The following is a 72,089-nucleotide window of genomic DNA, read 5'->3' as shown; positions in this document are numbered from 1 at the left end:
CAAGATTCTCACCGGGTATTGACGGAGAGACGTAAACACGGAGACTGCGGACCCATGGCGGCACGTAGGGTAGATCTCTGCCACATTTGGTGGTTTGCAGCGCCAGTCCTTAGGCCGCGGTGGAAAAGGACCCTCTTCCCGAGATACTACCAGCTACAGCGGAACGCGATCCACACGCCCGCCGTCGGAAAGCACAGCTGCAATCCTGGACCGCCATGTGCTCCGCTCACCCCACTACCTTGTCAGCTAAGCACCACCTGCGGACTGTCTGCGAGAGTCAGAGAGACAGGGAGAGAGAGTGAGGGAGAGAGAGCTCGCCTGACACCTCTTAGAAGCCACCCTCTTCGCTAAGATAAGCGCACACGAAAGCGTGGCGCGATAGGTCTATTCGCAACACGGCTCAGAAAGTACTACAGTGGGCAGATGACAAGCAAGCCAACGACACTGCAGTGTTTCTAAGATTAATCCTAGATACAGCTGCGATATGGACTCCACACATTCTAACCGTAGAGGAAATAAGCAGCAATAGGTGCGCCCTCCAGCGACTATTAAGGGCGGAGGGAATGAAACCAATAAGGATAAGCTCCTAAATTTGTGGAAGATCTCTCACTGAATATGCAGCAACAGTGCAGATTTCGAACAAAACAGTCGCTGAAAGTCATGCCTCACCAAAGAACGAAGTTTTACATATCTGTAAGGTTCGAACGAAGGATGAGCAAACACACCGATTTCTTCCTTAAAAGGACCCAGTATACAGTTTAGAGCATAAGACTGCAGCTAAGAAAAATAAGTAATTAAAATTCTCAGCATATAACTTTTGGAAAACGAACCACCAGAATTTAACTGAGCGCAGTATGACTACACTACTGGTCATTAAAAGTGCTACACCGCGAAGATGACGTGCTACAGACGCGAAATTTAACCGACAGGAAGACGATGTTGTTATATGCAAATGATTAGTTTTTCAGAGCCTTCACACAAGGTTGGCACCGGTGGCGACACCTACAACATACTGACAAGAGGACAGTTTCCAAACGATTTCTCATACATAAACAGCAGTTGATTGGCGTTGCCTGGTGAAACGTTGTTGTGATCCCTCGTGTAAGGAGGAGAAATGCGCACCATCACGATTCCGACTTCGAAAAAGGTCAGATTGTAGCCTATCGCGATTGCGGTTTATCGTATCGCGACATTGCTGCTCGCGTTGGTCGAGATCCAATGACTGATAGCAGAATATGTAATCGGTGGGTCCAGAAGGGTAATACGGAACGCCGTGCTATATCCCAACGGCCTCGTATCACTAGCAGTCGAGATGACAGGCATCTTATCCGCATGGCTGTAACGGATCGTGCAGCCACGTCTCGATCAATGAATCAACAGATGCGGACGTTTGCTAGACAACAACCATCTGCACGAACAGTTCGGCGACGTTTGCAGCAGCATGGACTATCAGTTCGGAGACCATGGCTGCGGTTACCCTTGACTGCATCACAGACAGGAGCGCCTGCGCTGGTGTACTCAGCGACGAACCTGGGTGCACGAATGGCACAACGTCATTTTCTCGGATGAATCGAGGTTCTGTTTACAGCATCACGATGGTCGCAGCCGTGTTTGGTGAAATCGCTGTGAACGCACATTGGAAGCGTGTATTCGTCATCGCCATAGTGGCGTATCACCCGGCGTGATGGTTTGGGGTGCCATTGGTTACACGTCTCGGTCACCTCTTGTTCGCAATGGCGGCACTTTGAATACTGGACGTTACATTTCAGATGTGTTACGACCCGTGGCTCTACCCTTCATTCGATCCCTGCGAAACCCTACATTCCAGCAGGATAATGCACGACCGCATGTTGCAGGTCCTGTACGGGCCTTTCTGGATACAGAAAATGTTCGACTGCTGCCCTGGCCAGCACATTCTCCAGATCTCTCACCAATTGAAAACGTCTGGTCAATGGTGGCCGAGCAACTGGGTCGACACAATACGCCAGTCATTACGCTTGATGAACTGTGGCGTCGTGTTGAAGCTGCTTGGGCAGCTGTACCTGTACACGTCATCCAAGCTCTGTTTGACGCAATGCCCAAGTGTATCAAGGCCGTTATTACGGCCAGAGGTGGTTGTTCTGGGTACTAATTTCTCAGGATCTATGCACCCAAATTGCATGATAATGTAATCACATGTCAGTTGTAGTATAATACGTTTGTCCAATGAATACCCGTTTATCATCTGCATTTCTTTTTGGTGTAGCAATTTTAGTGGCCAGTAGTGTATGTCCGTTCACCAAAAATCATTTATGAAAGTATGAATATTACAGAGGAAAACACGCCCTGCAATGGAATTAACCAAACAAGGCTACACAAACGTTTAAAAGAGGAAACAAGATGACACGGAATATCTGTAAAGGGTGTCTAAGGAAGAATGGTGAATGTTCAGGGATATTACAGTTACGATAATTCAAGGCAAAAACTTCAATAAACGCGCGCACTAAAATGCATACCTTAAGAGCTATGAGCACTTCCTCATCTTCAGTACTGTGAAATAAATCTCTTCTATTGCATGCTCTTTATTTTTCATATTTTGTTAGGAGGTAGTATGGACCAAAACAAGAAAAAAAATGTTCTGTAAAGATGGGATTCTAAAGTGCTATGAGCACACGCTTGTCTTCGCTGCTGTGAGACACACCTCATCTACTGACCAATGTTTATAGCTCTTAAGGTATCCATTTTACAGCCCTCGTTCACTATACGTTTTGCTTCAAATGATCGTTACTGCCATATCTCTGAATAATGGCCATTCCTCCTGAGTATAAGATAAAAATGGATGTATGTGCGTTCGACATCTCCTCCCAAACCACTAGATCATTTAACTTGGTATCTGGACAGAGCCCTGTGAGGATAAGATCCGCTTACCTCAGAAAGGAGTGAGAGCGAGTGTGAGGGTGAAGTACAAGTGTAACTAAATGAGCGAAAACACCCAGGCTATATTCATCTAGAACTTGCGATTGAGAGCACTTACTTAATGATTCACAACAAACTTTACACATAATCTGAAACCCTTACGAACCTTTTTCTCGCTGACATCCTCCACAAAACGACGAAAGAAAAAATGTTTATCGCTTATTATATTTTTCACTGTTCAAGCAGAAAAAGTGCCTCACCAGGCATGTCGTTTTAATTTATTATTTCTTAACTATTAACTCCATTTGTAACACATTTTTGTCGATAGCATCGACATATACCACTAAATGCACCTGCAACAGTATATCAACGTACGACACATATTTCAGGAGAATTGGGCTCAGAAGCACTGAGATGCGGGAAAAACTAGATTATCTTGATAGAGTGCAAACTGCCCAGACTTTTTTCATCCAGTGTTTGATAATGAGAACAGCTATTGACTTACAACAAACTTTGAACATAATTTAATCGGTTTTCTAAACAGTTTTTCGTCTACATACTAGACGTCTAATATTTATCACATTAACTCATTTGTAAACTAATTAGAAGTTCGAAGCTCTTTTACGCAAGAAAATTAGATTCTTTAAAGAATGCGGAGTTTCTTCTTAAGGGGCAGCCGCAACTGTACAAGTACCATTCTGAAAAAGTAAAGAAAAGTAGTTGCTTAATCTACAATATTTTATTGGGTACACGATCGGTGTCGAAATATTTACAGTTTCATCATCTGGTGTCAAAAAAAAAAAATTAAGTTATTTAATCACATGAAGTCCTTCTCAACCCAATGTTGTCTGGAACCATAGGTTCATTGTCAAAAGAGAAAAAAGGACAAAAATTCCGTAACAGTCCCCCCCCCCCCCCCTCACCCATGTTCTGCGACCGGGAATACAAACATGAAACCCATGTAACACAAAGATTTCCTGTATTTGTTCCCAGTTGCGCAGGATTGGGCAGATGGGTGTGGAGATGGCGGGACTGTTATGGAATTCTTGTCCCTTTTACTCTTTTGACACGGAACCTATGTTTCCATGACAACACTAGGGTCAGGAGGACTTCAGGTAATTAAATGATTTCATTTTTTACACCAGATGATGGAACTTTAATTGTCCTGCGTTTTTCTTCATTTTTCATTCTGAAGTTTACTATCTGGAAAGAAGCATAATAGACCATCGGGGTGGCAATGAAAAGTGGATGACAATGAAGCTTAATTCCAAAATACATGGCGTAATTTCTATCAAATTTGTTAGGTACACGACATATTCTTTGCATAAAAATACTGTGGGATTAAGATTCCCCGATACAGCTAGGGGAGGGTGTGTTGTATATGAGAAGCGTTGATGTAAAAATGTTTTTAAACGGCCCACTGCTATTTATTTCCTGTATTTAGGTAACATCAAATACTTTTAAAGGTATGATGTGTGTCTCTTATTTATGCTGTCCAGTGTGTCAACCAGGTCACGAGAATGACCACTGAAGCGAGACAGTAATTTTATTAACCTGTTTCTGGACTAACATCGAGGCACAAGGCTGAATACCACAGGTAAGGAAGTAGTGGACAGAAAGATGTTGGATAAGCAGACGGACAGAGATGGGGGCAGAGGAGATGAATGGGGAGGAGAGGATATGGAAAGACCGACAGGAACGGAGGAGATGAACGAGAGAGCAAGAAGAAATGGAGAGAGGGGAATGAAGAGGAGTGGGATGAGACAGGAACGGAAAGGGAAGGTGGATAGAGAAAGGGGAGGGGGAGGTGGACAGAGACAGGTTGACGCATAGAGAGGGGGGAGAAGAGGTGGATAGAGAAACAGGGAGGAGGTGAAGGAGAGTGAGAGAGGAGAGGGAGAGATGGAGAGAGACACAGGGGAGAAGGAAATGGTCAGAGAGAGGGGGAAGAGGAGGTGGATAGAGCGAGGAGAGAGAAAGACTATTAAAGTGAAATAAATAAATTCCTGGCAACGCGAGGACACAGCCTATTGTACACACAGTACGCCACTTGCTGAGGTTTTAAAGAGGCTTCCCTCACCACTAGGGTAACTCGCAACGTCGATTCATACCCACCCAAGCAGAAAATGAAGAAGCGGATGGATTGACTAAATGCATATATTCAGTATATCTAAATAAAATGATTCAAAGCAATATAATGCAAGAGAAGCTAAGGCGCCAAAGGGCAATGAGCCCATCACATGTCCATTCTATCCCTTACGGGAAGAGAATGAAAGAAAATAGAAATAGTGCGTGAAGACGAAGTATGTTTGCTGTATCAGGAAACGGAAACAGGAATAGGACATCTGATAGCAACGCCCATCGGCGCACCCGGCGTGAAACGCGACTCATCATACACTGACGAGAAGAAAAAAATTGCAACACCAAGAAGGAGTTATATGACATAAACTAAAATTGGTAGGCGTGTTTCTACGTCTGAAAGATGACTGCAATTCAAACTTCGCGCCAGAATGGTGTTAATAGTGCTGCTATGAGGATGCAAATCAAGATTGCTTTAAGTACAAGCTGTAACGGTCGTGGGCGTTATTCTGAAATTGGACGTGGAGAGTTGATGTGAGTCAAGAGTGCCTTTAACGCGACAACAACGCCATTGTTAACACCTGACTGAGCTTGAACGAGGTAGTATAATTGGGCTACGAGAAATTGGATCTTCCTTCTCCGATACCTCAGAAATATTTAACAGCAATGTAGCCACTGTACATCATTGCTGGCCGCAGTTGTCATGAAGTGTACGCTCGCAAGAAGACCGGACTCCAGATGGCCAGTGGTACTACCGAGAGGGAAGACCATCGTGTTCGGCGCATAGCTCTGGCGCATAATACTGCATCTGCAGCAGCAATTTCAGCAGCAGGTGGCTCCACAATGACACAACGAACTGTTAAAAATAGATTACTTCAAGGAAGGCTACCGGCCAGACGCTCTGTACCGTGCGTTCCATAGACACCGCTGCACCGCCATTTGCGACTTCAGTGGTGTCAAGTGAGATCTCATTGGAGGACAGGGTGGAGGTGTGTTGTGCTATCTGGCGAAAGCCGGTTCTGTCTCGGTGGCAGTGACGGTCGTGTGTGGGTTAGAAGTAGACCAGTTGAGGGCTGCATCCATCCTCTCCGTGTGCTAGACGTATTGCGCCTACAGCTGGAGTTATGGTCTGCGGTGCTATTCCGTATGACAGTAGGAGCACTCTCCTGGTTAACCCACGCACCTTGATTGCAAATTTTTAACCTGGTGATTCGACGTGTCGTGTTGCCATTCATGAACAGCATTCCAGGAGCTATTTTCCAACAGGATAACGCTCGCCCACATACTGCTGTTGTAACCCAACACGCTCTACAGAGCGTCGACATGCTGCCATGGCCTGCTCGATCACCTAATTCGTCTCCAATCTACCTCGTATGGGACATCATCTGACGAAAACTATAGCGTTGGTGCATTGACCGACCAAGTACAACAAGCACGGAAGTCAATCCCACAAACTGACATTGGGCACCTGTAAAATATAATGAATAAGTGTTTGAATGCGTGCTTTCTACGGTGTGAAGGTAACGTCGGCTACTAATGCACTTACTTATGCTATGACTTATCTCGCGCTTACAGTAACCTGTGACCTTGCAACGTTAATCACTTAAATAAGTTCCCTAAATAAATGTATTCCCAAAATTTCATTACTCTACATTAGTTATTTTTTGGTGTTACCGTCATTTTTTCGTTAGTGTAGATTACCACTTCCCGTTCTCAAAGTACCACTGGAGTAAAACGATGCTGCACATTTTCTTTCTTTCCCTTCTTACCCTATGGCCTTCGATAATTCCATGAATAGAAACTATTACCTTCCCACTTTGGTGACATTACGAGGTACTAGCGTCTTTAAGCACATATTTTTGTGACAACTATTGACTACCGTTGTCAGTTTTACTGCCTTTTCACGTAATTTCTATTCGTTTGGGAAAATAAGTTGGACTTTAACATCACATCTACATGAAACTGACTTCTTTGCAATTCGCATTTATGTGTCTGACAGAGGAGAGAGATAGCGCTCAGCAGAAAAAGTGAATAGGATATCAAATATTTTCTCTGGAACTATCCTGACTTAAATCTGAAATCAATTACGGAAACCTCGATAAACCAAATGTGGATATCTGAACTGGAATTTGAAGCTCGTCCTGCTGAATGTGATTTCAGTGACTTCTTCGTAACGATATCTCGTTTTCTCTTGATTCAGAATTGCTTTTTGGAACTACCGTACGTAATATAACACCACTTGTGCGTACATATCGACGCCGAAGAGAAATCGATAGTGGTACTACCGAGAGGGAAGACCATCGTGTTCGGCACATGGCACATGGACCGTTGATTAAAATTGTTACAGTCGTCGATTAAAATCACATCACTATCCTGTCATTCGAACTCATGTTTTTCATTTTTCACGGGAAGAGCGAAGTGACGCAACTGCAAAGACAGGTCTACGTCATCACCTACATGATTACTCTATAATTCACAGTGAAGTGCTTTGCAGAGGGTTAATCGAATCGTCTTCAGACTATTTGTCTACCTTTCCACAAACTTGCTGGGAAGACGAACACTAATATTTCTGTGTGAGCTCCTATTACTCTTATTTTATTACGTGGATCATTTCTTCTTATGTATGTGGGCGCAGAGAGGATATTTTCACTTTCGCATTAGTATTATGGAGGAGCGGATAGAGGTTTAGGGCACTCTCTTGTCCTAGGGGTGGGAAATTGCCCCTAAAGGCGGAAGAATCAGCAATGATCAACGACATGAGGATGCAGAAGGCAATGGAAACCACTGCATTAAAGACACGTAACGTGTATCCACAGGACATGTGGCCTGTATTTGATGAAGTGTCATGATGATCTCTCCATTGGCAAAAGATTCCGGAATAGTCCCCCATTCGGATCTCCGGGAGTGGACTGCCAAGGGGGAGGTTACCATGAGAAAAAGATTGAATAATCAACTAAAGGATAACGTTCTACGAGTCGGCACGTGGAATGTCAGAAGCTTGATCGTGGTAGGGAAACTAGAAAATCTGAAAAGGGAAATGCAAAGGCTCAATCTAGATATAGTAGGGGTCAGTGAAGTGAAGTGGAAGGAAGACTAGGATTTCTGGTCAGATGAGTATCGGGTAATATCAACAGCAGCAGAAAATGGTATAACAGGTGTAGGATTCGTTATGAATAGGAAGGTAGGGCAGAGGGTGTGTTACTGTGAACAGTTCAGTGACCGGGTTGTTCTAATCAGAATCGACAGCAGACCAACACCGACAACGATAGTTCAGGTATACATGCCGACGTCGCAAGCTGAAGATGAACAGATAGAGAAAGTGTATGAGGATATTGAAAGGGTAATGCAGTATGTAAAGGGGGACGAAAATCTAATAGTCATGGGCGACTGGAATGCAGTTGTAGGGGAAGGAGTAGAAGAAAAGGTTACAGGAGAATATGGGCTTGGGACAAGGAATGAAAGAGGAGAAAGACTGATTGAGTTCTGTAACAAATTTCAGCTAGTAATAGCGAATACCCTGTTCAAGAATCACAAGAGGAGGAGGTATATTTGGAAAAGGCCGGGAGATACGGGAAGATTTCAATTAGATTACATCACGGTCAGACAGAGATTCCGAAATCAGATACTGGATTGTAAGGCCTACCCAAGAGCAGATATAGACTCAGATCACAATATAGTAGTGTTGAAGAGTAGGCTGAAGTTCAAGACATTAGTCAGGAAGAATCAATACGCAAAGAAGTGGGACACGGAAGTACTAAGGAATGACGAGATACGTTTGAAGTTTTCTAACGGTATAGATACAGCAATAAGGAATAGCGCAGTAGGCAGTACCGTTGAAGAGGAATGGACATCTCTAAAAAGGGCCATCACAGAAGTTGGGAAGGAAAACATAGGTACAAAGAAGGTAGCTGCGAAGAAACCATGGATAACATAAGAAATACTTCAGTTGATTGATGAAAGGAGAAAGTACAAACATGTTCCGGGAAAATCAGGAATACAGAAATACAAGTCGCTGAGGAATGAAATAAATAGGAAGTGCAGGGAAGCTAAGATGAAATGGCTGCAGGAAAAATGTGAAGACATCGAAAAAGATATGATTGTCGGAAGGACAGACTCAGCATACAGGAAAGTCAAAACAACCTTTGGTGACATTAAAAGCAACGGTGGTAACATTAAGAGTGCAACGGGAATTCCACTGTTAAATGCAAAGGAGAGAGAGCAGATAAGTGGAAAGAATACACTGAAAGCCTCTATAAGGGTGAAGATTTGTCTGATGTGATAGAAGAAGAAACAGGAGTCGATTTAGAAGAGATAGGGGATCCAGTATTAGAATCGGAATTTAAAAGAGCTTTGGAGGACTTACGGTCAAATAAGGCAGAAGGGATAGATAACATTCCACAAGAATTTCTAAAATCATTGGGGGAAGTGGCAACAAAACGACTATTCACGTTTGTGTGTAGAATATATGAGTCTGGCGATATACCATCTGACTTTCGGAAAAGCATCATCCACACAATTCCGAAGACGGTAAGAGCTGACAAGTGCGAGAATTATCGCACAATCAGCTTAACAGCTCATGCATCGAAGCTGCTTACAAGAATAATATACAGAAGAATGGAAAAGAAACTTGAGAATGCGCTAGGTGACGACCAGTTTGGCTTTAGGAAAAGTAAAGGGTCAAGAGAGGCAATTCTGACGTTACGGCTAATAATGGAAGCAAGGCTAAAGAAAAATCAAGACACTTCACAGGATTTGTCGACCTGGAAAAAGCGTTCGACAATATAAAACGGTGCAAGCTGTTCGAGATTCTGAAAAAAGTAGGGGTAAGCTATAGGGAGAGACGGGTCATATACAATATGTACAACAACCAAGATGGAATAATAAGAGTGGACGATCAAGAACGAAGTGCTCGTATTAAGAAGGGTGTAAGACAAGGCTGTAGCCCCTACTCTTCAATCTGTACATCGAGGAAGCAATGATAGAAATAAAAGAAGGGTTCTGGAGTGGAATTAAAATACAAGGTGAAAGGATATCAATGATACGATTCGCTGATGACATTGTTATCCTCAGTGAAAGTGAAGACGAATTAAATGATCTGCTGAACGGAATGAACAGTCTAATGAGTACACAGTATGGTTTGAGAGTAAATCGGAGAAAACGAAGGTAATGAGAAGTAGTAGAAATGAGAACAGCGAGAAACTTAACATTAGGATTGATGGTCACGAAGTCAATGGAGTTAAGGAATTCTGCTATCTAGGCAGTAAAATAACCAATGACGGACGGAGCACGGAGGTCATCAAAAGCAGACTCGCTATGGCAAAAAAGGCATTTCTGGCCAAGAGAAGTCTACTAATATCAAATACCGGCCTTAATTTGAGGAAGAAATTTCTGAGGATGTACGTCTGGAGTACAGCATTGTATGGTAGTGAAACATGGACTGTAGGAAAACCGGAACAGAAGAGAATCGAAGCATTTGAGATGTGGTGCGATAGACGAATGTTGAAAATAAGGTGGACTGATAAGGTAAGGAATGAGGAGGTTCTACGCTGAATCGGAGAGAAAAGGAATATGTGGAAAACACTGACAAGGAGAAGGTACAGGATGATTGGACATCTGCTAAGATATGAGGGAATGACTTCCATGGTACCAGAGGGAGCTGTCGAGGGCAAAAACTGTAGAGGAAGACAGAGATATGAATATGTCAAGCAAATAATTGAGGACGTAGGTTGCAAGTGCTACTCTTAGATGAAGAGGTTAGCACAGGAAAGGAATTCGTGGCGGGCCGCATCAAACCAGTCAGTAGACTGATGACCAAAAAAAAGTTGAAGTCGCCATCTAGTCATACCATGGTTTTCCTAAGACACATGGGGCAAATAATCGGATGTTCCTTGCAAAAAAGGCTGCAGGCGATTTCTCTCTCAGTCTTTCTCCAATTCGAACTGAGAGTCTACCTGTACTGCACTCACTGCCAACATGTCGTTAAGCCTCTTTCCTCTTCTCGTTTTCAGTTCCGTAGTTTTTTGTCACAGAAATCGTTTTTTTTTATTTTTCTGTTAAGCTTCTGAAAAATTCTTTGAAAATCAGGCATTAGGCAGACTGGAAATGCTATTGAACTCAATTTGGCAGAAAATTTTATTCTTCAGACGAGTAACTATACTGCGAATAAATGCTGACAAATGTTACAGTGTGCAACGCGTATTGTTGACAAAAGGTCCTGACCAGTGATTCATATTGTCGTCAGATATTTAGAGTGTGACAGTGCTCCCGTTAATAACTGTGCGTTACTCGGACGCGTATGTCTGCCTGTATTTATCGGATTTAAACACCCCGATGGACTTAGAGATCATTTTGCCGCAGTTCGTATTAGTTGCACGGATTAAGCCTGATTGCTCGCTAAGCAGCAATTACCTGCAATAATGAACAACATTTCACTTTATGGTTAATGGAGAAATAGTGCTTCGGACTTTAAATGTTTGCACGTGGTTTGAATAGTTTAATGTATGAGAAAGGAATTTTCCACGCAAGTGACCTGCACTTATGCTGTATAACCGGAATACACTGCTTTATTATCTGATTATCAACTTTTATTTTGAATTCGTATTGTTGCGAGGCTACAGTTCTCAGATAACGTATTTATTACAATGAACATTTATTTTATTTTCTTTATAATTATAATGTATATGCCAACATTTCTCATACCAGGTGAATAATACATTCATTCGCTATCGGCATTTGACCGATGGATCTTTTCGTAAATATATTAGGGCATGTGCAACCCCCTCCAGCCCGCCACCCTTCTCCTGACACTAGGATGAACAAGTCTTACAGATTTACCCGCGCCCTCTTTAGGTTTCTAGTCCTGCCAACATGCAGATGCTGTTTAGATAGAGTAAAATTCCTGATTTAGTTGGAAGGTAATGTTAATAAATGACGGCATACGATTGCAAGCAGAGTAGCAAACATTCAGTAACGCTTTTTGAATCTCGCCTACAGTTCACTTTAGACCAGCTAAGGGAAGTAAATTCATTAGATTCCGACCTCAAAGCAGAGTACGTAAGTCTACAGAACTTGTGGACACTCATTTGGAGGTCAGCTTTTGCGTCCCTACAAGTCAAAATTTAGCTACGGCTGTCCGCCGTGTCAGACTCAAAACGTAACATTCCTATCCCATTTAAAATCTATCTTCTCTCTATAGGCTAAGAGTGGTAGAATGTGGCCCACAGCACAACCGAATCATTCCTAACACTTGGTTTAAGAACTATGAGAGAAAGTTGTTGATGCGGAAGAGACCTGGAGACACTGGAAGTTCTCATATTGATTACACAGGGTGTTAGGGATCATTGTTACCTTAAAACGTACCCACTTCTCTGTGTTAGTTGTATTTTCCTACGTGTCTAACAGTCTTCCCGTAACATGTCACATAATTTACTAGCTGATGTGTTCGGCATGGTCGTAACGGCGCCGCTAAGTGGATTACACCAGTCAATATAGACTACCCGTTATGCATCCATGTCTCCACACTTCTGCACTTCACTACCAGATATATTGCGCAGGGGAAAATAAACATTAATGACTTGGTCTTGCCATGTGTACTTGGATGTACTAACGAACCTAAAAACATAATATTATTAATAGCTATAATTTTTAGTCTGCAAATCGAGTAAATACTGATGCAATGTTGTTCAGCACACTGTTCGCAGTCACCAATAAAAATACCTGCACTTTTACCCATGAAACCGTGTACGCTGATAAGACAAAGGTGTCCGATCCATGATTTTTAAGGCTTTTCTTATCATCTGGACAATATCAAGCATCGACCACGGAACTTGACGAAGCTGTTGGTCCTTCTCTGCATGTTCACCCTTCAATGCCACACATTGTTTCGCAACGTGGGTGACTGCAGAAACCTTAATTGTACAAGTCTGCATTTGGGCTGTTTGGGAAACGTTTCACCTCAAAAATCACCACACCGTCATACTGTAGACTGCATGCCACGTAATGACTGGTTTGTATGAATGAAGAGGAAGATGTCAGTGGGTGCTGTGCCGAGAGAACATTGGGGGAGAGGCATAATTTCATAGCCAAAAGAAACAGCATGTACGATCGTTCTGTGCAGAATAAGGTGGAATGTTGCTGTGGAGCAAAAACACTCTAGAATGAAGTTTTCCCTCAGCAGTGGAGTGTGCGCTGATATGAAACTTCCTAGAAGATTAAAACTGTGTGGCGGACCTAGACTCTAACTCGGTACCTTTGCTTTTCGCGAACAAGTTGTCTACCAAATGAGATAGCAAACCACGACTCACGAAGCATCCTCGCAACTTTACGTCCGCCAATACCTCGTCTCCTACCTTTCAAACTTCATAGAAATTCGCTTGTGGAACTTGGGGGACTTGCATTCCTGCAAGGAAGGATATTGCGAAGACATGACTTAGGCACAGCAGGGGAATGTTTACACAATGAAATGTTCACTCCGCAGCGGAGTGTGCGCGGCCGGAAGTAAATCTGTGAGGAGAGGTCGTGAGTTGTGGTTGGGTAGCTCAGTTGGGAGAGCACTTGCACTCGAAAAGCAAAGGTCCCGAGTTAGAATCTCTGTCTGGCACAAGTCTTATCTGAGAGGAGGTTTCAGAAACACTGTGTTCGAAACACTTCCCACTGCACTTTATCGTGACAGCCTCCCCCGATCTCGTCAGCAGATACCTGTAGTACGTTGTTGTGATAGTCTGCCGCTTGGGAGAAAATATTTTGCAGAACGCCATGGTAATAGCAGAAAACACTCAGTACCACCCTGCGAGTTGACTGTTGGGTCAGGCCTCTTTCGGTAGTGGTGAATCTACATGTTTTCTCTGGTTGGTTCGCTCCGTTGTCTCTGAATGTCCTAATGGTACACTCAGCACTCGTCAGTGTGAACTGGCACCTAAGGAAATCATCTGGGCTGGTCTGACAGCTGGACGTATCCACTGCTGCCTCGGTCCCGTGGGTGTTTTGAAAGAGTGTGGGCAGTTACGGAATCCAGTGGGTTCGTTTTGAAAATATAAAAGATGGCGAAATTTGATCCAGGACTGATTTCTCCACTATCTCCTCCATTGTAATACACTGGTCTTGCGTTTCCATGTTCTTTACAGAGAGATACTGGGCCACATCGTTCTCTGACAACCAGACATGTTTAACTACACTAGAAGCGTCTTCAACTAACCACCCAGTCATATAATGGTACCGCACTGCTTCACCAATATAGGACTGTTGTAGAGTCCGCACGTTCTCCACCCCTTCCTATGAACCACGGAATTTGCCGAGGTGCCTGCGTACCTCACCACTACAGACAGCTGTACCACAGATGAAACCACAGTGGAGAGCTATCTGTGAAGATGCAAAGACAAAAGTGTGATTCCTGAAGAATGGCAGCAGCCTTTTCTGCAGCTACAGGTGCAGAACACAGGATGATTTAATAATCTGTGGTTGCAAAATCAGCCAACATGGTCCTGCTGTGCTGGTACTTCGAACGGCTGAAAAAATGGGGAAAGCTACACTCCTTTCCAGAGAGCATGCAGGTCTACTGTATAGTAAAATAATGATTCCATCCTTTTGGATAAAATATTCCGATGGTAAAATAGTCCCCCATCCGGATCTCCGGGCGAGGATTACTCAGGAGGACGCCGTCACCAGGAAAAGCTGCCACTCTACGAGTCGAAACAAGGTATGTGAGATCCCTTGATCGGGCAGGTAGATTGGAAAATTTGAAAAGGAAATGGACAGGCTGAAGTTAGGTGCAGTGGGAATTAGTGAATTTCGATGGAAGTAAGAACACCATTTCTGGCCAGGTTATAAATACAAAATAAATTAGCAGCCATCCAGGGGTAGGTCTAATAGTCAATAAGAAAGTAGGAATGCACGTATGTTACAATGAGCAACGTACTGAACACATCATGCGAGCCAAGATATATACGGAGCTGACACTCACTACAGGTTATATGCCAACTAGCAACGCAGAGAATGAAGTAACTGAAAAAAATTATCATGAGATAAAAGACGTAAGATTAATTGTGATGGGGGACTGGAATTTGGTAGCAGAAAAGGGATAAAAAGAAAAGAAGTAGGGGAAGGTGAACTGGGGAAAAGGAGTGAAAGAGGAAGCCGCAGGGTAGAATTTTGAACACAACGCAGTTTAATCAATTGGTTTAGTAACCATGAAAGAAGGATGTTTGCGTGCAAGAGTCCTGGAGACACTGGAATGTTTCAGATTGATTATATAATAATAAGACAAAGAAACTGGAGCCAGAATTTAAACTGTAGACATGTCGAGGGCCAGATGTTGACTCCGAACAAAATTTATTCGTTATGGTTCAAAATTGAACAAAAATTGCGAAAGCTGAGATTTGGATAATTTTAAACAACCAAAGTTTTGAAGGGTAGATGATTAGACAGCGATTGATTGAATCTGTGGAAATGAATAGTGTACAAGACCAATGCGTAGCTTTGGTACATGAAATAGTGCAGCACCAGAGGATCAAACAGACAATCGTAATTGAAGAAAGAAGAAAATACAAAAATGCATCAAATGAATAACAAAACCTCACATGAGAAACAAGTACTAAGCGAAGAATGGGAAGCCGAATGGTGGAATATGTAGAAAGGCTATGCAAGGGAAATGAAGGTAACATTTTAAAAAAAGTAATAGCAAGTAGATGAAAATAAGATGAAAAGTTCTATACTGCGAGAAGAATTTGGCAGAGCACTGAAAGATCTGAGACGAAGAAAGACCCCTGGAGTAGAAGTCATTCCCTGAGAACTATTGACGTCCTTGGGAGAGGCAGGCATGACAAATCTATTCCGTTTGATGTATAAAACGTATGAGACAGACGAAATGCCCTCAGAAGTCAAAACGAATGTAATAATTTTAAGCAGGAAGCAGTTGCTGATAGGTGTGAGTATTACCGAACTATTATTTTAATAAGTCATGATAGCAAAATACTAACATAAATTATTTACAGAAGAATGGAAGAAAAATTGTAGAAGCCGAGCACGGGGAAAATCAATTAGGTTTCCGGAGAAATGTAGTAACAAGCGAGGCAATACTGACTCCACGACTTCACTTAGATGATAGGTTAAGGAAAGGCAGACCTACGTTTGTATGATTTGTAGACTTAGAGAAAACTTTTGACAATGTTCACCAAAGTATTCTCTTTGCAATTCAGAAAGTAGCAGTTGTAAAATACAGGGAGCGAAGGGCTATTTAAAACTTGTACAATACCAGAAGACGTTTATAAGAGCTGAGGGTCACGAATGGAAAGCAGTGGTGGAAAAGGGACTGAAACAGGGCTCTAGCCTGTCATCCATGTTATTCGGTCGGTAGGCTGAACAATGGAAACCAAAGAAAAATTGGAGGAGTTAGAGTTCACGGAGAAGAAATGAGATCTTGAGGTTTGTCGATGATATTGTTGCTATACTGGGGACAGCAGTGGACTCTGAAGAGAAGCTGAACGGAATGGACGGTGTCTTGAAAGGAGGATGTAAGATGTACATCAACAAAACAAAATAAGCGTAATGGAATTTAGTCGAAATAAAACATGCTATGTTGAGGGAATTAGATTAGGAAATGAAACATACAAGCTGTAGGTGAGTTTTGCTGTTTGGACAGTAAAATACAGACGATGGTTGAAATAAAAAGTTGGCTGGAAATAGCAAGAAAAGCGTTTCTGAAGAAGAGAAACTTGTTAACGTCGAATTCCAGTTTAAATATCAGGAAGTCTTTTCTGATAGTATTTGTCTGGAGTGCATCCTTGTATGGAGGTGAAACGTGGACGATCTGCGTTGCGTATGTAAACAGTGCCGTGAAACAAAACTTTATACTTAGCGACATACGAAATTTTAAGTAATGAAAAGTAGTCTACTTAAACGTCAGAAGTAATTAATTATATACTCAGTGGAAACTATTTAAATGAAACTCAATACTGAAGAACATTACGCAAGTTGCGTGACATGAAGTGCAATTCCTGACTTTTAATGCCCACAAAGATAAAATAGTACTCTACTCAGAAGAAAAAATATCTGTTTTAGATTACCTCCAATGTTCACTGTAAATTAATCTGCTTGCTTAGCACTACACCTAATAATTCTGACTGCGTACTATTTCCTCATGAGAACGTAAAGTGAGATCTATCCCGAAGTAAAAGTAACTTACCTCAGAATGTTGTTTTGTATCTGGTGTACTGACGTTACCGGAAGCAAATATAAATCAGCAGATGCAACAGTTAAGAAAAAAAAAACTTCTCACAACAAAATCGGTTTTTTGCAAGTCGGAAACAGTCTGTGGCTTCTTGTGGTGTATGGTACATTGCACACGCAACAAAATATTCAAAACTTTACGGGGAAAGATAGAGCAGGATTTTACTTTAAAGAAAATCGTTCTTAAAAGATCAAACTCTGATTATTGCCATAAAAGACTGTACATATAAGAAGACCCAAACAATAACGAAATTCTATGAATACAAAAATTACAGATATTCCAACGAACTGCTTTATTTGTGACATAATTAAAACAAAGAGGTCAAATCAACACTAACCAGAAACGTTACTAGTTATCTGAGGAACAAAGGTATCCTTCAATTGATAGCTCTGACAAACAAACATTTCATTCTTCGGCATGGATTGGTTACATAGAAAAATTCCTCCAAAAATCTTATCCGTCAATATAACCAACAAGATATCTTTACAAACAAGTTCTCATCTCCTTAATAAATAATTCCAGACAATTTATCTCGGATTCACGTGTATCAAATCTCCTTCTCTAGAAATCCAACTGATCGCTACAGCCGGCCATGGTGGCCAAGCGGTTCTAGGCGCTTCAGTGCGGAACCGTGCGACTGCTACGGTCGCAGGTTCGAATCCTGCCTCTGGCATGGATGTGTGTGATGTCCTTAGGTTAGTTAGGTTTAAGTAGTTCTAAGTTATAGGGGACTGATGACCACAGATGTTAGTGCTCAGAGCCATTTGATCGCTGCACAGAGTCACGTGTGCAAAATCTTATGGGACTTAACTGCTAAGGTCATCAGTCTCTAAGCTTACACACTACTTAACCTAAATTATCCTAAGGACAAACAAACACACCCATGCCCGACGGAGGACTCGAACCTCCGCCGGGACCAGCCGCACAGTCCATGACTGCAGCGCCCCAGACCGCTCGGCTAATCCTGCGCGGCCGACAGAGCCAAGCTAATCATTTACAATGACAGAAAACATATGAAAACCTTACAAAAGCTACAAAATAATGCTGAAGATTAGATGGGCAAATCGTATAACTAACGAAGACGTGCTGAAAGGAAATGGGGATAGTCAAATTTGTGACATAAATGACTAAGAGAAGGATTCTGTTAATAGGAGCCAATTTAAGACATGAGGGATTCGTCTACTAAGGAGGAAGTCGGGGTAAAAATTATACAGAGAGACGAATACAGTTAGCAGGTTCAAATTAATGTAGTGTAAAGTAGTTATTCGAAGCTGTAGGGGCTTGCACAGGATAGAGTAGCATGGAGAGCTGCATCAAACCAGTCTTCAGACTGAAGACTACACCACCTCACCACCACCAACAACAACATGTTGTAGCGTCGTTTCTCTTAAAACGCAGAAAATACGTTACCACTCGTTCTGCACTTTATGAATGGGTTGCATCATTTTTGTGCTGGCTGCCCTAGTAGCGTTCTTCAGCACTGCGACGCAAGTATTTCAGTGTGTACGAATACTGCAGGGACATACTGGCCAGCAAAGCAAAAATTTGTTGTGTAACTCTCAAACAGATCTTTACGAGTACCCCTCGCAATTGCGCAGCTGGCCCAGACATCGTTTGAGGTATAGTTAGGCACAACTTAATTCACGTAAACGTTATTTTTGGAATAAACTTTGTCAACAGCTGCTGTATGAGGCACAAATCTCCGAAAGAACAGACAACACGCATTCATTTACCTGATTCGCCTCGATGGGCAACGAATCCACCGGTTTCAGTAGCGGTGTGCCATTACATCTGACTTCACGCGGCAATCTCCAAGTAGCGAGCAATGGTGGACATGGAAAGCCCTAAGTGTGGGTCGGCCGGGAGGCGTGGCGAGATAGTCCGCGATTTTGCGGTAAACACTATGTCAGGGTGGCGCATTGGTTAACGCATCTGCCAAGTAAGCAGGAGTTCCAGGGTTCGAATCCCGGCCCTGCGCACATTTTCACTCGTCGCCACAGATTTCGCGTGATGTCCCGATGCAGCTAACATCAACAGCCTCTTCCCTTCCCTTTCGTTTCTCCCCTCTCTACTAACAATGTAGATAATATGCAGTGTTACGTCATAACATTCGGTTCCGTATGTACAGGTTGAAAGTGGGCTTGCAGACTAGGGAGGTGAATTACCAGCGCGTAGTAGGTTTGGGACGAGCGGCGAATTGGTCGCTCGAGTCTTCACCGCGCCCCGAGCCTGAGCAATGCTGTGCGGGTCCGGGGTGCACGGGCCGGCCCGCGCGGTAATTTTGGACGTGCGCCCACCGCGAGCGAGCGCTGCAGGGGACCCAGTGCTGCACTCGCCTTGAACTTCGATAATTGCGTAACATCGGCGACCGCGCCCATCGAGCACCGCGGCACACCACGCCGCTCTCCTGCAGAGGAGTGTGTTGCCATGTGCAGTTGCCAGGGAAAAGTCCGCAAGGATACAGTCCAGCAGTCACTGGAAAACGAGAATCGCTGTTTTGAGGCCGAAGTCGTGCTCCGACGGCGTACAGATTTAGGTACAACCTTCGTAAATATCTAAATGAGCCTCACAGAAATCCACGCTCTATGCACTGAAGAGTAGTACTCAAGATGATTCCGCAACTTCTGTTCTTTCAGCTTCTGTTGTTTCCTACTTACTTTACAGTTAAAACGCCGTAAGTGAAACATGATACGCGCTACACGATTCGTTATCCCTCTGCCCGGAGATCAGTAAGGCGACTTCGTGGCACTCTGCCAGAGAGTAAATTAGGCGGTATTCTTTTTCTCTTTCGGTCGTTTGATACACCCCATCAGCAATACACACTAGAATTACAGTGTTCGGCCATTTGTAACTGTCAACACCGGTTACACAGTAGGCATTAAGTAAGTAGTAAAAGGACCATAACTTACGCCTCGAAATTTGTAGGTCAGCTGCCTGTGTACAAGGTGAGCCGCACAAGAATCAACTACCGTAAGCGAAAATCTTAATACTACTACAGGGTGGTTACCATAGCGTAACGCAACATCTGACAAATATTTTTATTTCACTATTTTGGTATAACTGAAGGTAAAACTTGGGGAGTAACAATTTATGTGGATTTCGCATGTTTGTGGATTAATGAAATGAATTTAATAATAAATTTTTGCACAGATACATTTATCCCGTCAGAAAGGGAACAAAAATTCTTCAATAACAACAAAGGAGAGTGATGCGACTCCCGTCATTCGAAAACGTTTCGAGACTAGATCTGTGAGCAATAGACAGAAGTTAACAAAGAGGCTTAAGCGCTTCAGGTGTTCTACAAAATCTCGCTTCAGTTGAGTACATCCCTTAGAACGTTCATAAAACCAAGTTAAACTCTCAGAGAAATCGTCATTTGGGATGTTGTTCAACACGCGCGACAAATTGGCTTGAATTCCTGTTGCTTTGTCATAGCGTTGATCGTTCATGTGAATTTTGTGACAGATTCGTACTGCTAACGCCAACTCTTACCGTCCGTGATGATTTATTTCCAGAAAATGACTGTCCCCGTTTTGCATTTCAGTCAACTTGCGACAGGCATCGACCCGTCGGGAGTCAAGGTGTGTGGGACAAACTTTGTACACACTTTTCTCTTCTTCAAACCACTCTGAAGTATATCTTGAACACTTGATTTAGAAATGTTTCTCCAACGTTGGTACACTAGGACCGCAAGTTCACTACTTGACATTACCTGCTCACAACTGATTGGTCGAATTCACATCTTTCGTTTAAAGTTCAAGCTACCACAATTGTTATTCTGCTGACGTCACTTTTAACCCAGTATTACAATCAATCTCCGAACTTTTTGTATTGGTGGTGTACGTCTCCTAACAGTTGTCGATGAAGCATTCACTTTAAATTCTGCTGAACGGAACTAAAAACTCTCGAGTGACATTCAAACATATACATGAAGATAGTAACTGTTCTCGACAGAACAGATACCATTTATGACCGTGCAGCTTCTCTAGAGTAAATGATAATTAATTGACACCCTCAGCTGCCGACAGGTGTTGTTGACATACATCTGAAAATGTGTGCCCCGACCGGGACCCGAACCCGGGATCTCCTGCTCACATGGCAGGCGCTCTATCTATCTGAGACACCGAGGACACAGATGAATAGTGTGACTGCAGGGACTTATCCCTTGCACGCTTCCCGTGACACCCACATTCCCAACTGTCCACAATGTACATATGTAATGTACCTAATAGATATTTGCCCATCCACTCATTACTAGCGCACACTAAGTGACGATTTCCGTAAGAGTTCGAGCAACCTGTGCGCATTCGCACAGTCGAAGGTCAATGGCTGGATAGCCTCTAACTATATATATGAAGATAGTAACTGTTCTCGAAAGAACAAATACCATTGATGACCGAGCAGCTGTCCCCATCGAGGTATGTCAACAACACCTGTCGGCAACTGAGGGTTTCAATTAATTATGACATTTGAACGTTTATGAAGGAGCCTCTATCCTCATCGGTATAGATATTCAGCTTGAAACCTACAGCTCTTTATAGGCTAGTGGACCCTAAAGACATAACTAACAAGTACAAGAAGGCATTTCAAGGTGAAAGTGCCGATAAAGTAATCCGAAAACTTACTGTTAAGACTTAAATTTCAAATCTAATCCATGAACCTCTTACAGTATCAAAAGCAAGGTTCATTGGGAAAATATATGAGCTTTTTAAAGTAAATGCAGATGTAATGTAAGTGTTGACGTACCTACAACATTAGCAGAAAACAAGAAATTCGAATGAAAACTAAAAAAAATATTAAGGACCACTAATAAAACTGAGACGAAAGAAAGAGCGTACAGAAAACGGCCAGGCATTCGCAGAAATGTCAGTCATATCAGAATAAGCAGCAGAATGATATATTCACAAGAAGAAAATTTTAAATCTAGAAAGATTTCAACCCAGAAACAGTAAGAGATGTTGTGGAGCGTTCTGAAGAAATAATAAAGGGACGTGTTGAAAAAATTAAAGGTTGTAGAACAAAACGAAAAGATTGTGTGAGAAGGAATATAAATGAGAAGCGGTTGCTTGTTGACCAAAACGGAAAGAAAAACACTAAAAAGTTATTTGGTCCAGATTGTGATTACTGAAATAACAAACACTGAAACTACACTTAGTATTTGGACCAAAAACCTGAGAAATTCTTAATGAGGTATGTGTTTGACCCATGTGACATTCATTGCTGTTACAGTTTTTCTTATTCTGATTCCTAATAGTAGCAGAAATAGTGGACATGGAATGTGCATTTATTTCGGATATAGCTATTGCCGAATGCCTACTCACAATAACCAATGCGCTTTCTTGCCCCAGATATAGTAGTGGACACACTAGAGCCATAGTCGGGAGGAAGGCGGTTCTAATATCTTCTGGGAGTCCAGGTGAAACGTTTTCTTTAAACTCTTGACATAAACTGTTGTTGCTTTTAAAAGGCCAATTTCTTTCCCTAACCTTTCCCAATCGAAACTTGTGCTCCACCTCTAGTTACCTCGTTGTACATGGGCCCTAAATACCAATTGTCTTTCCTTCTGCCCCTGCTCTAGCTGAATATGAAATTGGTATGCTTTCATTACATCCTGGACTTTCCCTAGACTGAGCTTCCTCGAAGTGATAATCTGTACTCTTAGAAACATTTTGGACCTGTGAATGGATCACACGAGAACACGAGAAGTGATACCCCCGTAAAAGGAAAGACCAGGATGGTGATATGTCCACAATTAATCAAAAACTAAATAATGTCTAGTACATTGGGATCAAAAATTATAACTCGAAATCAATCATGAAATTAAGGGAAAGTTTCACGATGTATTGTGAGGAACTGAGAATAATAATAGGACAGAAACACTGTAAGAAGACCATAAAGGAACGTTAGGAGAACGACGAATGTAATTACCTTGACGAGTGAATATGCAGGTGACCAAAGCACAGAACATAGAAAATACGTTATTCTTTCATGAAACCCGAGTAAAATCACCTAGGCATATATGACTAACGTTGGTCAGATTACTCAAGCTGTCAGAGTTAGCGGAACTCATGTTCCCACAATTAGCAGTAATGTCTGATTCCTCTCTTAAATTTTTGCTTCATACGCTATAGCACAGAGTAAATATACAGATCAGCTTTCCGGCGATCTTCATCGTGTTGTTGAAGCGCAGCAGGATCTTTCACACCAGGTTTAGAAACAGTGTTTAGAAGTAATTACTACTTAGGCTGACCATGGTTATCATACCGTTTCGGATTCTCTTTACCGGCATTCCATCCTTATTTTTTTCTTCAGCCATAAATTCTTTTGTTGATGTTCATGACTGTGTCTGACATTTTCAGTACCGGACATATTCAAATGCAGTTTCTCATCTCCAGTTTTGTTAATGGTTCAAAAAATGGTTCAAATGTTTCTGAGCACTATGGGACTCAACTGCTGAGGTCATTAGTCCCCTAGAACTTAGAACTAGTTAAACCTAACTAACCTAAGGACATCACAAACATCCATGCCCGAGGCAGGATTCGAACCTGCGACCGTAGCGGTCTTGCGGTTCCAGACTGCAGCGCCTTTAACCGCACGGCCACTTCGGCCGGCTTTGTTAATGGTAGTTATGACCACAGTTTGTCAGAAAAACTATGAACTTTATTCGCAACACACCTGTCTACATTCACCTGTCCCGCTGTCTTCATTTCTGCGCCTAAACACAAATAAAATATCACAAAAGTCAAAATGGGAGAACAGCCGAATGAATCATAAACAGTGGTGGAACAGTGCATGTTGCTAATGCAGTTCAAAGAGATTTCGATAACCTAGAAGCCGAAGCGACTAAAAACAAAACTAAAGATGAAAAACAGCATTTAAATATCAATTGTCCCTAAAAAGACAGGCACCGACAACAGAACTAAGGCAAAGCGTGTACGTAGTAAGAAAAAAGAAGTAAACGTGTTTTGCTCATGGTAGAATGTTCAAAATATCTTCAACATTACAGTAAAATGCACATTACATAGAGAAAAATTGGCTGAAGTTGAACATCCAATCTTTCAGGTAGATTTCCAAGAGTCTAGCTGTGCCTGCAATTGATACATGTTATGAATATTGCGCTCATCTACGCAACACACGAATAAAAGCAGCTGAAAGCTCATGAGGCTTATGCGGTAAATTCGGTCAAACAGTAAGTTAGTAATGGAAAGGTGAGAGAATGTGTGAGACAGGAAGGCCGTGCATATAGTTTATTACCCGACATGGCAGTAATTTGATCACACGAGTGTGGAAACTGATTGCGGAAAATGCCTTTGTGAGCAGTCATAACAGCTTCTTGTTAACGTCATAAAGTTTATTGATTTTTAGAAGTTTAAGGGGTGAGAATTTCGACAGAGAAGCCGACGGAACGTGAAAGCAAAATGTTAAAGGTAAACAAGCCTCTCGTGTTATGGTAGCAACAATAGGGAACTATATTCAGTAGACATAGGTTAACATGCGATGTTAGAAGACGGTGACGCCACCGAAACTTTCTTCTTGAGAAACCTTCACATGACGTGACATAATGGGACGGTCGTATGACGGCCAGTGTGAATGACGCGATTAGAAATGAAATGCAATGCGGAATATTTTGACTTGCTGTGGCTTAACGTGACGGCCGGTTTGAATTTTTTAAGGGTGTGGAAGTTCCGGCAGAGAAGGCGACGGAACATGCGTGTAAACTGTTAAAGGTGAGCAACTCGACGATGATATGGCGGCAGCAGGAGGGAACGATACTCAGAGGAATGAGATGTAAGCATCTAGCAGCAAAGTGTACACAATAAACATCCCAGTGACGACGTGGATATGTGCGTTATTAGGTAGCAATTTCGGCGATGTTCTGACCAATAAAAAAAATAGAAACTTTGTGAAAACTACCCCCCCCCCTCCCCACACACACAGAATTGTGTTTCAAGAAACTGTGAGAAAAATCATACTTCGTATGTGACTTTGTTTTAAAAGTGACAGAATAAACAAGCTGTCATCTTTGCAAGCCACACAGCATAGGAATTTTTTCCAGACATATTAAAATATGGACATTAAAGGTCTATATAAGAATGATGACAGTAAAGTCTTAAATAATCGTCGTTCAATGTCCTTACTGGCATCTTTTCCCAGAATATTCGAGTAAAGTAATGGACTGAAGAGTTGTCACTTTTAAGTAGCAACAGTTTACTGCTCATATCACAGTTTGGATTGCGGGAGGTATGATCGACTGAGAAGGCTGTTTAAACATTCATTCACCAACTGTTACAAGCCATAAATTATAAAATATCGGAGCTTGCTATTTTTTTTATCTTTACAAGGCGTTTGACTGCGTAGGAGCCGTAGTTCATGTAATATTCTTAGAAAAACTTTAGTTTTATGGAAATGATGGCTTTACACACAACTGATTTGCATCATAAATAACAAACACAATACAAAACTGTCTGCTGAATAATACAGTGCTAGAAAGATAGAAAACTTCTGACTATGGAGAAATCACAAAGGAAGTCCCACAAGGTTCAGTTTTGGGTCCACTCCTATTCCTTAAACATGTGAATGACCTTTCACTGAATATGCCTCAAGCAGAATTGATACTTTCCGCAGACCACACTACTGTTATAGTAAATGATACTAGAGAGAAAGGAACAGCCCAGATAGTACAAAGAATTATTAAGTACTTCTCCAAAAATGGACTCTTAGTTTCAAGAAATCACAATATATTCGGTCCTGGACAACAACTCATGTACCACCTGAGTATTAGTTAATTAACAGACAAGGATGCGCCAGAGCTTTGGGTGCACATATCGTTGAAAACTTGAACTGGAAGAAGCATGTTATTCGGCTACACAAATAATTAAGTCCAGCTACTTCTGCAATTCGTATAATTGCTAGTGTTGGAAACAAACAAATTGACCACATAATATGTTTTGCATATTTCCACTCACTAATGTGTTATAGAGTAATTTTCTGGGGTAACTCGCCACTAGTAATGAAGGTACTGCTTGCACAAAAGCGAGCAGTAAGAGTAACATGTAGTGTCCATTCGCGGACATTATGTAGGCACTTCTGCAAGGAACTAAACATTTTAACAGCGCCCTCACAATACGTATATTCGCTAACAAAATTTGTCATAAATAATCCATCACTGTTTGAGAGAACGATTATGTCCATATTACAACACTGGACGGAAAAATGACCTTACCGATCGTTAAGCTGTCAGTGATACACAATGTAGTTCAATATGCAGCAGCAACAATTTTGGGCATTTGTACAGCAATATAAAATTTCTGATTGGTAGCAAACGACGTTTTAAATCCATGTTAAACTAATTCCTTTTGAACAACTCCTTCTATCCCAAGGACGAATTTTTATTTAAAAACTGGTACCGTGTAAAATAAATTACACTATTTATGCACAAATATGTCATAGGACTGAAAAAGGTTATCATTAGTGTTAACACTAATCACAATACGTTTCCTGTAAAATAACTCGTTCCACAACATTTCGATGAAGGAATCGTTCGAATGATCTATGAAATTTGCAACTAACTAACTAGTTTAAAAAACGACACACTACATCACATTTTTAAAGAAAAAATTAAGTTCCAAAATTATGATGGGACGTAGTTTATTCAGATGAAACGTGGATCCACACACAATACACTGTGAACAAATGCTGTCGCAGTAATAGTACGCGAAGATTTTTATGAAACAAAAGTGTCGGTCTGCATTTGATGCAGTGCATCCGCGTGTAGTTGGAAGTGTAGCTTGTAACAGAGCTCTTCTTGTAAGAATAATGAGGTCTCTGTTAGCTCTTCTCGCTGTATCTCGGATGTAAACACGGCGGTGTTGGTGGACATGTCTTTATTTCTATCTCTCACTCTGCTTGTATGTGTGTGTGTGTGTGTGTGTGTGTGTGTGTGTGTGTATGTGTGTGTGTGTGTGTGTGTGTGTGTGTGTTTGTATGGGGAGGGACGCAGTGCGTGCGTATATAAAATCTAATAATTAGAAAAATGTTAGCCTCTTATAAGGTTAAATTTTACCTTCTCCATACACATATATTTAAATATTTTTGACAATGTAAATTGCCATCTTCAGACCAGATAAAATGGTACAATTTTATAGTATTTAAATGGTCTAATAATCGATATTCGTTACAACGAACTTTTTCTTCTTCTAAATACTTGTATTACATACCACATACCACCTACATACATCAACCATTGTGTAACAATGTAGTGCACTATCATCTAGTCATAAACACATTTGGGAGCCACTGTAATATAGATAAGAACAACTATGGAAAATCCAACGTCAAGGTTATAAATAGAACATGTAAGAAGTCCACATATCTCGTTGAAGAAGATGCACCAGTGCAACGTTGTATACCATAATTACAGTAATGTCGTACTTGTAAACACCGACAAAAGTTTATTACCAGTGTAACGTCATACATCGTACAATAAAATCACACTTGTCGTAAACACCCACAAAAGAAGCTTTTGTGAGGGTTTACCACAAATATAGTTTTATTGTGTGGTACATGACGTTATACTGGTGCGCCTTGCTCAACGAGGTACTGTATGTGCACCTGTGGGATGTTCTGTTTATAATCTTGACGTTGGATGTTCCATGATTATTCTTACCTGTATTACAGTTGCTCCCAAATATATTTATGATTAGATAACAGGTTACTGCATTGAGTGACATAGTAGTCGGTGCGAAAGGTGTGTATATTCAATTTTATGTTATTTTCTTATCACGGATGTCTTAGGACGCGCATGAAATATTTGTATCTTTTAGTTATGCGTGCAGCCTCGTCAGACATGCTGCACTGTCCGGAGACCAGTTGGGTCATCTTTTCTCTGCGAAGATGTGCAGCTGTTAAGTGCTGATCTCGAGGAGAGGAGATAGGGAGCTGGAGCGGGTTGTCGTGGCAGTGAGCTTGTATAGGAAGGATGCAGAACATGGTGCTCCTAGGAATTATTCCTTTGTTTTGATGGAAGACATTATTATTAAATTAGGAATATTATCACTAAGCACTGAATGAGATAGGTTTATTACGATTGATAGTATTTTGAGAAGATTGGGATTTAAGGAGACGTATGAATATATTTTATTTTATTGCGGCAGCATCTACTTAGGACTTCTTGGTTCACACAGACATCCAAATCAGATATTTTTTGCTGTTTTTATAAACTATTGTCATAATCAGTGTTAAGAGATTTGAAAAGATGAAAAGAACTGAATCATTAGTACTAGAACATTTTTGTTAGAATAAATTTTCACTCTGAGTTACATTTTTGTATTTCTCTAGAGTTGATCTTACTTAACTATAATTTGTAATGAAATATTTGCTTATTGTTTGCTAAGTCTTCAACGGCGAAATTTTGTAAATGGAACAGTGCCAAGAATTTTTTTGAGATGGTTTTTCTTTAAAACGGTATCCAACTCCCATTACCAGGAACATTAATTTTTATGAGAGATAAATTTAATGAGAACCAAATCTGCACTGCGTGTAATTTACCAGAGATCGCATTGCACTACCGCGATTCTCTTAGTCAGCAACAGCTCAGAAATTGAGACGCCCCGATTCTTCTTTTTCTGTGAGAGCACTTGCACAGCGTTTCCCATTGCGATACAGATAAGCCAAATACGGGAGATACGAGTCACCAATTTCAAAGGGTAATTAACGGTGTTGAGATTAATTATTCTCTTTAAAATTCAAAGTTTTCTTAAAAAAAAAAAAGAACAGATAATGTTGGTTCAGACAAGGTGACACAGCATGTTTCATTTACAAAACTTACATTCTAGCAGACAGATTTACTTCGCATTGTCGCAACCAGATTTACTTCTTAACTGTAAACTCTTAACTGTAAACATCTTTTCTGTGAATGGAATTTTTTGGTATGCAACGGCTTCATTCATAAACAGACTATATATTCAGAAAGAGGCGATGCAGAATTGCAGGAAACAGGTGCACATTCTGTTTTATTCATTGAGACAAATTTCAGCTGTATGTAGATGGTACGTAAGACGCGTATTTGGAAAAAAAATTCGTTGTTACGAATATCCTTTATTAGACTGTCTGAATATTTTTTAAAGAAGTACAACGTGACCGAAGTGCAACCCTTCCGCAAATTGCTGCAGATTTCAGTGCTGGGCCATCAACAAGTGTCAGCCCGCGATCCATTCAACGGAACATCATCGATATGGGCTTTCGGAGCCGAATGCCCACTCGTATACCCTTCGCGACTGCACTACATAAAGCTTTACGCCTCGCCTGGGCCCACCAAAAAAAAATGGCTCTGAGCACTATGGGACTCAACATCTTAGGTCATAAGTCCCCTAGAACTTAGAACTACTTAAACCTAACTAACCTAAGGACATCACACACACCCATGCCCGAGGCAGGATTCGAACCTGCGACCGGAGCAGTCCCGCGGTTCCAGACTGCAGCGCCAGAACCGCACGGCCACGGGGCCACCAAACCGACACTGGACTGTTAAAGACTGGAAATATGTTGCCTGTTTGGACCGAGTCTCGTTTCAAATCGTATAGAGCGGATGGACGTGTATGGGTATGGAAACAAGCTCATGATTCCATTGACTCTGCATGTCAGCAGGGAACTGTTCAAGCTGGTGGAGGCTATGTAATGGTGTGGGGCGTGTGCAGCTGGAGTGATACGTCTAGATACGACTCTGATAGGTGACCAACACGTAAGGATGCTGCCTGATGACCTTCACCCATTCATGTCCATTGTGCATTCGGAAGGACTTGGGCAATTCCAGTAGGACAATGCGACACCCCACACGTCCTGAATTGCTACAGAGTGGCTCCAGGAACACTCTTTTCAGGTTAAACACTTCTGCTGTCCACCAAAGTCCCCAGACGTGAACATTATTGAGCATATCTGAGATGCCGTGCAACATGCTGTTCAGAAGAGATCTCCACCCCCACGTACTCCTACGGATTTATGGACAGCCCTGCAAGATTAATGGTGTCAGTTCCCTACAGAACTACTTCGGACATTAGCCAAGTTCATGTCACGTCGTGTTGCGGCACTTCTACGTGCTGGCTGGGCCGTACACGATATTAGGTAGGTGTACCCGTTTCTTTGGCTCTTCAGTGTAGTATACAGGGTGGTTCATTGATAGTGACTTGGCCAAATATCTTACGAAATAAGCGTCAAACGAAAAAAACCAGAAAGAACGAAACTCGTCTAGCTTGAAGGGGGAAACCAGTTGGCGCTATGGTTGGCCCACTAGATGCCGCTGCCATAGGTCAAACGGATATCAACTGCGTTTTTTTAAATATAGGAACCCTCATTTTTTATTACATATTCGTGTGGTACGTAAAGAAATATGAATGTTTTAGTTGGACCACTTTTTTACTTTGTGATAGATGGCGCTGTAATAGTCGCAAACGTATAAGTAGTATGTGGTATCACGTAACATTTCGCCAGTGCGGATGGTATTTGCTTTGTGATACATTACCCGTGTTAAAATGGACCGTTGCCCAGTTGCGGTAAAGGTCGTTATCGTGTTGATGTATGGGTATTGTGATCAAAATGCCCAACGGGCGTGTGCTATGTATGCTGCTCGGTGTCCTGGACGACATCATCGAAGTGTCTGGACCGTCCGCCTGATATTTACGTTATTTAAGGAAACAGGAAGTGTTCAGCCACGTGTGAGACGTCAACCACGACCTGCAACAAATGATGATGCCCAAGTAAGTGTTTTAGCTGCTGTCGCGGCTAATCCGCACATCAGTAGCAGACAAATTGCGCGAGAATCGGGAATCTCAAAAACGTCGGTGTTGAGAAAGCTACATCAACATCGATTGCACCCATACCATATTTCTATGCACCAGGAATTGCATGGTGACGACTTTGAACGTCGTATACAGTTCTGTTACTGCGCACAAGAGAAAAAACGGGACGATGACAAATTTTTGCACACGTTCTATTTAGCGACGAAGCGTCATTCACCACCAGTGGTAACGTAAACCGGCATAATATGCACTATTGGGCAACGGAAAGCCGACGATGTTTTTGCGAGAAGTGGAACATTAGCGACCTTGGCGGGTTAATGTATGTTGCGGCATTATGGGAGGAAGCATAATTGGCCCCCATTTTGTCGAAGGCAATCTAAATGGTGCAGTGTATGCTGATTTCCTGCGTAATGTCCTACTGATGTTACTACAAGATGTTTGACTGCATGACAGAATGGCGATGTACTTCCAACATGATGGATGTTGGTCACATAGATCGCGTGCGGTTGAAGCGGTATTGAATAGCATATTTCATGACAGGTGTATTGGTCGTCGAAGCACCATACCATGGCCCGCACGTTCACCGGATCTGACGTCCCCGCATTTCTTTCTGTGGGGAAAGATCCACCGACAACGCCTGACAACATGCGTCAGCGCATTGTCAATGCATGTGCGAACAATACGGAAGGCGAACTACTCGCTGTTGAGAGGCATGTCGTTACACGTATTGCTACATGCATTGAGATTGATGGACATCATTCTGAGCATTTATTGCATTAATGTGATATTTACAGGTAATCACGCTGTAACAGCATGCGTTCTCAGAAAGGATACGCTCACAAAGGTACATATATCACATCGGAACAACCGAAATAAAATGTTCAAACGTACCTACGTTCTGTATTTTAATTTAAAAAATTTACCTGTTACCAACTGCTCGTCTAAAATTGTGAGCCTTATGTTTGTGACTATTACAGCGCCATCTATCATAAAGCGAAAAAAGTGGTCAAACTGGAACATTCATATTTCTTTACATACTACACGCATATGTAATAAAAAATGTGGGTTCCTATTTAAAAACGTAGGTGATATCCGCTTGACCTATGGCAGCGCCATCTAGTGGGCCAACCATAGCGCCATCTGGTTTCCCCCTTCAATCTAGACAAGTTTCGTTCTTTGTAGTTTTTCCGTTTGACGCTTATTTCGTGAGATATTTGGCCCGGTCAAGATCAATGGCGGACTCTGTATATTGTGTTTGTCAGCTGTTAAATTAAATGTACCTGGCTGTGGGACCTTCCACGTAGATGTCATTAAGTTGATACTGAGAGGTGGCATTAGCCCCCTCTCATATTTCTATCTTACTCTGAGTAAATCGATATTCCTCTCTAATTGCATGTGGTGAAAAGTTGCTATTCCTTCACACGCGGACTTCCCACGCAGTGTCTCTCATCACCCGGGTGGTCCGGTGACAGACGGGATCAGCTGATCTTGAAAGGGTTAAGCCGACTGGTGTGAGGGAGTCGAGTGGATGCTTTCCAGATGCTGACATTGTCATAAGAGCGGGAGCGACACGCCCAGCGGGGCCAGAAAGAGCGACTGGGCTACAGATTCCGTTACTTCGCAGAAACTTAGTGAAAACACTTTCTGGCGGGCTACCAGCGAGGCGTGGGAATGACTTGTGTTCCCAGGCAGTCTTGGTGGGCATATTCCCGCGTTTTCTGCCAAACTGTAAATGTAATTGGCTTGCTCAGGGCATAGCTCTGTGACGTAGCAAAATCGGCGCAGAAATTGGCGCCAAGAATCTCCATTGGTGGAATGGTAGTGCTTCGGCAATAGAGTGGAATTTTCCGCCCGTTTTCGAGTTGCTGATTGGAACGTTTAACCACGGCCACTGTCGTGGGGGCGGGAATGTTCTGTGTTCGGCTTGTACGGGTGATCTTAAGAGAGTCGGCTCTCGCCTTTCGGTCGGAGTAGGTTCCAAGACTGAGCTCTCGCTGTTCTGGACAGCCTGCCTTCCGTTGGCTGTCTACTATACTTTCATTTAATTACAACTGTTTGATGAAGTTGCTGAAGTTCCGACTTCAACGTAACTTTCCGAGTACACTTGGCAATTGAGCGCTCTGTGTACAAGCGGCCTATGTTGACCGTCTTGAGTAGTTTTGGCAAAAGTTGACTGTATCGGAGTTACTGTGTGACTTCGCTTGTTAAAATCACTCACTGTATCGTCAGTGATGGTGTAGCGAGCCTTCTTCGTCTCCCTCAGAGGCGTATTTGTGTTGCTACAAAGTCTTTGTTTCGGGCTATACTCGCGACATTATCATCACCACGACGGGACTTCGAAGCAACCAGACATCACCTCCGGTATGCCAGATCGTGTCCTTGCAGTTGAGAAGACAGCTTGGTAATGTATGTCAACAGCACCGGCAAATCAAGGAATTTTTGCTATGTGAGAATCAGAGCTCAGCAGAGCGCACCTGTTCCTGTCTTTTCTTACAAGGTTCTGTCTTGGGTGTTCATTGTCTGAGTTCTCAATGTTGCAGCAGCAGTTAATGTTGGGTTGCCTGGGTGTTTCTCTTAAAATTTGAGTTACAAGGAATTGGCTCCACATACCACTTGGTCATAAACGTCACAATCTAGTTTATGGACAACTCCACCTTCACAGCATTTGAGTGTCCAATTTGACGTATTGTAAATGTTTCATGAGTTTTGTTTATTATTTTGAGTTTAGTCATAATAAATCAAATGGCTCTGAGCACTATGTGACTTAACTTCTGAGGTCATCAGTCGCCTAGAACTAAGAACTAATTAAACCTAACTAACCTAAGGACATCACAAACATCCATGCCTGAGGCAGGATTCGAAACTGCGACCATAGCGGTCGCTCGGTTCCAGACTGTAGCGCCTAGAACTGCACGGCCACTCCGGCGGGCATAATAAATCAAATTGTTATTTTGAACAGAAGTTTCATTCCGTGGATCTGTAAACCAACTCTTTCATTTCTCATTACGTTAATGAAACTTTCCTGTATCAGAATTGATTTCTATCAAATTAAATTTTTGCAGGTGCCGAACTGTTTTCTACTCCACTTGCAGGGTCGACTACACTCAGTTCACGCTTCTTCTTAATCCATGTGCAACAGCAAAAGTCGGAGTTAGAAAAGGGGGGGGGGAGGGGCTTAGAGCATCATTTCCATACGAAGATTCTAGAAGAATTTGGTGTTAAATATACTGTTAGCCCCGGCACCTCGCAATACTAATAATAAGAAATGGCTAGAGACGGATCGGGTGGCTGCGTCACAATGCTGATGATAATACGGATGGATGCGAGTGGTGACTTTATGCTGTCCGGCAGCGAGAGCGCGCTAGGTAGCGGCGACCCTTGCAGCAACTCGCCCAGCACGGCGACGCGTTCACCTTCCGCCCGCGCTGCGCCCCGCCACGGGCGTGGCCGGCCTGCTCTCACGGCTGGTGGCCATCCAGGTCCTCGGCAGCTCGGCGTTGACCCGCAGTCAACAACCCAAGGCCGGCCCAGTGCGGCATCCTTGTCTTGCCGGCTGCGAGTGCCGTCGGTGTGACGTCACCTGGCGTACCGCGATCGTGTCGCTCGGCGAATTGCATTCCGGCACGGTGAACCGCGTGCCGGTACGTCCGGTGCTACAGCTGTTTACTCAGTCGTTCTGCACCGGCGGCCGGGAGCGCTTAGGGCAGATCGGGAAACGCTGTCAAGTTGTAGCAAAAAGAACGCGAGGGCCTTTCGATTTATATCACGTTCTCACGTGCCGAGATAAATATCGTCGTTCGTCACATTATTATTATGTTCTGTTCCCCGCCATTCCAATTACGTGCGAAACTATCGGTTAGAACTATACGAGTCACTCATTATACGTCTCAATTTTCCACGCGTGATTATTAATTGCAGTAAAAACTTCGGCAGCACAATTTCTCATCACGTATGTGCTACCTGACATAAAATAATTATTTCCGGCCTGGCTAAATAACACCCATGAAACGCTGCCAGTGATATGTCTAGATTAATCGTACTGCTATACAAGACGCGCTCTACCTAATCATTACATTGAACCTGACCGTTGTGCCTCACTTTGAAAAGTCTTTCTGGTAATTGTTTTAGGTCACGTTGTGTCTTTTTCCTTTCCTGAGTGTAGTTTTTTCGATGGTGGTTATACAATTTTGACTAAAAGAAAATTTTATCCCTAGACGTCCTTTTCGTATCCGAATTCTTATCATTCATGTTTAGCTGGTTGGACTCAGTAAATTTATAAGCACGGAAATGTATCGCTGGTCGTTTGTGATACTACTGTTAAACTCGATGTACTATATTTGACATATAAAAATGGTTCAAAGGGCTCTGAGCACTATGGGACTTAACTTCTGTGGCCATCAGTCCCCTAGAACTTAGAACTACTTAAACCTAACTAACCTAAGAACATCACACACATCCATGCCCAAGGCAGGGTTCGAACCTGCGACCGTAGCGGTCGCGCGGTTCCAGACTGTGGCGCCTAGAACCGCTCGGTCCATTCTGGCCGGCATTTGACATATATTAAATTAGTCATCGCTGTACTAATTCAATAAAACAAGTAAAAATTCTTTGAATCATCAGATACAGTAAGTTGTTGTTTTTCTGAGACTGGTTTGATGCAGCTCTCCATGCTACTCTATCCTGTTCAAGCTGCTTCATCTCCCAGTACGTACTGCAGTCTACATCCTTCTGAATCTGCTTAGTGTATTCATCTCTTGGTCTCCCGCTACGATTTTTACCCTCCACGCTGCCCTCCAATTCTTAATTGGTGATCCCTTGATGCCTCAGAACGTGTCCTACCAACCGATTCCTTCTTCTAGTCAAAATGTGCCACAAACTCCTCTTCTCCCCAATTCTATTCAATACCTCCTCATTAGTTATGTGATCTACGCATCTAATCTTCAGTATTCTTCTGTAGCACCACATTTAGAAAGCTTCTATTCTCTTCTTGTCCAAACTATTTATCGTCCACGTTTCGCTTCCATACATGGCTATACTCCATACAAATACTTTCAGAAACGACTTCCTGACACTTAAATCTATACTCGATGTTAACAAATTTCTCTTCTTCAGAAACGCTTTCCTTGCCACTGACAGTCTTCATTTTATATCCTCTCTGCTTCCACCATCATCAGTTATTTTTCTCCCCAAATAGCAAAACTCCTTTACTACTTTAAGTGTCCCATTTCCTAATCTAATTTCCACAGCATCACCCGACATAATTCGACTACATACCATTATCCTCTTTCTGCTTTTGTTGATGTTCATCTTATATCCTCCTGTCCATTGCGTTCTTCTGCTCTTCCAAGTCCTTTGCTGTCTCTGACAGAATTACAATGACATCGACGAACCTTAAAGTTTTTATTTCTTCTCCATGGATTTAAATACCTACTCCGAATTTTTCTTTTGTTTCCTTTACTGCTTGGTCAATATACAGATTGAATAACATCGGGGAGAGGCTACAACCCTCCCTTCCCAACCACTGCTTCCCTTTCATGTCCCCCGACTCTTATAACTGCCATCTGGTTTCTGTACGGATTGTAAACAGCCTTTCGTTCCTCCTGTTTTACCCCTGCCACCTTCAGAATTTGTAAGAGAGTATTCCAGTCAACATTGTAGAAGGCTTTCTGTAAGTCTACAAATGTTAGAAACGTAGGTTAGCCTTTTCTTAATCTAGCTTCTAAGATAATTCGTAGGGTCAGTATTGCCTCACGTGTTCCAATATTTCTACGGAATCCAAACTGATCTTCCCCGAGGTCATTTCTACCAGTTTTTCCATTTGTCTGTAAAGAATTCGTGTTAGTATTTTGCAGCCGTGACTTATTAAACTGTTAGTTCGGTAATTTTCACATCTGTCAACACGTGCTTTCTTTGGGATTGGAATTATTACATTCTTTTTGAAGTCTGAGGGTATTTCGCCTGTCTCATACAAACTGTACGACAAATATGTATTGTGCACTCAGTCTAGGGCAGGCTCGTCCAAACTGTGCCCTTGTGGCGCTAGCGCCCGCGATCGCCCGCGGCCAGCGCCCCGGGCCAATTCGTGTGTTGCTGCAGTGGCCGAGCCGTGTCGCTTAGCTGGCCGTGCGGACCGCCCGAACGCCAGCCGATAGATGTATTTGTTCGCCCGTTTTCCCTTCGGGCAGAGGACTTCTCACAAGTGCTTCAGCTAGAGCTAATTGACCTACAGTGCCATATCCACCTGAAGGACCGCTTTATTATGTTTAAAACTTTGGATGACTTTTACAGCTGTCTTCCACGAGATAAATATCCTCTATTGCACAAGCACGCGGCCGAAGTTCTCTCAATGTTTGGTTTGTGAGCGCTTTTTCTCTCTTTTAAAGCTTGCTAAAACTAAGAACCGTTCATTCCTTGGCGATAAAAATTTGACCAATTCTTCGAGGTTAGCAGTCTCACAGAATATTGTACCAAGCTTAGACAAAATCGTTTCCTCGAAAAAGTAAAACGTGTAAAATGTTAATTGTCTTCTTTAACAATGTTGACTGTAAGAATTAAGGAGCTTTATAACCTTAATTCTATTTTAATAAGTTTTCAAACTTGGTCAGTTAAAACTATTACGTACAAAACAGCAAACTAAGGATCCGATTTCTAAACTCTGAAAACGGATAAAAAAATTTTAGCACGAAGTATAACAAAAAATACTTACTAGTAACTACTAACAGTAAGAATGAGACTCTACATCCCTTACATAAAAAAAAATATTTGTGCGTAGAAAGGTGCATTCTTGAAGATTAACACTAATGGCGTCTTTCAGAACGAAAGGTGACATGTTTATAATTTTATACATGTCTCCAAATGGGGACATTGTGACTGAAGGGTTGTAATAGCATATAAATTTAGGTCATTATTTCGCTGTCTCTTTAGTCATCTTACGGTCATTTCACAATGCCCCGTGTCCAAGATAGACGAAGGGCACTTACAGAAGAAGTTATAGAGCTCCTTAATTCATCTGAAATTGACGATCAAGCCGATGACCCTCGCGATAATTTTGAACAATAGGACAATGACGGAGGTAATTTTAACGTTTCATACCATACGGCATATTGTCAGCTGAGCAGCCTAGACGTAAAGACCGCTAACTGCATGATAAGTGACACTGAGTTACTCGCGAAACACTCGTCCCATCCAAACGACAATGCATTGCCAGAAAAAATGTTATTGTTGCGTACGAACTTGTTACAGCGCAACCAACGTAAAGCTGAATAATAAAAATATCAATTCTATCGTAAAGACTGAAAGGTAGATTTGAATGTGCAGACTGGTAAGCCTGATGTCTGTTCACGTGTTTTGTATCCGGACATGGCCGGGTGACGGCCACGCCTATTGGGCATTTAGCAGGCTTTGCACCCGATGACAACATGCAGATAGCTGCTTTCGAAACCGAACACGATTTTCGACAGCCATTTTCGACTGTTTATAGCTAGTTTAGAAACCTGAAAGTGGACGCATGTTTGCTCATACAATTGATACTGCGTATGTAAATGCGTGGACTGAGTACAAGAAAAACGCATCAGAATTACGTGGTCCTAAAAATAAGACCCTTGATTTGCTTCACTTTAGGGCAAGTGTGGCCAAAGTACTGACAAAAATAGATAAGCCAGCTGCCAGGAAAAGGCGGCGTCCCACCACTGCGAGTTCAAGTACTTCGAAACGAGCCCTTGCAGAAATTCTTCCAGAAGCTGAAGTTCGTTTGGACAACGTTGAGCATCTTCCAGAGGTCAGTGACAAAAAACTCATTTGACAGGTGCAAGAAACCTGGTTGCAAAGGCAAAACCAAATTTTATTGTGTAAAAAGTAACATTCACTTACGTGTGGGTAGAAAAAAAAACTGTTTCTTTGATTTCCATTCTTCACATGTGAAGAACCATAGCATATATAAATCATTAACTAAGCTTTGTGTAATTTATGTATTTTGGTGAAATAAATTCAAATAAAATACTTTGACTTTTCAACTTATACTGCACCCACTTGAACACAATGTCCTCATTTGGGAACACGTTGTAACCCCCCTTGGGAGGCACCTCGGAATGTTATATACTTCTGATAAATTATAATTTAATTTGAAGAATTGGATACCAAGGTCATGATTTTTTTCAGGAAAAAAATAATTCGTGACCGAAAGGGTTTAACATGAAAAAAAATAAAATGACAGTTTCGCAAAAATTCCACAAATAAAACGGAGTGTAAGAAATACAGTTGGCAGGGATTCAACAGATTCTTACGTACTACTACAAAATTAATAAATGAAATATCTGTGAATATAGGAAATTAATAACTTTTTCATTACTTGTCCAGATAGACACATAATAAAAATCAACAATAAATAATAATTCTTGGTTGTATTTCCTCCTCAAGTGCTCGTCACCAGGCACAACTCAAACCTCGGTCTCTGTTAAAACTGTTACTGCACATGCGTTTCCTACAGCTTCTTTTATTAGGAAATTGCAGTACGTTGACGCCTGGGAAAGGGGCTTCGTTTTTCCAAAGTTGATCTCGCGTTCTTCCTGAGGCCGTGCTTCGCTATTATTGATTTACCGAGGTTTTTGAACTTGACGTGTCGTCTATATTCTATAAAGTGGAAGATATTACGAAATAACTGATGATGCGGCTATGGGTTCTTCTCACCAGCTATTACTATTTTTTTTATGATTTCAAAGAACTAGCTTTACAGTCTGCTCTTCTCGGCCCAACTTGGCTTTATAGGTATCTGGGTGACAAGTTTGTAATCTGCTCTCACGAAATTGACGCAATGAGTCAGTTCTTAAAACACGTGAATTTCATACATGCGGACATTAGATTTACTATGGAACCGGACGCCAAGATGTCATTATTTCACATGCTGACTGAACACAAATTGGATGGACAATTGAGTCATCTGTGTAGAGATTGTTGACTCATGCAGATCTTTATTTAAATGAGCGCAGTTTCCGTCCACCATCTCAAAAGAATTCTGTCTTGAGCACTTTATTATACAGAGTCCAGACAAATGGACACAGTAATCAAGTGGGAAGTTCAGGAAAAACGGATATAACACCAACCCATGCAGCACAATGGAAGAAGACAAACTAACAGCATTTCTTCAAATCTACGGAGTGTTTCAAGCAAAACTGAGTAGATATTACGTAAATATGGTATTAGACTAGTATTCCAACATCCGTGGAAAATTAATGATTTGCTAAAACTGAATTCTCTGGTAAACGTAGGCACCAACCCATGCAGCACAATGGAAGAAGACAAACTAACAGCATTTCTTCCAATCCACGGAGTGTTTCAAGCAAACTGAGTGCATATTACGTAAATATCATATTAGCCTAATATTCCAGCATTCGCGGAAAATTAATGATTTGCTGACCCAGTGAAAGATAGCCTGCATTTGCTATTACAGTTCCCGATGCAACAGTGTGCCATGTGAATATGGCGAAAATTACTTAGAGCAGACAATCAGCACTGTATCCGAGTACTGCAGTGATCACAGACGGCTGATGAAATGAAAAGGAAATGATCTTGTGGCATTGTTGGCCGGGAGGCCCCGCCGGAGAAGCTCGACCGCTGAGAGCAAGTCTTATTCCAGTCGACGCCACATTGAGCGGCTTGGTGCTGTTGATGAGTATGAAATGATGATGAGGACAACACAACACCCAGTCCACGAGCGGAGAAAATCTCCAGCATGGCCGGGAATCGAACCTTGGCCCGCTGCATGGTAAGCAAACACGTTACCCCTCAGATATATGATATCTTGATAAATCACCAGTAGCTGAACATAGCATTAGGAAGGAGCGTGAGATCAACTTTGAAAAGACGAAGATTCTCTCCCAAGCATTTACCTTCTGGGATTCGATAATAAAAGAAGCTATAATATTATCTTGGAACTCTTCCATTTGGTCCGTGTTTGCGTAGAAAAACAGTAATATCACAAATTGAGTCCGCCTTGATGCAAAACACCTTGTTATTCGTTTATTTCTTTATTATCACAAACTAGTTTCGTACAAACACAGTAAAACACTATTACATTTTTACAAATCGTCTTTTGAAATATAGTTTTATATTGATATTTTCACACTACCTTATATATTGTAAGCTACATCATGTTTTAAGCAATTATTGGCGCTGTTTGCGACATATTTTCTGTGCTCTTATTTCTGTTGCCGTCTTTTTACTTAGCGAACAGCATGTCATCTGCAACCATGCGAGCGGCTGTTAGTAAACAAATACGCGAGGGTGAACTACGTATGTCAGCAGTATATACTTGTGGTTGTGATAGTGTTATGGAATCCAGTTATTTTGGTGTGTATTTAGATGTTGCTTAGCTATTCGTGTACTCACGTTCGTTGGATGGTGTGTGGCTGCTTTTTTACACAGAAAAACAAAACTTCTGCACTTTCTTTCTGGTCCAGAATATTACGCCATCTTGCTGTTCGCGTGTGCCGCGAGAGGCGTATCGCAAGTGGCGAGAAAGGCTATGAAAATCTGTAGCGCGAATTACGATGACTTCTGTTCATTATTTATATCTCCGTGTGTGATGGGGAAGTGGTTCTTTTGCGTGTGTGTGCTTTCTGTTCTGTGTCCTTGGTCAGTTCTCTCAGAGCAGTAAAGAGTGTGTTGTTGCAGAGTGTTGTGTTTTATTTTATTACATTTTTCCTTTCGACTATAGCCTTTTGTATGTGGCAATTTTCTTCTATTGTTAGTTGTCGGTATAGACTGTTGCTGTTTCTCAGAATGCGTAGATCGTTTTCGATATTAGTGGGGTTATGGTTTTTGTTCATTAGATGTCCTACAAAAGTTGAATGCTTTAGATTAAAAAAAAACACTGATGATGGTGATATTTGTGGCCGAAACTAGTTTGGGATAAGAAAGAAATAAACGAATAAAAAGGTGTTTTGCACCAAGTCGGACTCAATTTGTGATATTACCGTAATACAAGAAGCTTTATGAATACACATGTACAGTAACTGTCTTAAAAGAGACAGAGGTTATAATATAACAGGTGCCTGGAAGCGAGCACTTGAGACTGACCGACGCCAAAGGAGTACAATAAGGGAATAAGTGGTGGTGGGGGTAGCCTCAGTTACCCTCAGTTGCGGCTCGTTGCAGGAGTTCGGGCTCCATGCCACACTGCCCATTTTCTACATTTGCTCATGCAAATACCGCCCTGCAAACAACGCGACACAGCCGACAGAAGTTAAATTCCAAGCGGTGACACTCGACCAGTGACAAACATGAACGCCAGTGTCAAAGATCAGACGTCGCTCCTGGCAGGAATTTCCTGCCGAAAAAAAGGGTGACAATCCTCGAAAGCTCGAGTTCGATTGGCGCGGTCCGAACAGCGAGAGGATTCTATGCAAGGAGGCCGCATCAAAAAAACTTCGATGGCATAACTGATACAGTGCGATACAAAGCCTTGTTGCTCGGCGATAGTTCCGGACTGAGCCGTAACACATTCTGACGACAAGATGTAACAAGATAACTAAAGAAACGTATGGCACTATGTGTTTGTCCTTCGTCCAGTTGCACAGTGGTGTGCTTAATATTTCCGAGTAAATCCGGAGTGGACTAACTTGTGTGTGTGTGTGTGTGTGTGTGTGTGTGTGTGTGTGTGTATGTGTGTGCGTGAATGTGATTTCCTACCGATTGATCAGCTCACGTTGCCTTAGACGGCATTTTGTTTCCGAAGAACGCGAAGGCCGTGCACGTTGTCGAAGCATCATCAGCTGAACGAAGCACGATTAGTGAATTACATTCCGAGAACAGAGGTGAAGGCGAACTGGGTGACTAGTCGGCGCACTACAGCATAGCACAGCACTCGCAGAAACTGGTGTACCGTGTTCGGCGGAATAACTGACAGATACAGTCTTGCAGTCGCAGAGAGCGTTGTTCGAACACCTATTACCGGCTGTAATGCATTCATAAAAAATCATTCTCTTAATAGTCATGCGATGTCTCTCGATGTTTGCCTAGGTGATTACACCAAAGCAAAGTTTACGGCAGGAAGTTTCAGTTATAAGACTGTTCCCTTTGTGAGGGAGGAGAACGACGTTCTGCTAAACTTCTGTGTTGAACATGTCTTCAGCTGCGGTCCTGGTTCTCGTAACGGGTTAGAAGGGACAAGGCATTTCTAATAACTTTTCCCTCGAGCTGCCAAGTACAATGATCCCGATACGTTTTTATAGGTAATCACATCCCGTGTTTCACAATTACAAGAAACAACAGCCGATCAGCTCCTCGATACCTCGTCCCACTGTCGTTCACTACGCCGTTCCCTTATGCACGTGCACGGAGCAGTAGACTATCGAAGAGTCCATTTCTGAACAGATACATTACGACTCTCAGAGTTTATTATCATGTGACTCTCTCCTTGTGACAGTGAGTGCAAATCCGTATAGCTCAGCTATGCAAGGTCGTAAATGAGAGGATCTGGTATTACTGTCTCCTAAGTTGCATAGGGCTTCTGGTTTTTCCACGTGTACTGTCCTTGGTGCCTTTCACGCACATGTAAGAGCTGTGAGATGTAGTAACAGGTAAGATTAAATTACAGCCCTAACAACAGAAAAAAATGGTCTGTCGCTTCTGAACAAGATGCCTGAAGATTCATGGTTCACAGAAACCCCCACGTACCCCGACCTGTTTATGGTGTAAAATAGAGACTGTGCCTCACAAACAAGAGTTTGCTTCGAAAAAGTGCTGAGAAAAGCAATGTCTTCTATCACCTTACAATACTGCAACAAGTTGATTATTATTTTACTCAGGTGAGCGAATTTCTGATCGCCACTGACTTTTTCATTCAGGATCCTCTTATTTTCTGCAGGTTCTAGAGATGTACAGTGTATATCATTAGTAACATAGATTCTGCCATAAATAAGTTATTTCTATTCTATCGAAACTGAACCGTAAGGTATCTTCTATTTGCGGTGACTAGTTTTGGACATGAGGTCCATTATCAAACCATCGCCTCTATGGTAAGTATATAACATATTCCAAAAATTGACAGATGACTCTGTGAGTTTACTACGGCCTCGTAAAGGGAATAGTTCTTTCGCCTTTAGTATATGTATGATCAGTGTCATACACTACCACAAAATCGCGACGACATCGTTATCCGTATGCGTTTTTCCTGTTGTGAAAATCCACCTGCCTCCAGAATTATGAAAATTTTCGTCTACCTTTATTGTTTTAAACAATTAAACTATCTACTACATATGGCATCAAATAAAATAGGATGTCTTCAATTTTTTGTTTACAGTTTAAAATTATGTACATTTTTGCTAAAGAGTGGATCTGTCCCGTTGCGAGCTCGGCCCACCCGTAATTTGTAATAAGAATAAGCAATTAACGCACCTGACAAAGACGGAGGAAATCGTGCAAATCATGTTTTTTTGCCCTAAAATGGCGCGGCAAAATGACCCCGAAGACATTCTATAGAACGTTGTCACTGTCACTGTACTGACTGACGAGTGATCCGACGAACAAGCTTTGTCGTTACTTTGCACATTTTCTTCTCACAGTTTGTCTTTGGATGCCGTACGTTAACATCACTGCCATCTCTGTCGTGTTTGTCCCATTTTGTACCAATACCTGGCGTGAAAGGAATCTCAGTTCTCACTACATTCCACAGGCCGAAATCTTTCTGTGTCTCTCTCCACGCACACGAGGTGCATTACTGTTTTTGTCATTTAGATATCGGTACGTTCACCGAATGTTTCAGACGATATTTGTGCATCCGATAAGTCCCTGCACGGACTTGTTTCTCGTAAGACTGATGTAATATATCGTCTGTAATCCTGGGAAATTAATGTTGTGATTCAGTGGTAATGGCAGTCTCTAGAAAGGGCAGTCACAGAATTTTGAAAGAAAAACATCTATACTAACAAGGTAACTGCGAAGAAACCACTGCGAAGATATACTTCAGTTGATCGATGGAAGCAGGAAGTACAAAAATTTTCAGGGAAATTCAGGAATACAGAAATACAAATCACTTAGGAATGAAATGAACAGGAAGTGCAGGGAAGCAAAGGCGAAATGACTGCATGATAAATGTGGAGAAATCGAAAAACAAATAACCGTCGGGAGGACTGACTCTGCCCATAGAAAAGTCAAAACAAACTTCGGTGAACTTAAAAGCAGTGGCGGTAACTCTCAGCAATGGGAGCTCCACTGATAAATCCAGAGGAGAGGCCGGGTAGGTGGAGAGAGTACACTGAAACCCTCTATAAGGGGGAAGTCTTCTCTGATGACATGATGGAAGAAGAAACAGGAGCCAATATAGAAGGGATAGAGGATGCAATATTAGAATCAGGATTTGAAAGAACTTTGGAGGACATACGATCGAATAAGGCAGAAGGAATAGATAACATTCCCTCAGAATTTCTAAAATGCATTTCGGAAGTGGCAACAAAACGACTTTCCACGTTGGTGTGTAGGTTGCTTGAGTATGGCGTATGGCGATCTACCATCTGAATTTTCGAAAAACATCATCCACATAACTCCGAAGATTGCAAGATCCGACAAGTGAGGGAATCATCACACAATCAGCTTCACAACTCACGCATACAAATTGCTGACAAGAGCAATATACAGAAGAACGGGAAAGAATACTGAGGATGTGCTGGATGACGATCAGTTTGGCCTTATGGAAGGTGAGGGCACCAGAGACGCAGTTCTGACGTTGCGGTTGATAATGAAAGCAAGATTAGAAAAAAATGAAGACACATTCATAGGATTTGTCGACCAGGAAAAAACGTTCGACAGTGTAAAATGGTGCAAGATGTTCGAAATTCTAAGAAAAATTTGGATAAGCTGTAGGGAAAGACGGTTAATATACAATATGTGCAAGAGCCAAGAGCGAATAGTAGCAACGGAAGAAGCAGTTTCGGAAATGAAAGAAAGGTTCAACAGTGGAATTAAAACTCACGGTGAAAGGGCGTCAGTGGTAAGATTCCCTGATGACATTAATGTTTTCGGTGAAAGAGAAAAATTACAGGATCTGCTGAAAGGAATGAACGATCTAATGAGTGCAGAATATGCACTGAGAGTCAATTGAAGAAAGAGGAATGTAAAGAGAAGTAGCGGAAAGGAGAACAGCGTGAACCTCAACAGCAGGATTGATGATCACGAAGTAGGTAAGTTATGAAAAGAAAGAAAAGAAAAGAATAACCCATGATAGACAGAGCAAGGAGGACACAAAAAGCAGACTAGCACTGGTAAAAAGGGTATCCCTGTCCGAACTCTTCTAGTATCAAACATAGGTCTTAATTTCAGGAAGAAATTTCTGAGAACGCACGTTTGGAGCATGGCATTGTATAGTAGTGAAATAGAGACAGTGGGAAAACCGAAACAGAAGAGAATAAAAGCATTTGAGGTGTGGTGTTATAGAAGAATGCGAAGCAGAGACCAGAGATTGGTCGAGTTAAAAGTATTTACTGTCTTGGTAACCCTGACAGGGTCTTTGTAGATCAGAACATCGACCATGGCCGCAGCTCGTCAGGGTCATCAGCAATCGTAATTGCAGCCTGCAGTGCTGCCCGTCGCTGGGAGCTGACTCCACACGAATCGAGCACGGTGTTTGGTAACATGGCAGCTCCAGTACGACGCTCTCAGCAAAACGCCTGCTCACATGGTATTCACAGCAGATCTGATTTACATGTGGGATTGTATAGATGAGTTCTGTTATTCGATCAATGTACCATAAATGAGCGAATTAGTAATCTGTTAACATAATCAGCTCTCTCATAGTAGACGAAAAGCGGCTACAATCGTTTGATATGCCCTCACTTCAACTTCTCCAACTAATTATTCATGGAAGCTTGTCGTACTTGTGATGTATTTGAATAGCCACATGTTGTCATCATACTTGAAGCTTGGATTTATTTGTTTTTTAAATCAAAAAAACTCATTATGATTCTACATTCCGCTATCATTTCAGTAATTATAGAAGCCCATTTGAATATCCTGCACTTAGTCACATTTTTGGCGGCGATTATTTAACGCAAATTATGTAACTGTCATTAATCACGGGACCAAATCGATTCTTTAGCATTCAGACATTCTTGCACAGAACAGGGAGAGTGACAATTCTTGCTGGTGGTGTGTATCTTCACAACATAGGGATACAGGTTTCACTCAAGTCTCCCATAAGTCCAACCCCTCGTCCAAGTCGTGGGAGATGGGCAACGGCACAAAGTAGGATACTGCCTATAGGGGCGATGTACAGCGGGGACTTCGTGTGCCCCAGGACCGCTACGGTAGCTGGGAAGGCCCTATGGGAACCCTGAAACGTGACGGCTAACGGGACTCTGGTGAAGCTGCGATAGGCCTAGCAAGCCAGTAGTGGATAAATCAACTGCTTTCAAAAAGGGAACATGCCTCGGATCACGGAACGGATTTAAAGGACACCGACCAAGCAATGGAAAAGGATTACGAGATGGTTTACGACTGGGCACCTTAAACGTAAGGACTCTAACTGGGAAGTTAGAAGAAATTGTAGAAATGATGGAAAGGAGGAAATTGGACATCTTGGGACTTGCTGAGACTAGGTGGAGAGGAGTTGGTGAAAAACCACTAAGTAAAGGATGTAAACTGTACTGGATAGGGAATGAGAGGGGAAGAAATGGAGTGGCAATAGTGGCCAGAGAGGGTCTGCAGGACGAGGTGGAAGGTATCAATGATCGAATGATAAAAGCCAGAGTACGGGTGAAAGGAAAAAGCATTGAAATCATCCAAGCATATGCCCCACAGGTGGGGTGTACAAAAAAGGAGAAGGAGGAATTTGAAGATGACATGCAAAAGCAGCTAAATGGAGGAAATCAGATTATAATAGGGGACCTCAATGCACATGTTGGCACAGACAGGAAAGGATTCGAGGAGATAATGGGACCAGAGGGCTGGGGGAACCGAAATAGAGAAGGAAAATTGATGCTGGAATTCTGCAAGAGGAATGGGCTGGCGATCGCAAATTCCTGGTACAAGAAGAGAAGTAGCCACAAAATACCTTGGTACAGTGGAGACTGGTCCCAAACTTCAATAGTAGACTATGTACTAATGGATAGGCAGATGATGAGCAGCCTCACAGATGTTAAGGTCATTCCATCTGAGGCCTTAGACAGTGACCATCGGCTGTTGGTAGCCACCCTGAGAGAGAAAAAAGATAGGAAGGCAACAGACATACAGGAGAAAAGGTTGAAGACATGGATGCTGAAAGAGGGTGAACGGAGGACCCAGTACCAGACACTGATCAGGAAGAAGCTGCCAGAGAACAGTGGAAGAAGAATGGGGAGATTTTAAGAGGGCTCTAGTTGAGGCAGCTGAGACTGTGTGCGGAAGAACTAGCACAAAGAGGAGAAGTAAGGAAACCCCATGGTGGAACAACATATGTAAGGAGGCAGTACTTCGAAAGAACAAAGCCTTCAGAGAATGGTTCCAGACCCGAACAGAGGAAGCTAGGGTAAAATAAAAGGAAGGCAAGAAAGCGGCACAGACCATAGTAAGGGCGGAGAAGAAGAAGTGGATGGAAAAATGGACAAGAATGTTAGAAGAGGACAGTGAAGGGAACAAAAAAGTACTTTACACCATGGTAAGAAATAAGAGGAACGACAGAAGCGAGTGCCTGAGGATCATGGATAATAATGGAAGAGTTGTGGAGGAAATGCATGAGCTCAAAAAGATTTGGAAGGAGTACTTTGAAGATCTGTTGAATGCCGTCAAGCGGGTAACTAACAGCGATGGAGAGCCTAAGGCAGCAGGCGATTATAATAGTGGGGAAATTGATGATCTAACTTGGAATGAAGTGGAAGAAGCCATAAAGAGGATGAAAGGGGGCAAGGCACCAGGTTGGGACGAAGTAACAGTGGATATGATACGAGCTGCAGGGGAAGTAGGAACCCAGTGGCTATACAGAGTGCTGAGGGTGGTGTGGAAGGAGAACAGAATTACTAAGGATTGGAAGAAAGGAATTATAGTCCCGATCTTCAAGAAAGGGGATAAAAGGAGATGTGAGAACTACAGAGGAATCACCCTGCTATGCCACTGTGGAAAAATCTATGAAAAGATCCTGGAGAAGAGAATAAGAAGCAGTATTGAAAGTAGACTGCAAGAGGAGCAGTATGGTTTCAGACCGGGAAGATCAACAACGGACCTCATATTTGCGGTAAGGCAACTGCAGGAAAGGCACTATGAGTACGGGAAGGACTTAATCATGGCCTTTTTAGATATTGAGAAGGCGTGTGACAGTATCTATAGGGACAAGCTCTGGGATGTGCTGAACGCAAAAGGGATAGATGAAGAGATAACACGAAAAGTCAGAAAAATGTATGAGGGAAATGAGAGTTGTGTGAAAGTGGGGAGGGAACGTACTGCATGGTTCAAGCTGGAAAATGGGCTGCGACAGGGAAGTGCACTTTCGCCTTTATTGTTTATTATTGTTATGGATGAAATCCTACAACAAGTATCAGATGCAATTGGAGATCATAAAATGAAAGCAGTGCTTTTTGCCGATGACCTGATGTTATGGGGAAATTGCGAGAAGGAGGTGCAAGAGCAGTTAGATGTATGGGAGGCAACGGCAGCACAATATGGAATGCATTTCTCTGCAAAGAAAAGTGAAATAATTCTCACAACAAGGAAGAAGAATAGGCCAAATGTGGATATAACTTGTGGAGGGGAAAAACTACAAGTGGTAGAGAACTTCAAGTACATGGGAAGCATGATTGAAAGTAAGGGGGGAAAAGCAATGGAAATAAATGAAAGGTGCAGAAAAGCAGGGCAGTTCTTCAAATTCATTAGGGGGCTTATTTGGAGCAAGGAGGTGCCACAGAAATCCAAGGGAATTATATACCGAACCTACTTTATCCCCATATTGGCATACGGAAGTGAGACATGGGTAATGCACAAAAGCGACAAAAGTAGAATACAAGCTAGTGAAATGAAGTTCCAGAGGAGCAGGTTGAGTGTAACAAGACGAGACAGATTGCGAAATGTGTATGTGAGGGAAAGACTAAAGGAGGAACCAGTACAGTACAGGATAGAAAAATCAAGACTGCAGTGGTATGGACACATGAAGAGAATGGATGAGGGAAGAATTCCAAAGAGGATGTTTGATCTGCAACTGGAGGGGAAGAGGCCCAGGGGAAGACCAAGAGATAGATGGGTGAAGGGAGTGAAGGAATGTGTGACGAGAAGAGGAGAGAACTGGACGAAGGTGGAAGAGGGGGAATGGTGGAAAGACAGAACACGATGGAGAGGCTTGTGTTCCCGACAGACCCAGCCAGTGGCTGGAAACTGTCCAAGATGATGATGATGACTCAAGTCAGGGGACTAGTCTTACCACGCTATCAGACAGCGTTTCAATCGTGTTACGATCTTCCTTGTGAAACAATGTCGGAATACCGAATTCAGTATTTTAGACGTATGTCTGTTATCCTCAGTTTCGGTGCCAGTATTGCCGTTAACTGAATGAACAGAGGATTTCGAACCGAATACTGGTTTACGTAAGACCAAAATCGCTTTGGATTTTTACTCAGATCGGTGGATAAAATTTAACTTTCGCTCATTTACGATTCGTTTAGCTTTCGTTTCTTAACTAGGGTGACTTCTCTTGAATCTGTGATGAAGCTCTCTTGGTTTACGTAGCAATTTTTCTAACTCGATTATTATTCCTCGGTGTGTCTTTCTCATCCCTTATGATCTTGCTCAGAACACAACGGTGTCACAGATGAAAGTCACGTCAACTCCTAAAAAGTAGGACGACTAAAGTCGTAAAACAATTCAAGTGCGAAAAATTTGTTAATGGCGATAACTTCTCGTCAGTCAAGGGTATTTCAGAGAAATAGCCGTATGCTGTATATGCTAGCTGGACTCACCGTAGGTAGTAATCTTAAATAGAAATTTTGATATGGTTTCCAAATACATGTCAGAATTGTTACAGCTAGCTATTGAACATGAATGTTTTACCAATCATTGAACACTGAATTATTATAAAAGTTTAATATGCTTCAAAACTCGTATTCAGTTTCTTATTTATTTTTTATTTTGACAAACTTTCAGTGTTACTTAGAGTTTGTTGCCGTGAAGTGTGTAGTAGACTCATAATTTCTGGTGACCAACAACTCAGTTCGCCTAGAAATTGAACGGAGATTTTACCAGATTGTTCTTGGAGCGTATCAAATGGTTCAAGCGGCTCTGAGCACTATGCGACTCAACGTCGGATGTCATCAGTCCCCTAGAACTTAGAACTACTTAAACCTAAGTAACCTAAGGACACCACACACGTCCATGCCCGAGGCAGGATTCGAACCTGCGACCGTAGCAGTCACGCGGTTCCGGACTGAAGCGCCTAGAACCGCACGGCCACCGCGACCGGCGGAGCGTATCCTCTCACACTTAATAAAAGACTTACATAAAATCGTTTTTTCTGTTACATTATATTACTTCGAGGATCTATTGTGATGCTGTCTGGTGATCGAGCAACAAGTCAATACATTAGCTGACTACTGGTCAAATACCACGTTACGACATGATTTTGACAGATAACACTTACGTGAGAGACTAACTTCGTGTACAGTTCTGCAACGACCGTTGTGGTTTCCCTCTCTCATGGGCAACTCAGATTTGGCGCCGATGAACTTCTCTTTCGCGTGAAACGCATGCTTTACGACAGTACACTCACTTTCGAATGGATCTACACACATGAAAAAAAAGTTTTTCATCGCCTCGGTTCCGATAGTTCCGGAACCTGTACAGGAAATTGGAATAGAGATGAACATAAACAAAACTTCTGCTCTTTTTATTGCTCATGAAAACCACACTTTGCATGTTATACCACCATACAGCGAGACCTTCAGAGGTGGTGGTCCAGGAGCCACGGCATTATCCCAGTTTGTTTTCATTTTTGTGGCGACGAACGCGCTGAAGTCCTGTCTTTAATTTCCTTAGGTAGCAATACACTTCAGAGTTGATTGTCGCATCGTGAGGGAGGACACAGAATAGTCCTTCAGTCCCAGAACACTATTGCCATGACTACACCGACTGAGGGTGCAGCTTTGAACTTTTTCATACGAGGGAAGGCGGTGTGGCGCCATTCCATGGCTTGCCATTTTATTTCCGGTTCGCAATGACGAACGCTTCTTTCACCGGCTGTGACGATGCTCGAGAAAAAATTGTTGCTCTCAACCTAGTAACTCGCAAGCAGTTCCCCACAGATGGTCTTTCGTTGCTTTTTGCTATCTTCTGTTAGGCAGCGTGAAAGCCAGCGGGCACACACACCTCTGAGTATCCCAACTGGTGGACAAATGTGACATTTCTCCAGACAGAGACATCCTGTTGAGCAGCGAGGTCTTTCACTACGGTCCGTCGATCACCTCGACTGACAGTGTCCGCCCGTTTCAACGTTGCGCGGATCACATCTGTGTGCGACCAGCTGGCACACGGGAGATCCCACAGGTTTGAGCGACCTTGTTGCGGTCAAGGCAGAAACCTCGCCCAACGACTTGCCGTGCTTCTGTTACTGTCAGCTCTCCATTCGCATTCTGCAAGCGCCTATGAATAACCACGATGCTATTGTTTCTGCCGAAAGACACTCAATGACAGCTGCTTGGAACGGCCCTCAGTTGTGGACGCCTCTTTGAAGCCTATGTGTAGCGTCGCCACCTATCAGAACTTCACGAAAGTGCAGGGGCAGACGCGGAAATATTACACGCCATCCAACAAAAAATTTCGCATTTTTTCAATCTAAAATGGGGGGCGTGTGTGCGTGTCTGTGTGTGCGCGCGCGCGCGTGTGTGTGTGTGTGTATGGGTGTGTGTGTGTGTGTGTGTGTGTGTGTGTGTGTGTGTGTGTTTGCGCGCGCTCGTGCCCACACTGTACCATAAGGTCATTAATTCGTTTTCCCGGTTATTTCTTCCGAAACCTACACACATCAAAAAAAGTTTTGTATCACCACGGTTCCCAGAACTCCTGAAGAAAGACGTTGACTGTGCATATTGTATCATAGACATAGTCCGTTTGACTGTTCAGAGAGGTCACTAAACCCGCCCAAAGATGTGAACAACTAAGCATGAGCAGCGCCTATTACACGGAGCGGCTCCGACAGCCGATCAGTTCTAGTCTGTCCACCGGGATGGAGGTACACGGCTCGTGTTGTCTGCAGTTCAGGTACACCTAGACGGTAAATACCGCGGTTCGATCGCGTCCGCATTGTTACTTTGTGCCAGGAACAGCTCTCAACAGGGGAAGTGTCCAGGCGTCTCAGAATGAAACAAAGCGATGTTGTTCGGTCATGGAGGAGATACAGAGAGACAGGAACTGTCGATGACATGCCTCGCTCAGGCCGTCCAAGGGCTACTACTGTAGTTGATGACCGTTACCTACGGATTATGGCTCCGAGGAACCCTCACAGCAACGTCACCATATTGAATAATGTTTTTTGTGCAGCCACAGGACGCCGTGTTTCGGCTCAAACTGTGCGCAATAGGCTGCATGATGTACAACTTCCCTCCCGACCTCCATGGCGAGGTCCATCTTTGCAACCACGACACCATGCAGCGCAGAACAGATGGGCCCAACAACATGCCAAATGGACCGGTCACCATTGGCGTCAACGTTCTCTTCACCGATGAGTGTCGCATGTGCCTTCAACCACACAATCATCGGAGACGTGTTTGGAGGCAGCCCGGTCATCTGAACGCCTTAGGCAAACCGCCCAGCGAGTGCAGAAAGGTAGAGGTTACCTGCCGTTTTGGGGCGGCATTATGTGGGGCCGACGTACGCCACTGGTGGTCATGGAAGGCGCCGTAAGAGCTGTACCTTACGTGAATGCCATCCTCCGACCGATACTGCAACCATATCGGCAGCATATTGGCGAGGCATTCGTCTTCATGGACGACAATTCGCGCCCCCATCGTGCACATCTTGTGAATGACTTCCTTCAGGATAACGACATCGCTCGACTAGAGTGGGCAACATGTTCTCCAGAGATGAACTCTATCCAACATGCTCGGAACAGATTGAAAAGGGCTGTTTATGGACGACGTGACCCACTAACCACTCTGAGGGATCTACGCCGAAACGCCGTTGAGGAGTGGGACAATCTGGACCAACAGTGCCTTGATGAACTTGTGGATAGTATGCCACGACGAGTACAAGCAGGCATCAATGCTACTGAGAGGTACCGGTGCGTACAGCAATGTGGACCACCACCTCCGAAGGTCTCGCTGTATGGTGACGCAACATCCAATGTGTGGTTTTCATGAGCAATAGAAGGGGGTGAAATGATGTTTATGTTGATCTCTATTCCAATTTTCTGTACAGGTTCCGGAACTGTCGGAACCGAGATGATGCAAAACTTTTTCTGATGTGTGTATTTTTGTGTGTGATATAAGCACATAAACGTTTTAAACATCGCCGTAGCACTTTCTAAAGTGACAAGTCCTTGGCTGACACGACATATGAGGGAGATGCTCTGCATTTTCGTTGTGTGACTTTTGAAAATAGGATGAGAATTACATACACATGGGAGTCATGAGTTATCTTCCACAAAAAATGGTTCAAATAGCTCTAGCACTAAGGGACTTAACATCTCAGGTCATCAGTCCCCTAAACTTAGAACTACTTAAACCTAACTAACCTAAGGACATCACACACATCCATGCCCGAGGCAGGATTCGAACCTGCGACCGTAGCAGCAGCGTGGTTCCGGACTAAAACGCCTAGAACCACTCGGCCACAACGACCGGCGTATCTTCCACAAAGTGCAGAAAAGTAAAGTCTTGGAACATCATTGTTGTTTGGTTCTAGCAGTCAATTTGTCACCGTACATAATGCTGATATTACTTCACCAGGTAGTGACGTATTATACTGCGCTGAATGTCAAAGGTCTTTATAGTTATTACAATACGTGATCGGTGTCTCTTTGAAATTTGACGTTAACTGCGGTGCTTATTTACTCTAATGAAAATTTATACATGCAAAGTCGTAATTTTCGCTAACGTATCCGCTTGCTGACTTGCATCCGCCGAACAGGTACTGCAACTGAGTTGCAGCTGACCTTGACGGAAACAGGACTGCGTCTGCCGCGATACACTGGATTGAGCAAAGCGACGTAAGGACAGGTGACTAGCGAGGCGCCAGTCAGAGGGTCAATGGAACGCGCCACAAAAGCGACGCAGGGTGGCGGCTACGCTGGTGGGCCTATTATTACAAGCGAATAGCATCGTAATGTTACATGTGGATTGTTCGTCAAATGAAGTGGAAGAAGTAAGTGCCTCGATGTATGAACCAACAACATGGACTGAATCTAGCTAGCTTGGGGTGTGAACGGTCACTGTAAGGTCTGTATCTGATATCCAATACGATACTACTTCCGTAGAAATGTTGCAACACATGAGGCAATATCGACCCCACTACTTATCTTAGAAAATAGATTAAGGAAAGGCAAACCTACGTTTCTAGCATTTGTAGACTTACAGAAAGCTTTTGAAAATGTTGTCTGGAATACTCTCTTTCAAATTCTGAAATTGGCGGGGGTAAAATACAAGGAGCGAATGGCTATTTACAATTTGTACAGAAACCAGATGGCAGTTATAAGTGTCGAGGGGCATGAAAGGGAACCAGTGGTTGGGAAGGAAGTGAGACAGGGTTGTAGCCTATCCCCGATGTTATTCAATCTGTATATTGAGCAAGCAGTAAAGGAAACAAAAGAAAATTTCGGAGTAGGAATTAATGTCCATGGAAAATAAATTAAAACTTTGAGGTTCGCCGATGACATTGTAAGTCTGTCAGAGACAGCAAAGGACCTCGAAGACAACTGAACGGAATGGACAGTCCCTTGAGAGGAGGATATAAGATGAACATCAACAGAAGCAAAACGAGGATAATGAAATGTAGGCGAATTAAATCGGGTGATGCTGAGGGAATTAGATTAGGTAATGAGACGCTTAAAGTAGTAAATGAGTTTTGCAATTTGGGGAGCTAAATGACTTACGATGGTCTAAGTAGAGAGGATATAAAATGTAGACTGGTAATGGAAAGGAAAGCGTTTCTGAGAAAGAGAAATTTGTTAATATCGAGTATAGATTTAAGTGTCAGGAAGTCTTTTCTGAATGTATTTGTGTGGAGTGTAGCCATGCATTGAAGTGAAACGTGGACGATAAATAGTTTAAACAAAAAAGAGAACAGAATCTTTCGAGATGTGGTGCTACAGAGGAATGCTGAAGATTAGATGGATAGATCACATAACTGATGAGGAGGTATTGAATATAATTGGGGAGAAGAGAAATTTGTGGCACAACTTGACTAGAAGAAGGGATCGGTTGGTAGGACATATTCTGAGGCATCAAGGGATCACCAGTTTAGAATTGGAGGGCAGTGCGGATGGTGAAATTCGAAGAGGAAGACCAAGAGATGAATACACTAAACAGACTCAGAAGGATGTAGGTTGCAGTAGGTACTGGGAGATGAAGAAGCTTGCACAGGATAGAGTAGAATGGAGAGTTGCATCAAACCGGTCTCTGGACTGAAGACCACAACAACAAATAACTGTGTTGAAACATAGCAACAACTAATTGTGACTCAGCTGCACGCTTGAAAACTGATAAAACATTTAAGCGATAAATTCAAGTACAACAAATCACCTGAGATTTTGTTTAAGTTTCTTATTGCATTTGATAAATGAAAACGGCTAAAGGAAACCGTGGACAAATAGTAACACGCTCTTCTGGTAAGACGGATTGTAAACATTTACAACCTACGATATGGCATAGTCTCGGTGATTAGAGTGACCACGTTAGTCTGACTACTATCGCTTATAACGAGCAGTTAGCGAATAATACGAAGCGTTTCTCACTGAATTCAAACGACAACTTCTTGTGGTAGATCTAATAGTGAGACTAAATAAATAGAAGGTAGAATGTTGCAGTTGTGAAGAGTGACGGAATGAAGCACGAAATTTTGAAGTAAATGTTTCAAAAGTAAAGAAAATAAGTTGACAGGGTTTGTTGTTGTGAACAAATGCAAACTACATAACTACATGCCAGCGAGTAACACAGTCGTCAGTCTTCTGACAGCTTTGCGTCAACTTCGTCAGTTCAGAATAGTGCTTGCTTGTTACGACCTCAATTATTTGCTGGATCAGTTCCAGTTTCTGTCCTCACCTGCAATTCGTACCCTCGACAGCTCCCTCTAGCACCACGGAGGTTGTTACCTAATATCTTAAAACATGTCCCGTCATCCTGCGCCTTATTCTTGTCATTGTTTTCCATATGTTCCTTCCTTCGCCATTTATATGGAGAACCTTCTCAGTCCTTATTAGTACAGCTGATTTTCAACATTCTTCCGTAGCACGACATCTCAAACGCTTTGATTCACTTCTGTGCCGGTTTTCGAGCTGTCCGTGATTCACTACAATTCAATTCTGTGTTCCAACCACACATCTTCAGATATTTATTCCCCAAATTAAGGCCCATGATTGATACCAGTGGTCTTCTCTTGACTAGGAATGCCTCTTTTACCCGTGTTAGGTCTGCTTCTTCTGTCCTTCTTGCTTCATCTGTCAAGAGTTATTTTGCTTCCAAGCTAGCAGAATTCCTTAACTTCGTTTATTTCGTTATTACGAATTTTAATGTTAAGTTTCTGATACTTCTCGTACTTTCCTCTCTGTTCAAAGAATTTCTCTCTAAAAATTATGAAATCCTGGAAGTAAATGGCACTTTAATAAAATATGTGTGTGCTATACTTTGCTATACCTTGCTACACCTTGTTCAGTCCTTGATCTCAACAAAGCGACTGTTGTCGGTCCACTCGTGTACACTTCTGTTCTGAACTGCTCCAAGAAGGAAGAAAGTTACCCAAAAATAAAAATCTTCCATAGTTAAAAATATACCTGCGTTAGCCTTTACCTCATATAAATTCAACGTGGCGTGAACTGTAGCGTTACGTACATGGTTGATATCTTTGTCGAGCTACTCCTGGGACATAATTTACCGAAGTCGGTCCCACATTGACGAAGGATGCTCAAGTGTCGGTCGTACGAAACTTTTGCAAGCTACATCCTTCGTGAGTGGACTGCGTTTCCTTAGGATTCTTCCTTTAAGTCTCACACATGCCTTTTTTATAAATAGTTTCATGCGTTCGTTCGCCCTGAAGCTGCTCCGTACAGATACTTTTAGAAGTTTAATGGATTTGAATGCATTAAGTGATTTTTCTACATTCGGGTAATCGGTAATTTTTGAGTATTTTCAGCAGTTTATGTGCAGTCGGGTGCATTTTGTTTTGTTGAAGGTCATCCTACATTTACATTTTTCTCTTTTTTTGTGCGAGATCCGAGAAGAGATTCATGAGAGTTACGAAGTCGCAAATGGTAGTGGGTGTAAGATTAATAAAAATAAAGCAGCCTGTGTTTATTGCTCTGTTCAGAAGATGAATAGGAAGAGTCAGAGAGTACATTTACGCTAATGAGCAACAGAATCACAGACATCTGCTGCGCGCGCGCTTGTGTGTATCTGTGTATGTGTGTGTGTGTGTGTGTGTGTGTGTGTGTATTTCTGAAATACAGCGAAGTCTAGCAACAAAATTTAGCATTGTCGGTGTACGACGTTCCATCTCCCCTTAAGCCCATTGTCAACGCCTGAGGCGGAGTTACATGTAAAAATAAGAACCTGTCTTAGTTTCAGATAAGATGGTTTGGAGATCTAACAGCCATCTATTTTTAAGTCATGAGTTAATAAAAAAAGTCGAGATCGCAATAATTATTCATTTAGTGATGACTGGTTTCGGCATTTATGCTGTATATCTTCAGGTCTAACACACTATATGGCTGCAGCTGGCGGTGAATGAAACAGCTGCGTGAAATCACAACAGTGACTGTGACTGTGACTGCAGGCAGCTGTTTCGTGGACCACCGGTGCGTTAGATCTGATGATGGTCAGCATGAAGGCCGACACCGGTCATAATTTTTAAGTAAATGTTTATTGCAATCGTCGCTGCTTTATAAATTGATAATTTGTGTTACTCATTAAGTGGAAAGTTACACTCCTGGAAATGGAAAAAAGAACACCGTGAATTCATTGTCCCAGGAAGGGGAAACTTTATTGACACATTCCTGCGGTCAGATACATCACATGATCACACTGACAGAACCACAGGCACATAGACACAGGCAACAGAGCATGCACAATGTCGGCACTAGTACAGTGTATATCCACCTTTCGCAGCAATGCAGGCTGCTATTCTCCCATGGAGACGATCGTAGAGATGCTGGATGTAGTCCTGTGGAACGGCTTGCCATGCCATTTCCACCTGGCGCCTCAGTTGGACCAGCGTTCGTGCTGGACGTGCAGACCGCGTGAGACGACGCTTCATCCAGTCCCAAACATGCTCAATGGGGGACAGATCCGGAGATCTTGCTGGCCAGGGTAGTTGACTTACACCTTCTAGAGCACGTTGGGTGGCACGGGATACATGCGGACGTGCATTGTCCTGTTGGAACAGCAAGTTCCCTTGCCGGTCTAGGAATGGTAGAACGATGGGTTCGATGACGGTTTGGATGTACCGTGCACTATTCAGTGTCCCCTCGACGATCACCAGTGGTGTACAGCCAGTGTAGGAGATCGCTCCCCACACCATGATGCCGGGTGTTGGCCCTGTGTGCCTCGGTCGTATGCAGTCCTGATTTGGCGCTCACCTGCACGGCGCCAAACACGCATACGACCATCATTGGCACCAAGGCAGAAGCGACTCTCATCGCTGAAGACGACACGTCTCCATTCGTCCCTCCATTCACGCCTGTCGCGACACCACTGGAGGCGGGCTGCACTATGTTGGGGCGTGAGCGGAAGACGGCCTAACGGTGTGCGGGACCGTAGCCCAGCTTCATGGAGACGGTTGCGAATGGTACTCGCCGATACCCCAGGAGCAACAGTGTCCCTCATTTGCTGGGAAGTGGCGGTGCGGTCCCCTACGGCACTGCGTAGGATCCTACGGTCTTGGCGTGCATCTGTGCGTCGCTGCGGTCCGGTCCCAGGTCGACGGGCACGTGCACCTTCCGCCGACCACTGGCGACAACATCGATGTACTGTGGAGACCTCGCGCCCCACGTGTTGAGCAATTCGGCGGTACGTCCACCCGGCCTCCCGCATGCCCACTATACGCCCTCGCTCAAAGTCCGTCAACTGCACATACGGTTCACGTCCACGCTGTCGCGGCATGCTACCAGTGTTAAAGACTGCGATGGAGCTCCGTATGCCACGGCAAACTGGCTGACACTGACGGCGGCGGTGCACAAATGCTGCGCAGCTAGCGCCATTCGACGGCCAACACTGCGGTTCCTGGTGTGTCCGCTGTGCCGTGCGTGTGATCATTGCTTGTACAGCTCTCTCGCAGTGTCCGGAGCAAGTATGGTGGGTCTGACACACCGGTGTCAATGTGTTCTTTTTTCCATTTCCAGGAGTGTATTTGTAAATGGCATCAAATAAAATTTAACAATAAATGCAGATCATTAGCGTGATGACTCACGGGAGGGACTAATATTCTATCCAATGTACTCGGTTCTAATATAATCTCCAACATTAACTGAACTGAGACAGGCAACGTTTGAGATGCAAAGAGTTTTTCTTTACAGGGCAGCCATCATATGGTGCAAGCTGTAATAATGAAAATTTTCTGTTACGCGAGAATGGGAGAGGTTCCTCAAGTCTGAAATATCAGATGAGGAACTATGTCGTTAAGATTTCTAAATTAAAACAGAGAATAGGATCTTACTTACAAATAAAATAACTGTCTGAGGTCGTCCTGACCCCAATGTTGTCAGGAACCAAAGGCTCCGTGTCAAAAGGATAAAAAAGACCATACAAAAATCCGAAGAAACGGATATCGAGACTGGACATCAAAAGTTACCAAAACAATCAAACAAGTAAAATGCAATTACAAGGGGGTGGAGAGTAATCATGTATTGCGTGGGGTTTCTTACATTACATAAAAATCGTTCCTCTGTGCTGAGTGACCGGAACACAAACAGGAAAACTACGTAATAGTACATTCTAGCCGTGAATACTGAAGCCGACTCATAACGCAGGCGCGGCATGGAACAGATATGAGATTGGTGAATTGTTCAAACTGGAAACACAGGAAGTAACAGCAGAAGGGAGACGGAACCATCCCAACATTAAGAGGGAGGACGACCTGTAAGTTAAACAAATTCCTGAATAATCTCATAGCTAACCAAAATATTTTTGCGATACAGGTCTGTGCGTTCATTAATTGTATCGAAAACATTCAATTTATCTTTTATTGAATTTTAAATCATCCCTTATTTCTATAACTTATGATGTCCGTATTCCGGATTTTTTTAGGTCTTTTTCATCCTTTTGACACGGAGCCTTTGGTTCCATTACAACATTTGAATGTGGATGACCTCAGATCGTTAACTGATTTTATTTGCAAGTTAGGTCCTGATCTCTCTTTCAATTTATGCGGATCAGCCAGAGAATTATGAACACCTACCTAATAGCCGGTGCGTCCACCTTTCGAGCGGATAAGAGCGGTGACGCATCGTGGAATGGAATCAATGAGGTCTTGGTAGTTCGCTGGATGGAGTTGGCACCACACATGCACACGAAAATCACCCAATTCCCTTAAATTCCGGGGAGCGGGACGATGAGCTCTGACGCCTCATTTAATCACATCCCAAATGTGTTGGCCGGTCGGGCTGGCCGAGCGGTTCCAGGCGCTACAGTTTGGAACTGCGCGGCCGCTACGGTCGCAGGTTCGAATCCTGCCTCGGGCATGGATGTGTGTGATGTCATTAGGTTGGTTAGGTTTAAGTAGTTCTAAATTCTAGGGGACTGATGACCTCAGAAGTTTAGTCCCATAGTGCTCAGAGCCATTTGAACCATTTTGAACCAAGTGTGTTGGATCTGGTTCAGACCTGAAGAGCTGGGGGACCATCAGATCAATTGTAACTCGTCACTATGCTGCTCGAACCACTCTGTCACACTCCTGCTCTTGCGACATAGCGCAGTTCAAATGGTTCAAATGGCTCTGAGCACTATGGGACTCAACTGCTGAGGTCATTAGTCCCCTAGAACTTAGAACTAGTTAAACCTAACTAACCTAAGGACATCACAAACATCCATGCCCGAGGCAGGATTCGAACCTGCGACCGTAGCGGTCTTGCGGTTCCAGACTGCAGCGCCTTTAACCGCACGGCCACTTCGGCCGGCTCATAGCGCAGTATCTTGTTGAAAAATTGGATGTTGTCGGTAAACAGGGCCGTCACTAACTGGCGTTCGTGGTTCGCAACCAGTGTGCAATACTCCTTGGCAGTCACGGTACCTTGCACGATGTCCATTGGACTATGAATGCCCACGTGAATGTCCTTCAGGACATAATAGAGCCGCCGCCAGCTATTATCCGTCCCGCAGCATAGGTGTCAAGGATCTGTTCACCTGGAAGACGACCGACTCGGGCCCTCTCATCGAGGTGATGAAGAAGGTATCGCGATTCATAAGAACGTGCAAAGCTCTGCCACTGCGCCAATGTGGTCACGTGACCATTTAGTCGTAGTTGCCGATGTCGTAGTGCTAACATTGGCACATGCACAGCTAGTCGGCTGCGGAGGCCCATCGTTAGGAGTGTTCGGTGCACTGCGTGATGAGACACAGTTGGACTCTGCCCAGAAGTTGAGTCTAATGTTAGATCCGCCACAGTTCGCCGCCTTTCCTCTTTTATCAGTCTGCCCAGCCTACGACGTCCGAATCTATAACAAGGGCTGGCCACTCAATCCCACGACGTCTAGAGCCGGCCGCGGTGGCCGAGAGGTTCTAGGCACTTCAGTCCGGAACCGTGCGTGTTAAGTCCCATAGTGCTCAGAGCCTTTTGAACGTCTGGAAATGGTTTCACCTTAATTTCGCCACGTGCTGAAGACACTCACCACAGCACTCCTCGAACACCCGACAAGTCGTGAAGTTTCCGAAATCCTCGTGCCGAACCTACGGGCCATTACACTCTGCCCTCTGTCATACTTAGATACATAATACGCCTTCCCCATTGTACACACGTCCCAGCTCGCTCACTGATACTACATGCACAGATCGCGTGTCTGCCTATAACCGTTCATCATAAGAATAAGCCTGATGTAAACAAACACAAACGCAATGATTGGTCAGAAGCCGTAGCACATGTACACTGGTATTGTTACGCTCTTGGAAGTAGGTCCTACTTATGTATTAGGTATCTTGTTACTAAGTTACGTTACATGAAACTTTAAGATATTCAAATGTATTAACAGCCATCAACGTTTTTCTTAATCACGCTTTAGCTAAGTAGTTTTCAATTAAAAAATCGTGTACAGTCACAGTCTTTGCAGAGTTGCGCTCTGATTTTTGCGCTGCTAATGTGCAATATAAAAATGGCTGAGGATGAGTTCTGCTCCGTACTGAAACACGCATGTGGAACACGGTTAAAAAGGCCGAGAAATAGTCTGTTCTTAATGTTTTTCATAAATTTAAGGAGATAATCGGATCTGAAGTTTCCCCAGCGTTGTATATAATGCAGTTGATAAACGAACTTACATTGAATGTGTAGCGCAGTCTGTAACGTAACCAAATGCGGTAATTCGTGTGTTGGTACAAATCTCCTCATTACAATATTTTTCCTCGTTCAACTTGAAATATCTACATCTCTTAATTATAAAACTCATCATCATTTTTATGAATAATTCAGATTTTCTTGTTTCTAATTACATATTGGACACGAAATGCGTCTTTCCATTTCGAATACAAATTCTTAATTGTCGTTGTTTTATGAAAGACTGTTCATAAAAGTTGTTCAAATTAAGAAAACATAACAATTTAATTTTTGAAGCCAAAAATGAAAAACCGAAACCTCTTTATTTGGACTGTGTCCATCGTTTTATACCACAGATGTAGATAAGTATCGTAGAAACATGAAAAACAGTCATTTTTCGCAGCATAGGGCACATCATACAAATGCTGCATTTTTACATTAGCTACTGTACCATTACAATACGAACCCAACAGAACTGATCTGGAGCCGAGCTGCGGGGTTGGCCCCAGGTAACAAGACTGTTAAGCTGCCAGACGTACTGGAACTAAGGCACGGAGCTTTTTTACACGTCACTGCCGTATGCTGACGGGATATTGAACGGCTCGTCGTAATAGAAGAAGAGAAAATGCTGCGCCCGGTTGGCTTCGTGGATTCTGTTGTTGATAGGCGCGTTATCAACGTAGCAGGTGATACTTCCAGAACTGAAATGTATTTCTCAGATTCGTATAAGGAAGGAGCTAAGAGATTATCAGACGACCGACTGTAAGTAATACCGTCAGTGGCTTCAATATTTAACTATAGCCGGCCGCGGTGGTCTAGCGGTTCTAGGCGCTCAGTCCGGAACCGCGCGACTGCTAAGGTCGCAGGTTCGAATCCTGCCTCGGGCATGGATGTGTGTGATGTCCTTAGGTTAGTTAGGTTTAAGTAGTTCTAAGTTCTAGGGGACTGATGACCACAGATGTTACGTCCCATAGTGCTCAGAGCCATTTGAACCAATTTAACTATACGGTGAAATCTTTCAATACTCTTTTAAGTTACACACAGCTTATGCAGAAAAATTACCCTATGGTTAAGTCAGGAATGTTCATCATTCTCGTCTTTAATTACGATTTCAGTGGTACGTTAGCTAAAAATATATCGTGTTGCGGTTTTCGTCTAAGGAGCTTATTGTGGGAGATCTGCAATGTATTATTTCATCCTGCTTAAAAATTAAATGGCATTTGAAGCTGTATTGCCTCTCTGCTCGTCTCTTTTTACGTGTGAACTGCAGCTGGCCACGTCACTGGAGGCTAGCTGTACCAGCTGAACGGCCAGTGCCGTCCAAGTTAAATGCACCGCTAAAGCTGTTGCCCGTATTACCGCTAAGTCGATGTGCGTGTAACGCACAGCACAAAAGGTACCCTTATTGTCCTACTTGACACTACTCCAGACTGCTTGGCTGCAGTCCCACGCAAAACGTAAATCCAATGAGGTTCCAGCAAACGTGGAAGAATACATAGTGCAATGTTTACGTTAGGTTTATTCTTATGATAGACGGATTATAGCAGTCATTACTTGCCAGGTGACGCTGCTATCGCCATGCAGCTTTTCGCGGATAATGCTGTAGTATACAGAGAAGTTGCAGCATTAGAAAATTGCAGGGAAATGCAGGAAGATCAGCACCGGATAGGCACTTGGTGCATGGAGTGGCAACTGACTCTTCACATAGACGAATGTAAGGTATTGCGAATACATAGAAAGAAGGATCCTTTACTGTGTGATTATATGATAGCGGAACAAACACTGGTAGCAGTTACTTCTGTAAAGTATCTGGGAGTATGCGTACGGAACTATTTGAAGTGGAATGATCATATAAAATTAATTGTTGGTTAGGCGGGTGCCAGGTTGAGATTCAGTGGGAGAGTCCTTAGAAAATGCAGTCCATCAACAAAGGAGGTGACGTATAAAACACTCGTTCGACCTGTACTATAGTATTGCTCATCGGTGTGGGATATGTACCAAGTCGGGTTGACAGAGGAGATAGAGAAGATCCAAAGAAGAGCGGCGCGTTTCGTACAGGGTTATATGGTAAGCGTGATAGCTTTACGGAGATGTTTAGCAAACTCTAGTGTCAGACTCTGCAAGAGAGGCGCTCTGCATCGCGGTGTAGCTTGCTGTCCAGGTTTCGAGAGGGTGCGTTTCTGGATGAGGTATCGAATATATTGCTTCCCCCTTCTTATACCTGCCGAGGAGCTCACGAGTGTAGAATGAGAGAGATTCGAGCGCGCACGGAGGTTTTCCGGAAGTCATTCTTCCCGCGAACCATAATCGACTGGAACAGGAAAGGGAGGTAATGACAGTGGCACGTAAAGTGCCCTCCGCCACACACCGTTGGATGGCTTGCGGAGTATAAATGTAGATGTAGATGTAGATGAACGGCTTTGTATCGACAGCAGATCGGTGGCCATTATGTTCTGACTGATCATTCTCTTTTAAGTTCCGTATCCGATATTTCAGACTTGGGGATACCCTCCTGTTCTCGTTGGCAGCATATTTTTGTTATTACAGTTTACACCAGATGATGGAACTTTACGTGTTCCGCAACCGGTCGTGTAGACAATAAGAGATAGTGGGTTAGGCAACTGATGTGCGGTTTCTTCATTTTATAGAACTTTTGAGACAGACCGATAACGGGTGAGACAGTTGAAGAAGAGCTGCAGATCGCTGGCTGCGCCGCATCGGACTCCCGCGACCACGGCCGGTAGCTGGACGACGGCCGCCAGCAGCCGGCGCTACCCCCGGGCGCCAAGGCCGCGGCTGCGCGGCGCCCGCAGCAAGGCGTGGCCGGCCGGCTGACCTTCCGCGCGGCGCGCAGCTGCCGGCTGCTGCTGCTGCTGCTGCCGCTGCTGCAGCCTTGCTGTCATTGTCACCGCCTGCCGTCCCGCGCCTTCCCCCCAGGCTACGCATGTCAGCGCCGCCCGGACATCCGCTTGTGGCGCCTCTGTCGCCGAACTTCAGTTCCTTGTCGAGTGTGTAGTCTTCCGAGCTAGAGATGGGCAAACTGAAACACGTTACTGTTTCGAAACAAATGAAACAGTACAATGTAATGTTTCGATACGCTGTTTCGAAACAGTGAAACAGTTTGTGTTTTGTAATTTAATAAACCTACACATTTTTATCATCTTGAATGTCTACTATATAAGCACGTCCATATAAACACAAATCAGGTGCGAGAGCGCTAATCATATCGCAGAAAGTATGAAACTATCACTTAGGCGTCTTGGCAGTTTCGTACTTCATGCAGCAAATGCGCTGCTTTCGGGTCGTGTGACTTTCATACTTTTCAATTGGCTGAGGACAGCCATAGCTGAAGACAGAAGAACCACCACGAACGGAACTGGAGGTGGGAGCAAACTGCAGAAACAACGGATATGCTACTTGGATCCCCACATTCCGTTAGTATGGGTAATATACCCATCCTGCTAATTTCCATGCACACAAAGTGAATCATTGTGGATAATAGGCACAGTGACTAGAGACTCACACATAATGCCAAATAATTCGAATAAGTAACAAAATATAACAGAAATAAATTTTGTCTTTCAAGGTGTTTCGAACCGGTACTATAAATTCACCCTTCCCAGCACTTCCCGTTCGCCATTACGCTATCAGTGACATGTCAAACAGAGTTCTTGCAATTATACCTACATCAAATTTATGTTTACGTCTAATAACTGTCCCTCTAAGCCTTTTTTTATTCAAAATGTTGCAGGCTTACTTGCGTTTCTTAATGTGATTACTGTACATGGACAGAGAAGCGTATGTTATAAAAACAGTGTAATTTAATTGAATGATTTTCACGTATTTATTATTTTCTATGCGTTGTTTTATTGTTTGGTTAGTGTTTATAAAGCAGATGTTACGCCATTTCGTAATAGGACAGTCAGCAAGAAACGAAGCTTTGTTTTCGGATATCTTAAGCTTCATGCTGTTGCTTGTCAAAAAGATTTCGACACTCTTGAAAGTGTTTCACGAAGTGGTATGTTGTGCTTCGGTACCTGTGCCGAGCCCGAAACTCGTCCGACAAAGAGCGGAATGAAACATCACTGTTTCGATACAATTAGTCCATTCCAAGCACAGGTGGACTGAAACAGCCTTATTTTGAAACAACGATGCAGTTTCTGTGTCTGGCTCGAAATCGAATCTGGTCCGGTTATCCGAAACAGGGGCAAAATGAAACACCACTGTTTCGAAACAGTGAACCACAGCCGTTCCGAAACACTGAAACAGTTCCACGTATCGATACACTGTATCGAAACATAGAAACAGTGGCCAAGTCTACTTCCGACAGGTGAATTAGGTTCTCCTGTCCGTACGAGCGTGCGGTGCATGGCGGTGGGTACCCTGTTCGACAACTAGTCATTTCCTTTCCTGTTCCCATTGCAAACAGAGAAATGGAGAAGCGACTTTCTATACACTGACGAACCTAAACATCATGACAATTTGCTTAATAGTTTTTTTCCCGTCTTTCGAACGAAATACTTCGCTGATTCTGCGTATCAGGACTCCGATAGTCTGTTGGTGGGTTTGTGGAGGTATGTGGCATTACATGTACACGCACACGTCATGTAATTAGCGTATACAGGATGGTCCATTGATCGTGACCGGGCCAAATATTTCACGAAAAAAGCGTCAAACGGAAAAACTACAAAGAACGAAACTTGTCTAGCTTGAAGGGGGAAACCAGATGGCGCTATGGGTGGCCCGCTAGATGGCGCTGCCATAGCTCAAATGGATATCAACTGCGTTTTTCTACATAGGAACCCCCATTTTTATTACATATTCGTGTAGTGCGTAAAGAAATATGAATGTTTTAGTTGGACCACTTTTTTTTCTTTGTGATAGATGGCGCTGTAATAGTCACAAACTTGTAAGTACGTGGTATCACGTAACAATTCCGCCAGTGCGGACGGTATTTGCTTCGTGATACATTGCCCGTGTTAAAATGGGCCGTTTACCAATTGCAGAAAAGGTCGATATCATGTTGATGTATGGATATTGTGATCAAAATGCCCAACGGGCGTGTGCTATGTATGCTGCTTGGTATCCTGGACGACATCATCCAAGTGTCCGGACCGTTCGCCGGATAGTTACGTTATTTAAGAAAACAGGAAGTCTTCAGCCACATGTGAAACGTCATCCACGACCTGAAACAAATGATGATGCCCAAGTAGGTGTTTTAGCTGCTGTCGCGGCTATTCCGCACATCAGTAGCAGACAAATTGCGCAAGAATCGGGAATCTCAAAAATGCTACATCAACTTCGATTGCACGCGTACCATATTTCTATGCACCATGAATTGCATGGCGGCGACTTTGAACGTCGTGTACAGTTCTGACGCTGGGCACAAGAGAAATTACAGGAAGATGACAGATTTTTGCACGCGTTCTATTTAGCGACGAAGCGTCATTCACCAACAGCGGTAACGTAAACCGGCATAATATGCACTATTGGGCAACGGAAAATCCACAATGGCTGCGACAAGTGGAACATCAGCGACCTTGGCGGGTTAATGTATGGTGCGGCATTATGGGAGGAAGCATCATTGGCCCCCATTTCATCGATTGCAATCTAAATGGTGCAATGTATGCTGATTTCCTACGTAATGTTCTACCGATGATACTACAAGATGTTTCCCTGCATGACAGAATGGCGATGTACTTCCAACATGATGGATGTCCTGCACATAGCTCGCTTGCGGCTGAAGCGGTATTGAATAGCATATTTCATGACAGGTGGATTGGTCGTCGAAGCACCATACCATGGCCCTCACGTTCACCGGATCTGAGGTCTCCGAATTTCTTTCTGCGGGAAAGTTGAAGAATATTTGCTATCGTGATCCACCGACAACGCCTGACTACATGCGTCAGCGCATTGTCAATGCATGTGCGAACATTACGGAAGGCGAACTACTCACTGTTGAGAGGAATGTCGCTACACATACTGCCAAATGCATTTTGGTTGACGGACATGATTTTGAGCATTTATTGCATTAATGTGGTATTTACAGGTAGTCACGCTGTAACAGCATGCGTTCTCAGAAATGGTAAGTTCACAAACGTACATGTATCACATTGCAAAACCGAAATCAAATGTTCAATCCTACCTACGTTCTGTATTTTAATTTAAAAAAAAATACCTGTTACCAACTGTTCGTCTAAAATTGTGAGCTTTATGTTTGTGACTATTACAGCGCCATCTATAACGAAGCGAAAAAAGTAGTCCAACTAAAACATTCATATTTATTTACGCATTACACGAATATGTAATAAAAATGGGGGTTCCTATTTAGAGAAACGCAGTTGATATCCGTTAGAGCTATGGCAGCGCCATCTAACGGGCCAACCATAGCGCCATCTGGTTTCCCCCTTCAATCTAGACAAGTTTCGTTCTTTGTAGATTTTTCGTTTGACGCTTATTTCGTGAGACATTTGGCCCGGTCACGATCAATGGACCACCCTGTATAACGGGCCGCTGATAAGCGTATGCGGTGATAGTGCCCTATAGCGACGCAAATCGGTTCCATATGATTTACGTCAGGTGAATTTGGTCGCTGAGTCATCAGCGTGAGTTCACTACAATGCCCCTCCAACCACTGTAGGTCGGTTCTGGCTCCGAAACGTGTGCAATTATACTGCTGAAAGACGACATACTCGTCGGGGAAGATATGAAGCAAAAAGGGATGCAGGTGGTTCGCAGCTGTCAGCGTGTCTTCAATCACTACCACAGGTCGCATGCAAGTGCAGGAGAATGTCTCCCGTTGCTTAATACTGCTCCCATCAGTCTGCGTCTGTGGCGCACTGCAAGTTTCGAGCCGCCGTTGGCGTCGGTGACAGCGTTTGTGGAGACGGCCATCAACTTAGTGTAGCAGACATGTGGTTGACCCGAAGAGCCGACATCATTCCATAGATCGACAGTAGAATCCCGAATATTTGCTTAACAAGAGTGATAGGGCACAAATCGCAGAATATCTGAGTGACCACCATCAAACGTTCATTTCTGAGGAAGAGGATGTGGAACAAAAATGGAAAAAATTCAGAAACATCGTCCAGTACGCCTTAGATAAGTTCGTACCGACTAAGGTCCAAAGCGAGGGGAAAGATCCACCGTGGTATAACAATCATGTACGAAAGGTACTACGGAAACAAAGAAAGCTTCATCATAGGTTTAAGAGTAGTCGAATCATAGCTGATAAGGAAAAGCTGAACGAAGCGAAAAAGAGCGTAAAGAGAGCAATGAGAGAAGCATTCAACGAATTCGAACATAAAACATTGGCAAACAATCTAAACAAGAACCCTAAAAAGTTTTGGTCATATGTAAAATCGGTAAGCGGATCTAAATCCCCTATTCAGTCACTCGTTGACCACGATGGCACCGAAACAGAGGACGACCGAAGAAAGGCAGAAATACTGAATTCAGTGTTCCGAAACTGTTTCACTGCGGAAAATCGTAACACGGTCCCTGACTTCAGCCGTCGCACGGACGCCAAAATGGAAAATATTGAAATAAACGATATCGGAATTGAAAAACAACTGCTATCACTTAGTAGCGGAAAAGCATCCGGACCAGACGAGATACCCTTAAGATTCTACAGTGATTATGCTAAAGAACTTGCCCCCTTTCTATCAGCAATTTATCGTAGATCGCTGGAAGAACGTAAAATACCTAGCGACTGGAAGAAAGCGCAGGTCGTTCCCATTTTCAAGAAGGGTCATAAATCAGATGCGAATAATTATAGGCCTATTTCGCTTACGTCAATCTGTTGTAGAATAATGGAACATGTTTTGTGTTCTCGTATTATGACGTTCTTAGATAATACAAATCTCCTTCATCATAACCAACATGGATTCCGCAAACAGAGATCATGTGAAACTCAGCTCGCCCTATTTGCCCAAGAAATTCACAGTGCCGTAGACACTGGCGAGCAGATTGATGCCGTATTCCTGGACTTCAGGAAGGCATTTGATACGGTTCCGCACTTACGTTTAGTGAAAAAAATACGAGCTTACGGAATATCGGACCAGGTTTGTGATTGGATTCAGGATTTCCTAGAAGAAAGAACACGACATGTCATTCTTAACGGTTCAAAATCTGCAGATGTAGAGGTAATTTCGGGAGTACCGCAGGGAAGCGTGATAGGACCTTTATTGTTTACAATATACATAAATGACTTAGTTGACAACATCGGTAGCTCCGTGAGGCTATTTGCAGATGACACGGTTGTCTACAAGAAAGTAGCAACATCAGAAGACTCGTACGTACTCCAGGAGGACCTGCAGAGGATTAATGCATGGTGCGACAGCTGGCAGCTTTCCCTAAACGTAGATAAATGTAATATAATGCGCATACATAGGGGCAGAAATCCATTCCAGTACGACTATGCCATAGGTGGTAAATCATTGGAAGCGGTAACGACCGTAAAATACTTAGGAGTTACTATCCGGAGCGATCTGAAGTGG

This window comes from Schistocerca americana, chromosome 3 (genome assembly GCF_021461395.2).
Source record: "Schistocerca americana isolate TAMUIC-IGC-003095 chromosome 3, iqSchAmer2.1, whole genome shotgun sequence".
Classification (NCBI taxonomy): Eukaryota; Metazoa; Arthropoda; class Insecta; order Orthoptera; family Acrididae; genus Schistocerca; species Schistocerca americana.
Note: the sequence above shows the minus strand (reverse complement) of the source record.